Consider the following 72,089-nt stretch of genomic DNA (forward strand, 5'->3'; position numbering starts at 1 on the left):
GTGGACTGTAAATCAGCCAGCCACCTACTGATTCTCCCACTCCAAACAAAGGAGGAAGAACATGCAAAGATGAAGGGGCTTTGTTGCCATTCCATATCCTGTAGGAGAGGATGCTTTCCCTCCTGAATCTGCATTCTGGCATTTCTTAGCTAGTGAGTGCTTGACTTTGCAGCCTTAATATTCTTCTAATGTATTTTTTTTTTTTGCAAATAATATAATATAAAAGTAAAAGATATAGTACCGGAGGGTCCATAAACCAATCAGATATGGAACCTAGAAGAAACATGTTCAAAATAAGGGCCTGATTCTGCAAAGTGATGAGTGTTCTCAACTCCCATTGAAGTGAGTCAGTTATTAGCACCACAGGTCCTGATTCAGCAAAACACTTAATCACATGCTTAACTTTAAACCCATGAGTAGTCCCATGGGAGCTAAATACTTTAAGTGATTTGCAAAACAGAAATGAATTTACTCACATGCTTAAAGTTATTAGAACCTTAATCTTATAGTTTCTGGAAGGCTCTGGGCATGATATAGTTCTAAGATTTTTCTTCATTCCCTGCTACCTAATCCGCCCCCTTCCCCAATTTATGAATTCTTCATTGACTTTAATTTTAAGGTTCCTCAGTTTGGTGACCTTTTCCTTTTAAATTATTCACCAGGCAGGATTCTTAATCTCTCACAGCTCAAATAATGGCTTCCGATGATAAGAGTTTCAACATGTACACGCAATATTTCAGTGTCCTAAAATCCTAATCTGTTATAATCCAGATTAATTCAATTATTGATCCAATTACTCAAGAAACTCTATTAAATACTGGAGCACTCAGGATATATATGCATTAGCAAATTCAGGAAAAAGTGGTTTCATTGATTTAGCATTTGTCCAGAGGACTTGTGAGGGTGGGATAAAATTAATTGGAGGAGAATGTTTTTGAATAGCACTCTAAGGCAGGAAGAATAGACACTGGGCAGGCTGTTTTTATATATGGTCTGATTGATCAAAGAATTCCAAAGCATGAAGATACAATAGTGGACTGGGACTATTCAAAGACTGCAAATTACTCAAGAAAAATATTGCATATATGCAAAAGGAGATTCTCATTAGAGTCAGAGTTCTTAAACTGTGCTCCATGAACCCCTGGTAATTTCAGAGTAATTGCTCATGGTTTCAACAGAGTGGCCTGGTCATATGGTGCAAGCTACTCCTCCTTGTTTCAGGCTGCTAAAGTGCATTAAAAGACAACTTAAAACACATCAAATACTTTCCTCATTTCTATGGGAGCAATTGTTTTATTTACCACAGGACACTGTGTGATCAGAAATGGGAGGAGGTCGTCTGTGCAATCTCAAAGGGTAGAAAGTCGGAGTTACCTGTGAAGGAGAGGGTCCCATGCTTCTGTGGAAGGTTGGAAGTGAGAGCAGTCAGGCAGGAGAGGTGTCCACAAGATAATCTCTCCTTTAAATTGTAATCAACATTGAGAAAGTCAGTGTTTTGGGGTCTGAAGGTCAAATTTTCCCATACACTCAACCACTGAATTGGATCACTACAACTTTTGGAAAAAATCACATCCACATCTGGATTCAACTCTCCCAAGTCCAGGAATATTTGGGTCTGCAGGAACAGCTATACCCATTATTGAGATACAGATTTTGTATGTAAATCCAGAGTCTGGATCTGAGGTTTTAGTTTGGACTCATCTCTAATTTCTATATTTGATTCTGCATGGTCATGTTGATCAGTTGCTCACTTGCATGGAATTTACTTGCACCAATAAGCAGGGTTTGACCCATTTATATTTGTGTTCTGTACAGCACCAATGACACAGTATGTGCTCAATTCACAAGTAATTTCATCCTCGTAATTTTATGTCATCTTGACATAGCTGCTGAATAGATGTTTAGCTTACTGAATAGTGTAATGATTCAATTGTTGCCTTCTGTAGAGACACAATAGCTATCAGATTAATTATTGAATCCAAAGTGCAGAGTGATATTTTACAGAAAACAAACCTAACGGGTATAACTTTTCACTGACGAGTGAATCAATTTGCTTGGACATTAAAGATAACATTTTCTATTTACTACTCTGAAACTTCAGAGTTATAACTATAGTTCTGCAATTTGGCATATGATTAATGAGTTCTGTTCTCAGTTGTATTAAAGAATTGAATGAAATCTTAACTACCAAAGAGCAAATACATCACTTCAAAACATATCAATAAATTAATTAAATATATAAATAAAAGATACACAACCTGTTCACAATTCCCTTGATGCTGGTAAAGAATCTTTAGAAAAATAAACACACACACAAAATCAATAGTTGTACATCTTCAAGGTGAGATGCTCAAACAACTCTATGTAATGGCTCACATAGCTAAATAAAGGTCAAAATAGTAGTAGGGAGTATATGTAGTCTCTGCACTATTGATTTAAAATAATGTAATAGGTTACAGAAGGGTAGACTAATCTGATATTCCAAAAAAGAACTGAAGCGAGCACTCAACTCAGGGTAGGTTACCCCAACAAAGATTGGAGCCTCATTGTGCAAATAGGCAATATAATTAAACTGATGTGTGACATTGGGCAAGTTAGTTGGCCTCCCTGAGCCTCGTTTTCTCCTGCCATCCTTTGTCTACCTTGACTTGTTAGAGTGTAAATTCTCTGAGGAAGTGATTGTTTCTCACTATATATATGTAAAGTGCCTAGCAAAGTGAGTCCCTGATCTCCATTGTAGCCTTTGGGTGCTACCAAAATACAAATAATAGCATTATGATATAGCAGCTAGAAATGAATTTTGTTAAGGATTATACCCTGGTTAAAGTGTACAGAGACAGGAGGAAAAGTTCTCACAACACTAGCCAGGGAGGAGGGGGAGCGCTCGCTCTGCTTTTAACAGACAAGGAGGAGCTGCATGCTAGCTTCCTTTTTCCTCTCATTGTCCCTTGCTTTAGTCTCTGGAATTATACAAACAAACAGTTGATTCAGAAAGTACTGTATTTCAAAAGGTAGCAAATATAATTCAAAGACATACACTATATAAGTAGTAATAATAATTCATGCTTGTATAGTGCAGTTGAACCCCAAAAAGCATCTTTAAAAACTGTAGTCTATCTCATAACACCACTGTAACATAGGTAAATAGCATCTCCATTTCACAGATATTAAAATCAAGGTATACAGAGGTTAACTGAATTCTCCACAGTCACTGGCAGAGTTGGAACTAGAGGACTCCTAGTTACAGTCAGGAAAACTCTGGCTCTATTTTAGTATGGTATTAGTAACAATACAATTCCCTTAAGAGTTCCATTGTAATTTTCCCTGCACTGATCAGAAGCATTTTAAATCTAGAAATAACAAGTCTCTTCTTTTATATAAGTGAAAAAACGGAAAGAACAGAAGGTAGGATGAATCATTCACGCAAAGAAAGTAAAGCTTGCATTAAGACTATGGCAAGACATTGACTTCTAATCCAGAAAACTTTTGCTATAATCATAGTATTGATTCAATAGAAAAAGACTTGCCAGAGTTATCAAAGGAACTAACGTATACTTTAAATTACCAACTAAGAGGAAATTCATGCACATGGCCTGTCCAATGTTAAAATAAAGTTAACATAGGGTAGATTATTTAATGGTGGTTAATTTGTGATTTAAAATATAATGCTGAATCTCCCCACACATATTTTAAAGTACATTTTAGCCGCAAATCACCGCTCAAAAATATGGCAGACCTTGAACTTTATTTAATGTACTATATAAAATAATTACATATATTGTAAGCATGCTGATAGTGATTATATATAAATAGAGTTTACATTTAAGTATTTATTATGTGAAATAATAAAGAAAGAAGATGATAGAAAATGAATAGATAAGGAAGGTGGAAGTAATTAAGAACCTAAAATATAGGCCCGGGGCAAATCTTGAACCCTGTACACAACCTAAATAAACAGGCTATATGCTAAGGAGGTGCGGGGAGGAGGGGGAAGTATTTCAGCCTCATGGATGTAGTAGCCCCTAGTTTTGCCACATGCACCTGCAAGTTACATGAGATAATGGTCAACTATTCTACTTAGTTGTTCCACCCCCACCAAGGAGCCCTATAAATGGGATACAGGGAGCTGTGACTGATCACAGCTATGTTGTAAACTACAGGTTCACAAGCCCATGTGGGTTGCCAGAGTGAAATCATGACTCCAGTGAAGTGAATAGCAAAACTCCCATTGACTTGAATGGAGCCAGGATGTCACTCATATCATGTAGCAGAACCACACCAATTCCACTGCTCAGGTTCTCCTGCAGCGAGGATGGGAGACTTGTCACATTGTTCTAAAAAAGATTTGGTGTTTTTTTACACCAGTGTCAGGTCATTGCCACATGTTGTTATATATTTTAACAAAACTAGTATTTCAGTAAAAGCTCCTGCATCTCTAGTACTAATCAGGGCCCTAATCTGGGTGTCTTGTTTTCCAGGTCAATTACACCTACCACTTATGTGCAGTACCTTCTAATTAGTGGCATTAATGAGTGCTACCAATACATTTGAGCACCATTGACACTTGCTACAACTTTCTCTCTCCTTCCAATAAAGATGGATAGATACACACATTGAGTCTAGCTGGTTGGCTGCTTCTTACCATATCTAACAAAATTTAAACCTTAATTAAGGTTTAAGTCTTTCTGCATGAGTGAATTTTAAACCAAAGTCTGAATGAATTTGAAATTTCCTAAATTATCAGATTTTATAAAGACCAATTAGCCAATAGGGCCAAAATAGGGAAATTTAGGTGCCTAAAATTGGTAACCTACATTCTGAATTTAGGCTCTTGAATAAAGTATCCTAACTTTCAGAGTTGCTGATGACCTACAGCTCCCAAATGACTGATTTGAATTATTTGATTATTCATTTGGTATCTTGTCAATCATCAGGACCAGAAGGAACTCCTAGACTTCATTGGAAAGTTATGGAATTGAATAGCATTAATTTATATCCTTGGTGGTATTAGACTGCCTCCAACGATAGAAGTTTGGCTCAGAAACTTGTCTGACCTGGCAGCTAAAGAATAGGTAATGTTTCGGAGAAGAGGGTCCTCAGACAAATTTGGAAAGATTTGGTATAACTTTCTAGAAATCTTTGATTTGATTTCTAGCACATGGAAACCAAGATGTCACTCTTGTCTCCCCTTCCTGCCCCTCCACCTTCATTTTCTTTCCCATTCTTCCCATTAATTTACCTTTTTGTTCTTTTTTTCTGTTCTCCCTTTATTTTTGAAAAACAACAATAAAATATAAATTAAAAAATTACCATTTCAAGATATGATCACTGGGCCTTCAAACCATTGAGTCCTACTGATGATTTACCAGCCACATCAGTATATTTTCAATATCCCAACCTTGGCTCAGTCTGCCTTTGGCTGCAACAGGAGCTTGCCTCTATGCGGAGTGCCAAAATGGGCAGGATTGAAACATCCCCGTGTCCTTCTCTTCTTTGCACTCATCTGGCTTAGTTCATTTGACTAGATGTAGTAGGATATGCAGCTGATGGCCAGGGATGCTGAGAGCAAACCCTGAATGAAATTATATATATATAATTTTCAGTATAAACCAATATTTACCATAAACTCTAGCTGTAATATTTGTTTTGGTAGCATATGTTGAAATGGCTCATGCTGTGCTTGTTCTGTGGGACTAGATCCAAGTCTACCCTGGATTAACTGGAAATGAAAATAGCTGCTGTGCTGAGGTAAGGGGTAATGTGGAATTTCATGAATTGACTGTGAATAGTGGAGGAAGATAATAGTTTACAAGAAGCTCTTCTCAACCCTCTTTAACTCTGTGGAGAGTGAGGAACAGAGCATTTTTAAAAATTCTTTCATGACTAGCCAATTTTAGACGAGAAAAGAAATCTGTTCTTCAGCCTTCACTGACACTTTCTGCTTAGAAAAGATGGGGGAGGTAATATCTTTCGTTGGACCAACTTTCTGTTGGCGAAAGAGACAAGCTTTCAAGCTTATTGTTGGTCCAATAAAAGATATTACCTCACCCCCCTTCTGTCTTTAATAACCTGGGACTAACATGGCAACAACAACACTGCAAACAATTTCTGCTGAGGCCAGCCCTTCGATATAATGCACTTTAGTACTGGATCCAAGAGATCAAGAAGACACGGTAAGAATACAGCAATATATTTTGATAGCTTCCTTTCTTATCTGTCTTCATTGTCATTGACATGGTAATGCCAATTAATGCTGTTAATGTGTGGTAGAAGGATGTCAATATTCAATATTGCACTAATCAATTTGTAGAAAAATATTAGTATGACTGATTGTACTTAGCAGTAGATTTCAAATTAAACAGAGTTGCATGAAGCCATATATAACAATAAATAGAGATCATGGTGAAAAATGCTGATTATTTTTGTGTTTTCAATCTTGTATATTGTATACTACTGAATTGCAATATATAGGAGTCATAAAAATCACACAGGAAAAAGTATACCGAAGGTGTTAATTAAAATGGATATACCGGTAATTTAATTAATGTTTTAATATAACAGGAGTCACACACATTGCTAAGTTATAAAAGCAATATCACTACTGAAATAGATACTAAGGAGATAGAGACCACAAAAATCCAAGAGAGAGAATACATAGATGGGTAATGGGTGTGATACCTCACTTACAGTTGTATAAATGAGGAGTAATTCCACTAAAAGCAGTATGAAATCAGAAACAGGCCCAAATGGTCCTATTCACAAATGCATTACTCTTTGTGTCGAAGTAGTGTGTGTTTGAATCCTTTTTTTCATAGATTCATAGATTCTAGGACTGGAAGGGACCTCGAGAGGTCATCGAGTCCAGTCCCCTGCCCGCATGGCAGGACCAAATACTGTCTAGACCATCCCTGATAGACCATTTATCTAACCTACTCTTAAATATCTCCAGAGATGGAGATTCCACAACATCCCTAGGCAATTTATTCCAGTGTTTAACCACCCTGACAGTTAGGAACTTTTTCCTAATGTCCAACCTAGACCTCCCTTGCTGCAGTTTAAGCCCATTGCTTCTTGTTCTATCCTTAGAGGCGAAGGTGAACAAGTTTTCTCCCTCCTCCTTATGACACCCTTTTAGATACCTGAAAACTGCTATCATGTCCCCTCTCAGTCTTCTCTTTTCCAAACTAAACAAACCCAATGCTTTCAGCCTTCCTTCATAGGTCATGTTCTCAAGACCTTTAATCATTCTTGTTGCTCTTCTCTGGACCCTTTCCAATTTCTCCACATCTTTCTTGAAATGCGGTGCCCAGAACTGGACACAATACTCCAGCTGAGGCCTAACCAGAGCAGAGTAGCGCGGAAGAATGACTTCTCGTGTCTTGCTCACAACACACCTGTTAATACATCCCAGAATCATGTTTGCTTTTTTTGCAACAGCATCACACGGTTGACTCATATTTAGCTTGTGGTCCACTATAACCCCCAGATCCCTTTCTGCCGTACTCCTTCCTAGACAGTCTCTTCCCATTCTGTATGTGTGAAACTGATTTTTTCTTCCTAAGTGGAGCACTTTGCATTTGTCTTTGTTAAACTTCATCCCGTTTAACTCAGACCATTTCTCCAATTTGTCCAGATCATTTTGAATTATGACCCTGTCCTCCAAAGCAGTTGCAATCCCTCCCAGTTTGGTATCATCCGCAAACTTAATAAGCGTACTTTCTATGCCAATATCTAAGTCGTTAATGAAGATATTGAACAGAGCCGGTCCCAAAACAGACCCCATGCGGAACCCCACTCGTTATGCCTTTCCAGCAGGATTGGGAACCATTAATAACAACTCTCTCAGTACGGTTATCCAGCCAGCTATGCACCCACCTTATAGTAGCCCCATCCAAATTGTATTTGCCTAGTTTATCGATAAGAATATCATGCGAGACCCTATCAAATGCCTTACTAAAGTCTAGGTATACCACATCCACAGCTTCTCCCTTATCCACAAGACTCATTATCCTATCAAAGAAAGCTATCAGATTGGTTTGACATGATTTGTTCTTTACAAATCCATGCTGGCTGTTCCCTATCACCTTACCACCTTCCAAGTGTTTGCAGATGATTTCCTTAATTACTTGCTCCATGATCTTCCCTGGCACAGAAGTTAAACTAACTGGTCTGTAGTTTCCTGGGTTGTTTTTATTTCCCTTTTTATAGATGGGCACTATATTTGCCCTCTTCCAGTCTTCTGGAATCTCTCCCGTCTCCCATGATTTCCCACAGATAATAGCTAGAGGCTCAGATACCTCCTCTATTAGCTCCTTGAGTATTCTAGGATGCATTTCATCAGGCCCTGGTGACTTGCAGGCATCTAACTTTTCTAAGTGATTTTTAACTTGTTCTTTTTTTATTTTATCTGCTAAACCTACCCCCTTCCCATTAGCATTCACTATGTTAGGCATTCCTTCAGACTTCTCGGTGAAGACCGAAACAAAGAAGTCATTAAGCATCTCTGCCATTTCCAAGTTTCCTGTTATTGTTTCTCCCTCTTCAGTAAGCAGTGGGCCTACCCTGTCTTTGGTCTTCCTCTTGCTTCTAATGTATTGATAAAAGTCTTCTTGTTCCCCTTTATTCCCGTAGCTAGTTTGAGCTCATTTTGTGCCTTTGCCTTTCTAATCTTGCCCCTGCATTCCTGTGTTGTTTGCCTATATTCATCCTTTGTAATCTGTCCTAGTTTCCATTTTTTATTTGACTCCTTTTTATTTTTTAGATCATGCAAGATCTCGTGGTTAAGCCAAGGTGGTCTTTTGCCACATTTTCTATCTTTCCTAACCAGTGGAATAGCTTGCTTTTGGGCCCTTAATAGTGTCCCTTTGAAAAACTGCCAACTCTCCTCAGTTGTTTTTCCCCTCAGTCTTGATTCCCATGGGACCTTACCTATCAGCTCTCTGAGCTTACCAAAATCCGCCTTCCTGAAATCCATTGTCTCTATTTTGCTGTTCTCCCTTCTACCCTTCCTTAGAATTGCAAACTCTATGATTTCATGATCACTTTCACCCAAGCTGCCTTCTACTTTCAAATTCTCAACGAGTTCCTCCCTATTTGTTAAAATCAAGTCTAGAACAGCTTCCCCCCAGTAGCTTTTTCAACCTTCTTACAACAGATCCTACAACAAGTCTTGATTCTTCACTTCACATACAGTTGATGGCCTTCTATATCCCACTCCTAAGCAACCAGAGGAGCTAACGAACAGAAGCAACTAACTCGGGAGTTTTCCAAGGGAGTTTAGAGGGGGAGTGGGAGAGTGCAGGGGTGAGGGGGGATAGATACAAATCATTAACATTCTTTAAACTTAAGGCAATAAACATCCCTGATAAAAACAAAACAACAATAAAGGAACGAACTGCAGCAGTAAAAAGAGAATGCAGGCAGAAATCCAGCAACAGAGTGGGGCCTATCTAGTTTATTGCACTGAATGCAGCATGTATGATTACCTGCCCTATGTGCGGGTGGCGCATGTGTGCAAGGAGCATCTAGCCCTCAGAGTCCATGTACAGTGGCTGAACTGGAGGAGCTGAGAGACAGAGAGGTACATAAATGAGACTTTCCAGGAGACAACAGTCCCACCCCCTGGTCTGACAGCCCCTGTGCTGTTGAGGAGGATGAAAGTCTCAGAGAAGGAGAACATCAAACTGGAGCAGAGGGAAACGATTCTTTAGTTGGGACCTCCTTCCAGATGGTGTCATGGTATCCTCTCGCACTGAGGATACCTCTCCGGGGGAGGGAACTCCAGTTATTAGGAAGAGACAGGTATTAGTAAGGGGGGGGATTCAATCATTAGAAACATAGATTGCTGGGTTTGCAATGACTGGGAGAACTCCATGGTGACTTGCCTGCCTGGTGCGAAGGTTGCAGATCTCTGGAGACATCTAGACAGATTTATGTGTAATGCTGGGGAGGAGCTGGCAGTCATCATACATGTAGGTACCAGGGACATAGGGAGAGATAGGAGAGAAGTCCTGGAGGCCAAATTTAGGCTGCTAGGTAAGAGATTGACCTTACCGTGGAGGTAGCCTTCTGTGAAAAGCTTCCAATTCCACATGCAGGGCCAGTTAGATAGGTAGAACTGCAGAGTCTCAATGCATGGATGAGACGATGGTGTAGGGAGGAGGGGTTTAGTTTATTAGGAACAGGGGAAACTTCTGGGAAATGTGGAGCCTATACAGGAAGGATGGGCTCCATCTAGATCAAAATAGAACCAGATTGCTGGCACATAAAGTTAAAAAGATCGTAGAGCAGTTTTTAAACTAAGGCAGGGATCGGCAACCTTTGGTACGCAGCCCGCCAGGGTAAGTATCCTGGTGGGCCAGACCAGTTTGTTTACCTGCCGCATCCGCGGGTTTGGCTGATCGCGGCTCCCATTGGCCGCGGTTTCCCCCTCCAGGCCAACGGGGGCTGCGGGAAACGGCAGTAGCATATCCCTCAGCCCGCGTACCAAAGGTTGCAGATCCCTGAACTAAGGACTTGGGAAAAGCTGACAGGTGTGGAGGAGCATGTGGTTCGGACAGAGACATCCCTTAGGGGAAGATCTGTTAATGGAGATTGTCTATATTCTAGTAAGGAGGAAAGGGTGGAAGATGATAAAATATGGGTAGGATCTAATGTAGAGTGTGAAAAATCGGGACGGGGGTGGGAGGAAATAGGAGCCTATATAAGAAAAAGACCCAAAAATCGGGACTGTCCCTATAAAATCAGGACATCTGGTCACCCTAATCTGATGAGAAACAATAAAATGAAAAAGAGTCCCATTCAATTAAATCATGTTATGGCAGACAACTAAAAAATGACCATTTTTAAGTGCTTATATACAAATACAAGTATATACAAGTACTTATATACAAATGGGTGAACTAGAGTGCTCATATTAAATGAGTATATTGATATAATAGGCATCACAGAAACTTGGTGGAATGAAGATAATCAATGGAACACAGTAATAACAGGGTACAAAATATATCGGAAGGAGAGAACAGGTCATACTGGTGGGGGAGTGGCACTATATGTGAAAGAAAGTATAGAATCAAATGAAGTAAAAAACTTAAATGAACCAAACTGTACTATAGACTCTCTATGGATAGTAATTCCATGCTCGAATAATAAGACTATAGCAGTAGGATATACTACCCACCACCTGACCAGGATGATGACTGTGAAATGCTCAGGAAGATTAGAGAGGCTATAAAAAAAAACCTCAATAATAATGGGGGATTTCAACTATCCCCATATTGACTGGGTACATGTCACATCAGGACGGGATGCAGAAATAAAGTTTCTTGACACCTTAAGTGACTGCTTCTTGGAGCAGCTAGTCCTGGAAGTCACAAGAGGAGAGGCAATTCCTGATTTAGTCCTAAGTAGAGCACAGGATCTGGTCCAAGAGGTGAAAATAGCTGAACCGCTTGATAGCAGAGACCATAACATAATAAAATTTATCATCCCTCTGGGGGGAAAACACCACAGCAGCCCACCACGGTAGCATTTAATTTCAGAGAGGGGAACTGCACAAAAATGAGGAAGTTAGTTAAGCAGAAATTAAAAGATACAGTGCCAAAAGTGAAATCCCTGCAAGCTGCATGGAAACTTTTTAAAGACACCATAATAGAAGCTCAAATTAAATACCCCAAATTAAAAAAAAACATAGTAAGAGGACCAAAAAAGCACCACAGTGGCTAAACAACAAAGTAAGAGAAGCATTTAGAGGCAAAAAGGCATCCTTTAAAAAATGGAAGTTAAATCCTATTAAGGAAAATAGAAAAGCGCATAAACTCTTGCAAGTGAAGTAATAATAGGAAGGTCAAAACAGAATTTGAAAAACAGCTAGCCAAAGACTCAAAAAGTAACAGCAATTTTTTTTTAAGTACATCAGAAACAGGAAGCCTGGTAAACAACCAGTGGGGCCACTGGACAATCGAGATGCTAAAGGAGCACTCCAGGAAGGTAAGGCCATTGAGGAGAAACTAAATGAATTCTTTGCATCGGTCTTCATGGCTGAGGATGTGAGGGAGATTCCTGAACCTGAGTCATTCTTCTTAGGTGACAAATCTGAGGAACTGTCCCAGATTGAGGTATCATTAGAGGAGGTTTTGGAACAAAATGATAAACTAAACAGTAATAAGTCACCAGGAACAGATGGTATTCACCCAAGAGTTCTGAAGTAACTCAAATGTGAAATTGCAAAACTACTAAATGCGGTATGTAAAATATCATTTAAATCAGCTTCTGTACCAGATGACTGGAGGATCGCTAATGTGACACCAATTTTTAAAAAATGCTCCAGAGGTGATCCCAGCAATTACAGGCCAGTAAGCCTAACATAAGTCCAGGGCAATTTTTTTGAAACTATAATACATAACAGAATGATCAGACACATAGATGAACATGATTTGTTGGGGAAGACTCAACATGATTTTTGTAAAGGGAAATCATGCCTCACCATGAAAAGTCTTTGAGGGGGTCAACAAGCATATGCACAAGGGAGATCCAGTGGATATAGTGTACTTAGATTTTCAGGAAGCCTTTGACAAGGTTCCTCACCAAAAGCTTTAAAGCAAAGTAAGCAGTCATGGGATAAGAGGGAAGATCCTCTCGTGGATCAGTAACTGTTTAAAAGATAGGAAATAAAAGGTAGGAATAAATGGTCAGTTTTCAGAGTGGAGAGAGGTAAACTGTGGTGTCCCCCAAGGGTCTGTACTAGGACCAGTACTGTTTAACATATTCATAAATGATCTGGGAAAAAGGTAAACAGTGAGGTGGCAAAGTTTGCAGATGATACAAAACTACTCAAGATAGTTAAGTCCAAAGCAGACTGTGAAGAGTTACAAAGGGATCTCACAAAACTGGGTGACTGGGCAACTAAATGACAGATTAAATTCAAGGTTGATAAATGCAAAGTAATGCACATTGGAAAACATAATACCACTATACATATAAAATTATGGGATCTAAATTAACTGTTACCACTCAAGAAAGAGATCTTGGAGTCATTGTGGATAGTTCTCTGAAAACATCCACACAATGTACAGTGGCAGTCAGGGCTGGCCTTGGATTTGAAAAAGGAGGGCCAGATTTTCAAAGGTATTTAGATATAGATAAGCAGATACGTGCTTTTGAAAATCCCACTAAACAGGTTAGGTGTCTAACTTTCATCAAAATAATTCTATCAAATTTATAGTTCATTATGTAAAGGAAATATGCTAAAAAATCTATTTATAGGGCTTCTTGTTGGTCACGGAGGTCACGGAAGTCACAAATTCCGTGGCTTCCTGTAACCTCCGTGACTTCTGCAGCAGCCAGTGTTGCTGACCCCAGGGCCGCCCGGGGCCATCTGCTCAGGCAGCCCTGGTGACAGCCACACCACCCGCTGCTGGAGCAGTTCTGCAGTGAGTCGCTCAGGCAGTCCACAACCAGCCACACTGGCCACTGCTCTGGTGGGCCCGATGCAACTGGTCCCGGGGACCGCCTAAGCAGTGGTCCTGGGGCAGCCGGAGCAGTGGCTGGGTTGCAGGCTGCCCTGGGACCCCTTGGACTCCCCCACCTGGCGGCAGCCGTAGCAACCACTGCCCCCCCCCCCCCGGAACTCCCCCCTGGCAGTGGGCCCACCTGGGCTCTCCCACTCCCAAGATTCAATCAGGGGTGTTTATGGTATGTCATGGACAGGTCACAGGCCGTGATTTTTTGTTTCTTGCCTGTGACCTGTACATGACTTTTACTAAAAATACCCATGATTAAATCGTAGCCCTAACTATTTCCCATCCCCAGTCTGTCATTAAATGCATAACGCTTCAATTCCCACACAAGTAAATTCACCAGGTGAAAACTAATACTCCATTTGCTACTTGGGAATGGGCAAATTGCAGCATTTTAGGGCCAAATCCATTCTTATGCAAGAGATTCCCATCCTCTGTGGATCAGGCAGAGCCGGAACATGTTACATACACTCACCACTGAGTGGCGTACTTCCTGTGGACAGAGGCCCGGGACAGATTGAATCCCAGGCAAGCCCCTACCTATGTGACAGACACTATCTTGGCCTGCACACTGGGCCTTCAGTCAGGAACTCTCACAGCTGAAAGCAGGAATCGCTACAGCTTGAGCTAAAGAGCCAGTTTTTGGAGCTAACAAGCTTAATAGCCTCTGTGGATTGTGCACAGGGAGGGATATGTACACATACTGACCAGTGGGTTACATGTTCACCCTGATTTTAAGTACTTCAAGCAATAAGGCATCTGTCCAGAGGAAGGATGCCACCCATGGGTGAGTGTGTGTTACATGTCCCTTCTGTTCCTGATCCACAGAAGATGGGAGTTTCCTAGTATTCTAATGGGTATCTAACCCCTTTGCCATATTGTATACATATTATGTTCATGTTCTTTTAATCTTCCTCATAAATCACTCTTTCCAGCTGCTTAAATCATTTTTATTGCCCTCTTCTGAATTCCCTCCAGTTTTTGATAATGAGGTGCCCAGAACTGTGAGTATTCTAGGTGTATGGTCTCTCATTGCCATATGGAGAGGGACTCTCATCCCCTTGGTCTATGATTTGATTATTCTGTGTATCTGTACACAGACAAAATTGTCCTTTTTTTCTGCTGTCACATTGCATTGCTGTATGTGCGATTCAAAGCCACTTTGTGTCTAATTTGCTGCCAGTTTAGAGCCCTGGGTCCCATTCAGTGTTACTGTATTTGCAGGTATCTTACACCTATTGAATATCTGTGTTTTGGATTATTACTAATCCTCAGGTGTATTTGGTATGCAGTTTTCCCGGCTGAAGTTCATTTTGTTATTTCCTGCCCATACTTCATTTCTTGTGTTTTTAGATCCCTTTCTATTTCTCATGCTTCAGTAGTGTTTGCAACACCTCTTAATTTGGTATCATCTGCAAATGCAATTAATGCACTGTTTATCCCTTCTTCCAGATCATTAATAAAAATGTTTTATGGTGCAATGTCCCACTGAGGCATAAAGAACTGCAGTAATCAATCTTGAGAATATATTAAAAATGTGACTCCTATTGTGAAGATTAATCAGAAACACAAAATGTTTGAAATGAAAACTGAAGAGAGAGCATATTCTGAGAACAAGGCTAAATTAATGAGAATGTAGATTTACAATACCGGGGGACTTGATGGTTCATGTCTGTTTCTAGGAAGTATAGCTTTTAACCATTAAACTATAGGTTCAAATCTGGCTCAGGTCAGTTGTGACCAACGTTGTTGTTATGTTACACCTCTTTCTTTGGTTGTGTAGTTTGCTGGTGGCCTTAGTCCAGTTCCTAGGTGATGAGACAAGTAATCACATTATAAATTAGATGTTTCCCTTGCTGACAGTCTAAGCTGAGATGGATTAAATAAAACATGGAGATTGAACTGCTCTTATACCTTAGGTTGGTTCTCCCTGGTGTACTTCTCCCCAGTACATGAGGCCCTATGCATCACTTCAGCACCTCGAAGTTTCATGTTAAGGGCTAAATCCAGCCCCCTACTACATAGCTGCAGAGGTCCTCTAGGCAGTGGAATCAATCAGGGATACAACATTTGGGGGCAGAGGGCATTCATCCCCCCAAGTCACAGAGCCCTCCACTCCATAAACTCTCTGCATGGACACACACGGAGTGGGTCATGGGCAAGGTCAGAGATATCCCACCTATCTCCCTGGCCATGAAATGGCCTATGGTGGCTACCTTTGCTATTGAGTTGAAATATCATACTCAGCAGTGGCGCTGGAACACTTTTTATAGTGGAGGTGCTGCGCCCTCTTACCCCTGTCCAAGCCTCCCGCCACTCCCTAGAGCTGGGGCTGGGAGCAGGGCTGTGGCTCTGGGGAGGGAGGGGGATGCAGACAGGAGTGTGGGGGGGGTAAGGCTGGGGCCATGGCTGGGGCTGGCAGCCAGGACCCTGGGCATGGGGCCAGCAGTCAGGACCCTGGGCGCGGGGCCAGGAGCAGAGCCCCGTGTAAAACCTGGGGGTGTTGCAGCACCCCCCACACCCTTAGTTCCCATGCTTATGCTAAACAGAGTGGCTCTCCAGTCACTTTACAATCTAGCAGGAAGGATTACCATATACGTATCCAGTATCCAACCTAGGGTTGCCAACTCTCAAGTCTCCAGGAATTAAAGCTTAATTCAAGAATTAAAGAAACCTCCAGGACTATGTTCAACCAAAACTGGCAACCCTAATCCAACCTCTCCACATAGATTGATAAATGGGCAAAGGATTTTTTGGGAAGGGACATAAGAGATGTATTGTGGGGGCTCCCGAGTGAGTTTAACCCAAGTTTTGCCAATTTGTGCTACACATAACCGGAGGTTTTTTGCTTTCAGTGATCTCCATCTGGCACCTGTCAAAAGCACAACCACCACTGAGTTCAGTAGGAGCTAGGTTTGTGGAAGAAATGAAGGATCAAATTCTATTCCACATTATATAGTTTACCTAACTTGTTAATAAACATAATTCAAAATTTAGTCAGCACAGAATTTAAAACATATTGGTACAGTGAACCAAATTTTTAATTTTAATTAAAGAAATCTTTCAATAAGGGATTTTTGTAAGAGTTCAATTCAGTTTCATGTTAATTTAATATGTATTACTCATAAAGATGGTCAAAATTGTTGCAAACTTTTTTTAAGTGAAAAATGGGAAAAACACATTGTTTATTTTTTTCCAAAATTTTCTGAATTTTGACAAAACAAAACATTTTTTCTCTTATTAAAAATATGGAAACTTTCAAATTTGCAAAACTTTGAAAAATTTAAGTGTCATGAAACATATTTATCATTTTTTGACCAGCTCCACTCAAAAAAACTCTAAAAGTTACCTTTCTCAATTAGTGACTCTAGCCAACATTTCAAAAAATATATATCTAAAATTAGGCAGCTAATTCTGTATATAGGCACTGAAATAAGTGGCTTGAAGTCAGTGGAAGATGCTGGGACCTCAGCACTTTTGAAAATAGGTCAATTTTTGGTACCTTAGTGAAAATGTAGCAGCATAATTTAGGCATCCATTTTTGAAAATCTTGTCTCCTTTCTTTTCTTGGTCTCTTGTTTATGTCAACTATTGCAGGTCTCCTTCCAGCCAGTCCTTCCAACAGGTTCCTGGCTGGAGGCTGATGCTTGACAAACTCAGACTAGAAATAAGGTGCAAATTCTTAAGTGAGGGTAATTAACCATTGGAACAACAAGAAGGGTTGTGGTGGATTCTCCGTAATGGGAAATCATAAAATTGAGATTAGACTTTTTTTTTTTTTTTTAAAGAGATGCTCTGGTTCAAACAGGAATTAATTTGGGGAAGTCCTATGGCCTGTGTTATGCAGGAGTTTAGACCACTGCTTTCCCTTCTGACCTTTATAATCTATGAATCTTCAGTGCTGAAATATGTCATTCTGAGTGATCACTCTTTTACCTGTTATCTGCCTTATGGGTGTCATTGCTTAATGATATCAGTAATGACTGCATTTGCTTTATGTAAAAGACTTTCAGGAGGATTATTTTAAAGACTATTCAAAGATGAAGAAATGTATTTATTCATTTAGATTTAGCATATTTGCTGATTGGCAAAATTATTTATATTTAAATGGGGATTTGTTTCTTCCCAGCTCATCCTCTTTTCCTTCTTAATCTTACAGGGAAGCTGTAATGCTGATTTTTTTACATCACATTCATTTCCATCACAATAGATGACATAGTGGCACATACATATAGGCAAGGTTGTGGTGTCACAACAAGATCAAGCAGATGGAGAAATTGATATGAAGGAATAAGAATAAGCACTTATTCAAATCCAAATATCTGAAATAATAGCAAAGGGATTATTAAAAAGGCAGGCCAGTAAATTGCCTCCCTCTATACCCCCTTTTGCTCTAGTCTGAAAGTTCCTTTTTCGCTCTAAACATAAGACATATTTGTTTTCAATGGACCACATTAATCCTTTCTGTAACTCTCTTGAGATCTTGGAAGTTACACAGGGGATGAATTTGGTCCATTAGATTTTATCTAAACAGCAAATCTACAAAATGGATTAACCTTCAGTTTTAATGTTATTTTATAAAGCACCTTGAGATGGCTTGTAATGATAAGGTACTATAAAAGTTTAAGCAGCTGTTGTTGGTATAACTCTGTGTTAAGTGATCACCGGCTATGTGGCAGGATCTAATTTACTATATAGTTTTATTTTAGCAAATGACTTATAATTTTAGCAAATATAAATGCTGGTGAATGGGATGGGAGAGGCTTTGGAACTTTTTTAGATTGTTTGGATAACTCTTGCCTTCATGCTACATTATCTTTCTCATTGTCCTTGACAGAGAGCTGTATATGTTCACCTTTTCTATTAGCAATTGTAGTTTACTTACCCTGAAATAAATAGTAACATTGAGAAACATTTTTGTGTTTCATGAAATATCGCTATTCAGTATAAAACCTGGAGCCACACAAAACTCACAAGAACTCTGTGCAATCATGATTCTTCATGGTTCAGTACAAAATCAGCAGGAAGCTGGGTGGTATGACAGAGTTTCTTGTGAATTAATTCTAACCTAAAAACACCAGAAGCCAGTCTTTGGTTTGGCTTTGATGAACAGGGGTAGACTTAAACATGTGCTGGAGTGCTTTCTGGAATTGGGGGCCTAAGGGCAAGATTGTCCCACGCTAACTTTTACTGAGTGTATCTTACACCTCAAGGAGTACTTGGTATAAGTAAAGGTGGAAAAGCTTATAGAATGTCTAAGTTCTTTTGTTGCCAGTGACATAAACCTTCTGTGACATTTTTACCATTTAAACTGGTAATTACAACTCTTTAGACGAAAAGACTGAATTGGTATGCGTATGTTAATCATATTTCATATAGTCCCTTAATCATGTAACATGCAATCAGATTAATTGTAGGTCATACTGTACCTAAGTACTAGAGATGTGCATACAGTAAACATCAACTAGTTCTACCAAATTAATTCTTTCTTCTCACACACAGATCATTAGTCAATATCTAGCTGAGAACGTTAATTCAATTATTTTATAGTACTGAGCCTAATTTTCATCATCAAGGATTTCCTTTCATCCTTACATTTTCTGTACAGTCCCATGAGAATGGTACTCTAATTCTGATGTTATCCAGGAGTTTAAGATGGTGTGGTGAGGGACAAGAATTATGGGAGTGACTGTAGCAAGGAGTTAGGGTTCCTTGAATATCATCTCTACATAACCTTGAACATGACAAATGAGGATCTGAAGAGCATTAATAATGTATGGGGAATGCAATCTATTTTCTGGCTCCACAGTCATAATTAGGTTCTGATAATGACGTCTGTACAATTTACTGAGAAACTTTTATTTTCAAAAACACATCTCAGAGTATTTGCCGATGATAGGGAGGAGACATCAAAGCCAACTTCAGAAGTAAAATGATGACTAAGGTGGTATAAGTTAACTCCCCTTCTACTTAGTTACATGCCCCCTGGCCTATTTTGCCCAGAGGTAAGGGAGTCTAAACCAGTGTAACATATTAAGGCCTTACTCCTGCAAAATGAAGTATGTGAACAGATTGCTGTGCCCACATAATGACCTTGGACCTAGGCCTAAAAAGCCACTTCTGAATTTGGCTGATGTCTAAATACTTAGACAAAACAAACAGCACTCACTCTGTGCTAGAAATTCACATTCTCTCATTTATTTGGAATCTGTTTGGAGCCATCTACTGTGAAAACTCCTTTATTTGTTCTATAGATGTGCACATTCAGAGCATATTAAAAACAATTAAGTCAGTTTTCTGTGGTTGTGAAAGCATTTTCTCACAAAGAGAATAATTGTGTGGTAGGGATTTGTACATTTCCAATGTAATTTTTAATAGGTAAGAGAAAATACCATATTACAGCATTGAAACCTGAGTGTAATGCATTTGCAAAAGAAATGTTGCTTGGGACAAAACCAGAAAAGCTAAAATGGAACGTCTTCAGATGTGATTAATCATTATAACCTTTCACAAGTAATTTTTATCACATTTTCTTTTTTTTTTTAAAAGAGGTTGATACAGACCATTTGATAATACTGGTTTATTCTAATGCTGAAGGAAAGTACAGTAAAGAATAATAAAATAATATTTCTTTTCCTGAATTGGTGATTGCTTTGCTTTGCCACTTGTGAGTGAAAGTTGAGTCATCTGTGAAATATACTAGGCTGTGCCATGGGAGAAAAAAAAAAAAAACCTGTGGACCAATAGCATCTTTGAAATGTGTCAGCTCTAATTGATCTCTGGGAGCAGGCTCTGACCCAAATGTGTAACTCAGATTTAGCTAGTCTTGAGGCACCAAGGGATGCTGAGTAAAACTGGTCAAAATATGATGATTTATTATTTTTATTAATAAAAATGAAAGGCATATTTTTGTGAAAATTTTAATGAAAAATTCTTCCCAGTTGTAGATTAGTTCTAGAGCTGAGATTATGTGCACAGAAGCTGTCCTGAAGAAGGACTTTTATGCGCCTCAGTGACTATAATAGAATATTTTCTTCCTGGGCTTATAACTGCTGGCATAATGGCTGACCTCTAGTGTTACAAGAAGTGAATTATTAAAAGATGCTGTTAACAGGTATCTCAGATTTGACCCAGAAATGTTCCTAATATATATGAGGAGTTAGAAATAATACATGTTTATTAATTTATTTAAATAAATGTATTAAATAAATAAATTAATCATTCATATACATCGGCTACCGACTTGGTGGCTCCCTCTTTGATCTTCAAAAACTCAGTGCTGAGACCAAGACACTTCTTATTGCGGCACTTTTTGCAGATGACTGGGCCTTGATGGCCCATAGACATGACAACCTTCTGATCGTCGTTGACAGGTTTTATGAAGCATCCCAGCTTTTTGTGCTCACCATCATTCTCAGTAGGACAGAAGTCTTGTTCCAACCAGTAATCCAGGGATCGGCAACCTTTGGCATGCAGTTCGCCAGGGTAAGCACCCTGGTAGGCCGGGCCGGTTTGCTTACCTGCCGCGGCCAAAGGTTCAGCTGATCGTGGCTCCCACTGGCCGCAGTTTGCCGCTCCACGCCAATGGGGGCGGCAGGAAGCGGCAGCCAGCACATCCTTCGGCCCGCGCCGCTTCCCACAGCCCCTATTGGCCTGGAACGGTGAACCGTGGCCAGTGCGAGCTGCAATCGGCCGAACCTGTGGATGCGTCAGGTAAACAAACCAGCCCAGCCCGCCAGGGTGCTTACTCTGGCGAGCTGCATGCCAAAGGTTGCCAATCCCTGCAGTAATCCAATCCAATACCCCAGAGCCAACCATCTTCATCCAAGACAGACAATTGAGAAATGTGGATCAGTTCAAGTATTTGGGCAGCACCATCTTGAATGGTGGTTACCTTGATAAGGAAATTTCCTCTAGAATCAGTAAAGCCAGCCAGGCCCTTGACTGACTCTAAACAAAACTCCGTAACCAACACAACATTCGTCTCTCCACCAACTGAAGATCTACAGTGCAGTGGTTCTAACACCTCTCCTGTATGGATCTGAGACATGGGCTCTATATAGACAGCACATTAAACAGCTTGAGCAATTTCACATGCACTCCCGCTGCTCAATAATGAGCATTCACTGGCAGGACAGAGTGACCCATATTAAGGTCCTTGAGAGAGCAAACACCACCATCACTGAGGAAATGCTACTGACAGCACAACTTAGGTGGCCCAGACATGTCATCTAAATGAAAGACCACTGTCTCCCAAAACAGATCTTTTATGGGGAGCTGAGGGAGGACAAATGAAAGAAGGGTTGTCTGTATAAGCGCTTCAAAGATAACCTGAAGAGCAGTCTTCAGTGGGCTTGCATTAATCTCAAAGAGCTCGAACAAATGGCCAGTGAGTCCAGTTTTGAGCCATCTCTGACAAGATCAGCATGTAAAAGGTTTGAACGGGATCAACAAAATCGTCCCTAGGCTTCATGTGAAAAGTGTCATAGAGCTGCATCATCGAACATCATAGATACGGACTTCCCATGCCCTCAGTGCAGCTGACTCCATGCATCAGGGTTTGGACTTCAGAGTCATATATATAGCTATAGATGAGAATAGCGACAATATTGTCATCGTCAGCAACGGACTACCAACACAATAAATGTTGAAAATGCAGAATCTGGAGGCCAAGTGGTAAGCAAGGCCAGCCAGAAGAGGAGGTTCTGGGTTGGGGGAGCTCATTTAAAGAAATGTTTGGATTCCAGTTTAAACCAACTCTCTCTCTCTCTCTCTCTCTCTCTCTCTCTCTCTCTCTCTCTCTCTCTCTCTATATATATATATATATATATATATACATACATACATACATACATAAGAACTTGTTTGCCCATTGTCCAGTTGATACTGACCCCGTTGTGTGACACAAGTATTAACCATTTGTAACATAGTTCCTATCAGGTGACTGGGACTAGGAAATAAAGTCCATGATCTTACCAACACTCCTGTGTTCCACAGCTTATTTACACTCAGGCTTAACAACTAATGGTGTCACTTCTTCTTTTGTGATTATCAGTATTGCCAATCCCAAAGGTTCAAAAACCATGTGTTATGCTCCCCCAAAATCACATATTTGACTGATAAATCACAAAAAAATTAAAAATGAGAATTTGGGGGTTCATTTGTATTCTAGTGCATGAGCTTTTAGGGGTCACATTTTTGAGCTATTGGGCTCAGCAATGAGGGACAGAAATTTACTTTAAAAAAAGAAAACGAGATTCTCAGGCAATCATATGACTCCAGGAGCTGCACTTTAAGAAAAACACCAAATATAATGAAGATCATGATAAAATCATGAGAGTTGACAACAGAGGGTTACCATGCTAACATATTGAACTCTTTGTGTACCTGTTGGCATATAGCCAACATTAACTCCATCATACCTGTGGTTTGTCTGTCTATCCGAATCTACGGTGTGTACGCCCCCCCCGCCCCCATTATATTTATTTATATTCAGACAGAATTATCGTTGAAGCCAGTTGACAAGTTTATCTCCGCTTGAGCTCTGCAAATCTTTCCCTGTAGTACTTAATGATTTATAATGGAAATTTCTAAGCTGTCCCACAGAATCCCTTGCCTCCTGTTGTGCACTTTTCAGTTTCACTTGTCTCTGTAAAAGTGATAACACTTTTCAGTTTTACTTGTCTCTACTGGATATAAATGCAGCACATTTCAGAGCAAACATCCATTAATGACATAGGTGGGAATCTGAAAGTAGGACATCCATTTTATTCAGTTTAGTATTTGAGATATTTATAAAACATTACAGGGTACAAAATAATTGTTAAACACATGTACAATCAGTGTCTCAGACTACCCAATGGATACAGTTGTATAAAGAATGCATTCTATGAGACTTTCTTTGTTAGGAACGTTAAGGTTATAACTACAGTAGTAGGGCATTGAGCTCTCCAACTCAGTGTTGTAGTTAAGCCAATTGTTATCAAACTCTCTAGGGGCTTGTCTTCACTACCAGAGTAAGTTGACCTAAGTTACACTACTCCAGCTACATGAGTAATGTAGCTGGAGTCGACGTAGCTTATGTCGACTTACCCTGGTGTCTTCACTGCACTGCATCGATGGGAGACACTCTCTGGTTGACTTCCTTTACTCCTCTCAGATTGCTGGAGTACCTGGGTCGACCGGAGAGTGCTCTGCCGTCGATTTAGCGGGTCTTCACTAGACTCGCTAAATTGACCCATGCTGCCGATTGCAGCAGTGTCAATCTAGTGAAAACCAGCCCTAAGTAATGAACTTCACGGGTGTTACTCTAAGGAACTCTCTGCTCCTTCAGGAAGATGTATTTTATGCAAGTTAGACAACAGTCATAGGAAAATCAAAATAGATTCTGCTGTGCTACCTTAGGTGAATCATTTTTAAAAATGTGTGATTATACATGTGAAACTTTCTATTCCTCCCTTTACCTATCTGTCAAACTCCCTTAATATATTTCAGAGGTAAAGATTATTTAACAATTAATTTTTGTGAAGATCTTTGAGATCTCTGAATACAAGTTTCTATATGAGGACAAATTATTATTTTTTGGGGGGAATCCTATATTATATTTATGTGCACTGCTCCAGTGCTTTCTTTAGTGTGTAACAATACATTAGCCCACCGTGGGACTCCAGAGAACCATTAGCTGAAGGTCCATGCTGTGCTTTGCTAAAACGGGGCAGAAATAGATCCAGCAGTGTAAAGTAGAAGAACAATACTCTCTCACTGAAGGGGAGAGCTGGAAGATATGAAAGGAGTGAGGCAAGTGGAGTTGGGCTGGGAAGAGAAAATGAAAGAAGGCAAGGAGAGTCAATCAGAAGTGAGAGGTAGCATGAGGCTTTTAGAGGGGACAGTAGAGAGGGATACAGATGAAAGGACAGAAGAGGAAGTAAGGGAGGAGATGAAGAACAAAGGATGTAGAATGTAGATGTTAGAATGTAGAATGCAGGCAAGAACAAGGAAAAGAGCAGCCAACGTTAAGAGGAGTGGGAATAGCTTCTGTCACTATGATCTCACCTTATTATGGAGAAAGCCTTGGATTCTGCGAATGGACCCTGTCGTTACCATGAGCATGCACATACTTCCCTAGGCTCATTTTTAAATGATAGTCAGTAGATTTGGCTCCTGAACTTCTAGAGTTACTATTTCCCTAATAGCTTTAGCTTCCAATTTACTTGCCATATTATAAATCTTAATTCAAACCAAATTTGGTTTTAAAACCTACATTTTTAAGAGTAGAACATACATTATCAATATGTATAATATATTAATGATCTGGATGATGGGATGAATTGCACCCTCAGCAAGTTCGCAGATGACACTAAGCTGGGGGGAGAGGTAGATAAGTTGGAGGGTAGGAATAGGGTCCAGAGTGACCTAGACAAATTGGAGGATTGGGCCAAAAGAAATCTGATGAGGTTCAACAAGGACAAGTGTAGAGTCCTGCACTTAGGAAGGAAGAATCCCATGCACTGCTACAGGCTGGAGACCGACTGGCTAAGCAGAAGTTCTGCAGAAAAGGACCTGGGGATTACAGTGGATGAGAAGCTGTATATGAGTCAGCAGTGTGCCCTTGTTGCCAAGAAGGCCAATGACCTATTGGGCTGTATTAGTAGGAGCATTGCCAGCAGATCGAGGGAAGTGATTATTCCCCTCTATTCGGCAATGGTGAGGCCAAATCTGGAGTATTGTGTCCAGTTTTCGTCCCCCCACTACAGAAGGGATGTGGACAAATTGGAGCGAGTCCGGCGGAGGGCAACAAAAATGATTTGGGGGGATGGGGTACATGACTTATGAGGAAAGGCTGAGGGAACTGGGTTTATTTAGTCTGCAGAAGAGAAGAGTGAGGGGGGATTTGATAGCAGCCTTTAACTACCTGAAGGGGGGGTTCCAAAGAGGATGTAGCTAGGCTGGTCTCAGTGGTGGCAGATGACAGAACAAGAAGCAATGGTCTCAAGTTGCAGTGGGTGAGGTCTAGGTTGGATATTAGTAAACCATATTAGTAAACCACTAGGAGGGTTGTGAAGCACTGGAATGGGTTACCTAGGGAGGTAGTGGAATCTCCATCCTTAGAGTTTTTTAAGGCCCAGCTTGACAAAGCCCTGACTTGGATGATTTAGTTGGTGTTGCTCCTGCTTTGAGCAGGGGATTGGACTAGATGACCTCCTGAGGTCTCTTCTAACCCTAATATTCTATGATTTTACAAGAATTAGCCAAGGTCTGGAAAATGTGCCTGTAATGAGAGACTAAAGAAGCTCAACCTATTTAGTTTATCAAAGAGAAGGTTGAGGTGACTTGTGGTCCACAACAAAGAGATTTCTGATAGTAGATGGCTCTTTATCAGAAAAAGGCATAACAAGATCCAATGGTTGGAACTGAAATTAAAATTCAGATTAGAAATAAGGTGCAATTTTTAATAATGAGGGTAATTAACCATCTAAACAGCATACCTAGGGACATGGTGGGACTCCATCACTTGCAGTTTTTTATAAACACTGGATATTCTTCTAAACATGTGCTATAGCTCAAACAGAAGGTATAGGCTTGATGAAAAAAATATTAGGTGACCATTGTTATGCAGGAGGTCAGAGTAAATTATCATAATGGTCCCTCCTGGCCTTAAAATCTATTAATGTATTAAATTTTTGATGCCTGCTAGTAATAACCTAAGTTGGACTCATTACTAGCACTCTGAGCCATTTGTCCACCACATTTAAAATGATTCTAAAACTTATTTATTTATTTTTATTCATTAAGGGAGTGATCCAACTCCCATTAAAGTCACTGGAAAGACTGCCTTTGGCTTGAATGGCAGCTGGATTGTACTTCAATGAAATATAATTGTAATTAACTAACAATAAAAAAACAGGACTGATCTGCAATAAATGGTGCATGCTTTTCTTTTATAAAGGTTACTGTGCCTTTAAGTACAATTTAGGCAGCTGAGAACTTGGAGATAATGGTTGTTATTACAATTGTCAGTCAGTCTATTGCTTGACCGCTGTTCTGCATTTTGTTGGTTGGAGTCATAAATAACTATTTCTATGTGATCATTCCATTTATCTCCAGCCAGGCTGTCAAAGCTGTGATGGATACAAAAAGATTGTATCTTTATTTTTTTTTTCAACCGGATACCCAGACAGGAAGGCTATCCATTCCTCATCTCAGACTAATCACTAGTTTCATAGTTAGTGACAAATCAGCTAAAATGCAAACTTCATTTACAGTTAGTTTTGAAAAGAAGATTTTACCCTCCAACTGTTCTGTGGTAATAAACCCATGTCTGCCATCAGATTTAAACTGACTCTCCTCATTGAATTAAAAATGATGTCTATGATAAGGATATACCTAGCAGCACAGGCTTAAACAATGTTTAATTTAGCTGAGTTAAAGATACTCCTCTCAGTTCTTAGTGACTTCCTTACACTGTGTATATATATAAAACCTTCCTGTTTTCCTTGAGGGGTGGATTTATACATCATTATAAAGTCTTGGCTTGATCAACAGCTTGCAACCAAAGAATTAAAAAAAAAAAAATTCCCTATGTCTCTCCTTGAGTTCACATGTGTAATAAATGTAAACGGAACATCTTAGGGGTTCATTTTCAAGGCATTGTGTGGATAGTGTTCACACAAATCCCATTAATTAATGTTAACAGAATTTATTCTTCAGGAACTGATTTAAAAATGTATTCCTTTGTTCTGTTATTGACTGCAAGGGAACCAAGATTTAAGTCTCAGTTATAAGGAAACCTCAGTTGGTAGTCTGTCTGAGGTACTTACATGACCCCCATTACTGTACAATCTGAGTACCTGTGTATGTGTGTGGGGGTGATCTGCTCTTTGTGGCTCCCTACAGTATTCTCCAGGGTCCCATTACACCCTGCCCCAGTAAAGGAGCAGTGAATGTGGATTCTCCAGGCCTGACTAGAAAAGCCTCATGGAAGCTGCCAATTAGAGTCCAGGAGGCTCAGATAAAAGGAACTGTAGGAGCTCAGCCAGTCAGTTCCTGGCTTGGTCCAGAGGGCCAAGGCAGGGTGCACCTCTCTGGTCAAAGGCACTTGTGGGCTTGCCAGAGTTTGGTTCATAGAATCATAGAATATCAGGGTTGGAAGGGACCTCAGGAGGTCATCTATTCCAACCCCCTGCTCAAAGCAAGACCAATTCCCAACTAAATCATCCCAGCCAGGGTTTTGTCAAGCCTGACCTTAAAAACCTCTAAGGAAGGAGATTCCACCACCTCCCTAGATAACCCATTCCAGTGCTTCACCACCCTCCTAATGAAAAAGTTTTTCCTAATATCCAACCTAAACCTCCCCAACTGCAACTTGAGACCATTACTCCTTGTTCTGTCATCAGGTACCACTGAGAACAATCTAGAGACATCCTCTTTGGAACCCCCATTCAGATAGTTGAAAGCAGCTATCAAATCCCCCCTCATTCTTCTCTTCTGGAGACTAAACAATCCCAGTTCCCTCAGCCTCTCCTCATAAGTCATGTGCTCCAGCCCCGTAATCATTTTTTTTGCCCTCCGCTGGACTCTTTCCAATTTTTCCACATCCTTCTTGTAGTGTGGGGCCCAAAACTGGACACAGTACTCCAGGTGAGGCCTCACCAATGTCGAATAGAGGGGAATGATCACGTCCCTCGATCTGCTGGCAATGCCCCTACTTATACAGCCCAAAATGCCGTTAGCCTTCTTGGCAACAAGGGCACACTGTCGACTCATATCCAGCTTCTCATCCACTGTAACCCCTAGGTCCTTTTCTGCAGAACTGCTTCCTAGCCATTCAGTCCCTAGTCTGTAACAGTGCATGGGATTCTTCCGTCCTAAGTGCAGGACTCTGCACTTGTCCTTGTTGAACCTCATCAAGTTTCTTTTGTCCCAATCCTCTAATTTGTCTAGGTCCCTCTGTATCCTATCCCTACCCTTCAGCGTATCTACCACTCCTCCCAGTTTAGTGTCATCTGAAAACTTGCTGAGAGTGCAGTCCACGCCATCCTCCAGATCATTAATGAAGATATTGAACAAAACTGGCCCCAGGACCGACCCTTGGGGCACTCCGCTTGAAACCGGCTGCCAACTAGACATGGAGCCGTTGATCACTACCCATTGAGCCCGATGATCTAGCCAGCTTTCTATCCACCTTATAGTCCATTCATCCAGCCCATACTTCTTTAACTTGGTGGCAAGAATACTGTGGGAGACCGTATCAAAAGCTTTGCTAAAGTCAAGGAATAACACATTCACTGCTTTCCCCTCATCCACAGAGTCAGTTATCTCCTCATAGAAGGCAATTAGGTTAGTCAGGCATGACTTGCCCTTGGTGAATCCATGCTGACTGTTCCTGATCCCTTTCCTCTCCTCTAAGTGCTTCATAATTGATTCCTTGAGGACCTGCTCCATGATTTTTCCAGGGACTGAGGTGAGGCTGACTGGCCTGTAGTTCCCCGGATCCTCCTTCTTCCCTTTTTTAAAGATGGGCACTACATTAGCCTTTTTCCAGTCATTCGGGACCTCTCCCGATCGCCATGAGTTTTCAAAGATAATGGCCAATGGCTCTGCAATCACATCCGCCAACTCCTTTAGCACCCTTGGATGCAGCGCATCCAGGCCCATGGACTTGTGCTCGTCCAGTTTTTCTAAATAGTCCCGAACCACTTCTTTCTCCATAGAAGGCTGGTCACCTTCTCCCCATACTGTGCTGCCCAGTGCAGCAGTCTGGGAGCTGACCTTGTTCGTGAAGACAGAGGCAAAAAAAACATTTTCTGGCTACATTTGCTTAAGTGGGAAGAGAGAGAACTTTATCCCTAAGGTAAGGGTGAAGATTAAGGGGCGAGATGAGAAGAGACCTAGGGTTATAGCAGCAACAAACTGAAGTGAGAAGTATGTGGCTGCTGTTTATAAGGTCCCTGGGTTGGAACCTTGTGTAGTGGGCAGGCCTGGATTCCTGTCATGATGTCTGGAGTAGCTCCCGACCATAAGTGAATACCTCAGGGCAGACTGTCCAGGAACAAAGCACAACCCCTAAATTGACTGTGTGTTCTATACTAAGGGCTTGTCTACACTTACATTTTATAGCGCTCTAACTTGCTGGCTCAGGGGGGTGAAAAATCACCCCCCTGAGTGCAGCAAGTCTGAGCGCTTTAAAGTGCTAGTGTAGACAGGCTCTGAGCCCTGGGAGCCGTGCTCCCAGCACTCAGAGCTAATCCCTTCGTGGAAGTGTATTACCAGGAGCGCTCTCCCAGCGCTCGTGCAGGACCACACTCGCACTTCAAAGAGCTGCCGCGGGAGTGTTCCCGTGACAGCGCTTTGAAGTTTCCAGTGTAGCCATGCCCTTAGATTTCACCAACCAAGTAACAACCAAGTATTACATTATAGCATGGGATATAGAGGTTATAAGTGAGATTAAAGCATGCAGCAACTTACAAGCAATCATAAAATTTAAACACATTTATATAAGTCCAATACCTATCCTGCAATACACAGGTGAGACAGACTGGTTTCAAGCTATATATTTGTCAGTGTTCAGTGAGACCTAGGGGCCTTGGCATGAGTTGGCATCTGGTCTGCCAGCATCACAGTTCCGCTACCAGCAAAGTGATGTAAATCCTGAGAAGGGAACAAGGCTTGTTTGGAAGCCTGTGCAAAGGAATGAATTTAAAGGGCACAGAGCTGGGGCTGAAGACCCAGGTGAGGACAAATAGACAATTTTGTTGGACTTTCCCTACCCGGAAAGGGTTAACTTTCATTGTGTGACTTGGGCAGAGGGCCAAGCTATAGAAGATCCACCAAGTGAGGGGGCACTAGGGAAAAGGACTGCCAACAGGAGGTGCTCAAGAGGTATGTCCCCCATGTTACAGTACCTCAATATCTTTAGTATGTTTATCCTTACAACACCCCTGTGAGGTAGAGAAGTGTTATTATCCCCACCTTACTGATTATCCAATGCAGATTTAATCAAGAGAAATTCCCCAAATTCTCTCAGATGCTTTCACACACCCTATTTCTCCTTCTGAGCCAAAACATGCAGTAATTCCTTTTTGGAGCTGATCTATAAGGTTATCGTTACTCTATCCTATTTCAAATCTTTCCTCAAACCTGGTTTCTTCTGGAATGTCTACAGTAGGCTAAACAAAACAACAACAAAAACCCCACCAATTTTTCAAAAGCTAAATGTTTCCCGGGAATGTCCCCTTTGACAATTTTGAAACAAATTGAAGAACAATTCAAGAAAGTTGAAACATTCCATTCTGACCTTTTTTAAGAATGGAGCACTTTGATTTTCCTTTTCAAAATGACTGTTTCAATGTTTTATATTATAAAATATAATATGAAACTTTAAAATGTCAAAATCAGAATTTATGCAGTTCTGTAGCTGTGTTGGTCCAAGGATATTAGAGACAAGGTGGGTGAGATAATACCTTTTATTAGACCAATTTCTGTTGGTGAGATTGACAAGCTTTTGAGCTTACACTCTCTCTCAGAAGTTGATACAATAAAAGTATTACCTCACCCACCTTGTTTCTCTAAAGTCAGAATGGAATGTTTCAGTCTGATCAAAATAAAATCTTCCTTTCAACCTGAAATTCAATTGTTTTCAGAATTTCAGTTCATGGGAAACTTCCATTTTTTGGACGGTGGGGAGCGGGGGGAGGTTGTTGCATCTAGAACAAATTTCAAAATCATGTACTCCACCAAAATATTTCCTCATAGCTGTAGTTTTTAACTCCATTGTGTACAAATTGTCATTTTGTGTTTTCTACAGCACCTAGCACAATAGGGATCTGAACCTAGCTGGGCCTTTGGGTGCTACTGCAGTACAAATAAATAATAAAGCAACAGAAAACATGTAGTGTATTTGTGAATTGAACAACTTGTTTGTTTGTAAAGTACGGCATGTATATGCTTCTCCCCTCACCATCACTGGTTGTAAACCAAGATACCACCAGAGACTGGGGGGCGGCGGGGGGGGGGGAGGTTTAATACTGATTTACACCAGTTTAAGGGGGAACGCTGAACGCACATTTTCACTAAAAAAATACATTTCTTTGGATATCCAAATAATATAAGTGTTCAGTTTTCTTACGCTGTTTTTTTTAGTTCTTTGTGTTTTATCTTTACACCCATTTTTAAACAGTGGGTTTGATTCCTAATTTATGCCAATTTTACACCAGTCTAACTGCATTGACTTCAGTGAAATTACTTCTGATTTACATCAGTGGAAACAGGATCAAAATCAGGCCACATATTTGTAACCTAAAACTAAAGTCATGGGGGGAGGAGTGGGAAATCACCTGGTTTTGTTATAACGACAAGACTAAGATCAGGTTTATAAAAGACATAAGTCTTTAAGCAAACTAGGATGCAATTTTAATCCAGTTTGTGCCAGTTTTATGGTTACTGATTGAAATAATGCCAAATTATGTAGCCTTTGAGGTGAAACCAGGTTAAACTTTACAGTTTGGAGTGAATTTCACTTTGAGATTTTTGAAGTTGTTTGAATATAAAAGCAAAAGTCTCTGGATATTGCGAACAATGTGGATCAAACATGAAGTACTTTCATGAATGCCAGTGACGTGCAACCACTGATACTCATACAAATTCTACCAGAATAGAACAGAAGTGAAACCTCTTGGCTCACATATTTACCTTTGAGGCTTACTTAGAAATGTAGGGATGCTTCCCTCAACTTCCTGTGTAAATGAAACATTATACAGTAAATGACACACATAAAAGTTTCCATTTCAGTTCATTCAGGGTAGAATTTTTTGAAACCTCCTATTAGACATCAACAAAATCTTTAATTAGTCTAAGATGCATGGTCTGTGTTAAAATATCTTGCATGTACCTTTGCTCTCTGAGGTATTTTGGGGAAACGGATATGCTGAGATAGGAAAGGAATTAACTCTACAAATACAAATTACAATTTTCAGCACAGAAATATGCAACATACTATTTTAGTAGAATATATATAAAACCTTATGCAACTGTGATGACCTGTGAGGAGGAAGTGATAGGTGGGTGATAGCATGCAGTAGGTGGTGCCTTTTTAGACTTGTACCATGGCACGCAAGCTGATGGGCTTCAAAAAAACTAAAAAAAGGCAATTGAGAAATAGCAGAGTTAAATGCTGCCTGGGTGGTCTGATGATAGGAGATTTATTTTGGTTTGTTTCACATAAAAAGGGACTCGAAGTAACCAGGAAGAATAGAGAGTATAAAACTTAAATTTAAAAGACATATAGGAGCAAAGTGCCAAAGACAGAGGTTCCTAAGGGAGGCTGTAGAAAAAAGAAATTTAAAAATTGATTCACATTTCATTAGAGAAGTAAAGAGAAAGAGTTCAACATAGTCCAGAGAGCAACTTTCACAGTGGCTGCAACTTTATCTTCCATAGATTTTTTTTTAATAGGGACTGTTAGGATTATCTAGTCTGACCTCCTAAATAACACAGGCCATAGAACTTCATCTAATAATTCCTGCATGAAGCCCATAACTTGTGGTTGAACTAGAGTATATTTTTAAGGCTACCTTTAATTACAGGGTAGGCATGAGATTCCCTGCTTGTGAACACATACTTGCACTAGCTGTCATTGAGCTAGTGCAAATATAAATAGCAGTGCAGCTGTAGTAGAATGAGTAGTGGCAGCAGAGGTACAACTGAGCCATGCTGAGCGCAAACCTGCTTGGAACTGCTGGGTGTGTATTCGGTATAGCTCAGCCATGCCTCTGATGCCACTACCTATGCTACTGCTGCTACGCTGCTATCGAGCTAGCTCAGGGGTGGCCAACATGAGCCTGAGAAGGAGACAGAATTTACCAATGAATATTGCCAAAGAGCCACAGTAATATGTCAGCAGCCCCACATCCGCTACCCCCCTCCAGCCCCCAGCGCCTCCCGCCCACTGGCAGCTCTGCCAATCAGCGCCTCCCCTTCCCTCCCCATGCCTCCCGCCTGCCGCAATCAGCTGTTTTGCAGTGCACAGGAAGTTCTGGTGGGGAGGGGGGAGGAGCGAGGGCATGGCAGGCCCGGGGGAAGGGGTGGAGTGGTGGCAGGACCTGGGGCAGAGCAGGGGGTTGAGCAGTGAGCACTCCCGGCACATTGGAAAGTTGGCATCTGTAGCTCCAGCCTTGGAGTCAGCGCCTATGCAAGGAGATGCATATTAACCTATGAAGAACCACATGTGGCTCTGGAGCCACAGCTTGGCCACCTCTAAGCTAGCGCAAGTATATGTGCATGAACAAGGGAATGTACACCTCTAGCTCGTCATGTAGACATAACATAAGACAGACATCAAATCTTGATTTAAAGACTTCAAATAATGGATAAACCATCACTTGCCTTGGTTAGCTGTTGCAGTGGTTGATTACCCTCACTGTGAAAAATATGCACCTTATTTCCAGTTTGAGCTTCTCTAACTTCAGCTTCCCCCTACTCTATAAAAAGTTCCATGTATCAGAGATGCAAGATGACTTACTGCAACTAGATCTGTTCTAAAAGGGAATAAACTGTGGAATGGATTTTATAAATCCAAGAGATTAGAACCTCTGGCAGGGATGGTTTAGCACTGTCTACAGAAGGAATGGCTCCATTAAAGACCGTAGGAATTTTAACACGGGGCCCTTGCTGGAGTGAAGAAATCTTGCGATTTTAGGGTATCTCTGCAACTTTGCTGTGTTCTGAATCTGAAAATTCTAAGATTCCACTTACAAAGTAAAAAGTTGTATGTCTTCCCTTGTAAAGATACAGCTGTCAAAACACTAACCTAGTTTTTCAAAAATCTGTCTGAAGCCAAATAGTCACACCAAATAGGGGGGATCACTCCATCTTCCATACCTTGAAAACCCAAGAGATATTTTAAAATGCTAAAATTATTAAACACAGGAGATTTCTCCATGACAAAGTAAAGATACTACATTAAAATCGAAACTGAAATCCTACATCAATACAATCCTTAAGGATGGAAAGTCAAACAATACATAAGTCAAGGTTCCAAAAGCAAAGTTAAGTGAGTTAACCTGTGTTAAACATATATAGGATTCTTTACTTCTGTTTTTCTGTTTACATGAATGAATATTAGGGTTTATGTTGTAAATTGTATCTATAACATATCTAGGATGTGCAACATGGCAGAACCTTAACTTTACTCTATACTGACTTCTTATGATTTTATTTAATAATATTTCTCATTTAACAGTTATTTCTATGACACTCATCATAGTATTTGAAATTTCTACATCATGGATTTCACCCAAAGCCCACTGAAGGAAATATGAGGCTTTCCACAGACTTCAAAGGCACATGGATTGGAGCCCATGTGAACTTTTACAGTCTTATTGTTTCATTAATGTGGGAGGATGGGAAGGTTTGTATTGAATTTAGTATCAGGTGAAATTCATGTGTAAGGCCCTGACTAGGGTGACCAGACAGCAAGTGTGAAAAATCAGGACGGGGGTGGGGGATAATAGGAGCCTACATAAGAAAAAGACCCCAAAATCAGGACTGTCCCTATAAAATCGGGACATCTGGTCACCCTAGCCCTGATCCTGCAATGAACTCCCTCTGAGTAGGGGATTCACTGCAGTTTGGGGTCTAAATTGTTGCTGAGATTTCTTTCCCTTGCCATACAATATAAGAAATACTCAATTTGCTGAAACATTCATCTGTGAGCTTCCTAACACCACCATCATAAAGAAGTGAGAATCAGGTTAGCAGGAGTGGAAGCCTGTGCATCCACTTTATTATCTAATGACAGTTACTGTAAAACTTAATATCATTTTTTTGCTTAAAGTGGTATACTTTTTGCTGTAGTCAACCACTTCTTTAATACCTTCCCTCCCTTTATCTCTTATCATAGTTTGTATTAGACTAAGGATTTTGCTTCCCTTCTTACTGCAAGTTCTGACGGCCATTTCCTCTATGCTTTCAAGACAACTTTTCCTTTGCAACAACATCTCTCATTCACATCCACTTCTTCCATTCATTCTAACAGGGCTTTTGCTTTTCTCTGATTCCATAAAAAAATAAGTCATTTTTCCATATTATCATTTTCTGTAACACACTTCTTGCTGCTGTCCTACAGATCCTATTCTTATTGCCTTTCTGATGTAACCAACATTAAATCTCGCCATCTTTTGAGTTATTTGAAATTGACCTGATTAAGTAGTTTAATGGATGATTACAGGCAGTATACCAGTAAAAATCTAGCTAACTACTTTGTGTTCTGTTTGGTCTATTTTTAGCATTTGTTTTCAAAGACTAAGTTATTTTATATGATGTCAAAGTTTTTCCTTTTTTTTTTTTTTGTAACTGCTCTTATTTTCTGAAACATAATATACTGACATATGTACTTATCCACCCATCACCAATTACATTTGTTATGGTAGTTCTAACGCTTGCCAAATTTAGCCCACATTTTCATATCTATTCATACTAGAAATACTTTGCATTTATGGTAGTATATATTTTTACAAAGTCACCATTTTCAAGAGCCATAGTATCACAGTGGTGGACATCACAGTTTCTCTTAATTGTTGCAACTCTTGGTAAATGCTGTTGTGTGACTGCCATTACAACATATCAGTACTGCCAACCCCAACCAATCAAAAAAAATAAAATAAAATAAAGGCTGACCCAAAAATATCAAAAGGTTGAAGTAAAAATTACAAGATTTTTAGAAAAAATAAACCTTTAGGTTCCTTTTTATTTGACTTCTGGGTTTTGAGCCATAGGATTCAATTTTACAAACTTTTATTGAAAATAATGAGGGTTAGAAACCAGTGCCAGTAGGGCGGGGGGAGTTCATTCTGATGAAAAATGCTTTTAATCAAATATAGAAAAACCTGAAATATTTCAGGTTTGGGATTTTCATATTTTTTGTAGAAATGTTTTCTGGAAAAAGACTATTTCCCATTAATCTTCTCTACTAGAAATATTTTCTTTTACATGAAGGATGAGATTTCTATATAACCCATTACACCAGGTGCTGGGGCTTTAAGAAGAACATCAAACATTTTCATACAACAAAACTGCAAGAGATGACATCACCACTAGATAGTCCCTTTTGTCTAAGGATTTAAAAGAACTTTACAAAATCGAATTAAGCTTAGACAAGTTAGATGTCTTCCAGTCAACAAGGCCTAATGACATACATCCTACAATACCCAAGGAGCTGATTAAGGACATATCTGAGCCATTAGCAATTGTCTTCACAAAGTCATGGAAGACGGGAGAGATTCCAGAGGACTGGAAAAGGGCAAATATAGTGCCAATCTATAAAAAGGGGAATAAAGACAATCCGGGGAATTACAGACCAGTAAGCTTAACTTCAGTACCCAAAAAGCAAATAATTAAGCAAATACCTAGAAGATAATAAGATGATAAGTAACAGTCAGCATGGCTTTGTCAAGAACAAATTGTGTCAAACCAATCTGATTGCTTTTTTGACAGGGTAACAAGCCTTGTGGCTAGGGGAGAAGTAACATATGTGGTATATCTTAACGTTAGTGAGGCTTTTGATACTGTCTCAAATGACCTTCTCATAAACAAACTAGGGAAATACAACCTAGATGGAGCTACTATAAGGTGGGTGTATAACTCCCAGAGAGTTATCAGTGGTTCAAGTCAAGCTGGAAGGGCATATCGAGTGGGCTCCCAGAGGGATCAGTTCTGGCTCCAGTTCTGTTCAACATATTCATTAATGATTTAGATAATGACATAGAGAGTACACCTATAAAGTTTGAGGATGATACCAATCTGGGACAGGTTGCACGTGCTTTGGAAGATAGGATTAAAATTCAAAATGATCTGGACAAACTGGAGAAATGGTGTGAAGTAAATAAGATGAAATTCAATAAGGACAAATGCAAAATACTCCACTTAGGAAGGAACAATCAGTTGCACACACACAAAATGGGAAATGACTGCCTAGGAAGGAGTACTGCAGAAAGGGATCTGGAAGTCACAGTGTATCACAAGCTAAATATGAGTGAACAGTGAACTGTTGCAAAAAAAGCAAACATCATTCTGGAATGTATTAGAGGAGTTTTGTAAGCAAGACACGAGAAGTAATTCTTCCATCCTACTCCGTGCTGATTAGGCCTCAATTGGAGTATGGTGTCCAGTTCTGGGTGCCACATTTCAAGAAAGATATGGACAAATTGGAGAAAGTCCAGAGAAGAGCAACGAAAATGATTAAACATCTAGAAAACATGACCTATGAGGGAAGATTGAAAAAATTGGGTTTGTTTAGTCAGGAGGAAGAGAAGACTGAGGGGGACATGATAACAGTTTTCAGTTACATAAACGGTTGTTATAAGAAGAAGGGAGAAAAATTGTTCTCTTTACCACTGAGGACAGGACAAGAAGCAATGGGCTTAAATTGCAGCAAGGGCAATTTAGGTTGGACATTATGAAAATCTTCCTGTCAGGGTGGTTAAGCACTGGAATAAATTGCCTAGGAAGGTTGTGGAATCTCCATCATTGGAGATTTTTAAGAGCAGCTTTGATAAGCACCTGTCAGGGACTATCCAGATAATACTTAGTCCTGCCTTGAGTGCAGGAGACTAGACTAGATGACCTCTCGAGGTCCCTTCCAGTGCAATGATTCTATGATTCTCAATATCCCTGGTCCTCAGGTAGCCTCATATTACAGATTGAAAAATTGAGGCTTAGATACGTTAAGTATCTTACCAAAAATCACACAGCAAGTCAGCAGCAAAGCTGGAAAATGAGTCTGAGGTTTTGGCTCCCAGTTCCTTTCTCTAATTACTGGGCACATTCCCACTCTTAGTGGTATTTATATTCAACATAAACTCAAGTAAAGCTGATGATGTAGATGTAAATTGTTCTGTCTCTTTATGGCAGTTTATAGCCTTTACTTTTACTGTGCTCTCTTTTATCCTCAAGATTGTGGTTTTTTTCTAGTTGTTTCCTAGAAATTAGACGTACAGTTTCACACAGACAAAATAAGAGGTTCATCTTAGCTTACTTTAAAAAAAAAATTCTGATAATCCTTTTCATCATTTTCCTTTATTTTCCAAATCAGTCATGAATACAAATCTATTTCCTGGCCTTTACCAAGTTAAATTCTTATGTTTATAAACTGCTCTTTTGGTACCTAGATCAAATTCTGCCCATGAATAATTGCCTTCAAGTTGCATTGCTTTCAATGAGAGCTGCACATGCATGTCTCATGGTAGAATTTGTCCCCATATTTATAATGCATTACACACCACTGCAAAGCTTAGATCTGTGTTTGTACTGTCCTCTTTTTTTCTCTCTCTCTATCTTTAAAGGAGAACTACATCATAGCCATCCTGCAGTCCTCTAGTACTTTCTCTTTGTGAGCTAGCAAAAATCTCTGCCAATAGATCATTTTTGGAAACAATACATTTGGGCTCAGCATGTTGTCGTCATTTCAGTTAATCCTATTTTTTAACTATCTACTATGGCATGACGACAAAACCCATTTTTTAAATTTTTATTCCTCTCTCAGGATCTCTCCCAGATTTGATCTTCAGTTTCCCTTGTGATTAGAGAGAGAGAGAGAGAATTACTTCAGGCTACCAGGAATATCAAATGCATCTATTACTAACTTAACATGTTTGTAGTGCTTCTGAGTCTAGAACTGGATTCTTCAGCTGTCCAAGAAAGTCTTTTATTCAGCATAAGATGCCCCTAAGTTACTTTATCTTATTTTAAATACTTTAGAAGGAGACGTTAGCAGACAGTAGCAGATTCATACCCTAAAGAATCTGTACATTTTGTGCTTTGTATTTTCTCAGAAGATGAAAACTTACCAAGGATCTATGATATTACCAAAGAGATCTGCTACTGAAGTTACAGACTAATTATTTGAGATAATCCAACTGGAAGGTCCAAAGAAAGGATCATAATCCATATGTTATAATATCCATGTATCATTGTCACTGAGAGAAAAACACAAGAGGCCAAATCCAGCCATAGTGTAACTGAATTCGGTTTGTCTATTGAGTTTAATAGATTTTCAGCTACTTGCTCAAATTGATTTTGCCTGTCTATTTTAAAGGGAAATGCTATTTTATATAATGTCTTACAAGTATAACTTGTATGATTTAAATTCATTGTACACTTTCTTGGGGGACTTTTTCTCTTTGGGGGCCTGGGGTTCAAGTCAGTCTTCAGGTTTTCAAGAGAAGCAGCCCCCGCAAGCATCTTTTCAGGTTGGTGGCCAGCTGTGGACTCTCTCCATTCTGTTCTATGGTAATTCCTGCTTTCTCCCTATTCCACAGAATTTCAGGAAGAGCAAAGGCCTCTCTTAAAGGGACAATACACTGCACTCTGTGGTCATAAAAATACTCTCACTTCTACTACAAATTAGAATATCCAACAAATGTTGTGTTGGACTCGGGCAGGAAGCATTAGTGGAGATACTATTATTGGCTGCTAATTTTTGATGTCAGTAACTCTTGATATTTTCTTGGACCTTTTTCTATTGGTTTACTGATGGGTGCAGATGGGCAAGGCAGGTCCAGGTCTTTAGTCCCACCAAAGATGGGTTCCAAGACTATAACTTTTCTTTCCATGGTATTGTTCGTGATGGGACTCATTTTGTGATGAATAATACAACAGCAATAATGTTCAGGGCATCTTTGTTAATTTCAGAAGTCCCCCTCACTCTAGTTTGTTAAACCTGAAGAACCTATAAGAATGGAGCTGCTTAGAGGTTCCCCTGTCTGTTTTTTTTTTTTTTTTTTAATTTCTCTCCCCCTAGTTTCACTGTTTCATATTTCTACGGCTAAGATTTATTACACACTATTGGCCTAGAACAGACAGGCTGGGGAGATGAGATTTTGCTGATAGAAGTCACACACAAAATGTGTGACAAATTGAAGCCTGCCAGAATCCTTAGCTAGTGGTGGAGAAAGTCTGTGGCATTCCTGTGAAAGGAAATAAATGATTCAATGTTGTTGAAGCGAGAAAAGTGCACACAAATGAAACCCCCAAATACACCCACATTCTTTAAAGGTGGTTGTGATTACTATGTTAAAATTTTAATCTAATTTCTCTTATTTATTGAGCTATAAGTAGTGAACAATTGACTTTAGGTGCTTGTTCTTTTTAACCCTATCACTCTACTAACTTTTGATACATAAGTGTTATGTATTCTATGCTCTTACCTTATAAAGTCCAACCAGCATTTATATTGTGTCTACTTTTTGATGATGAGACTTAAGGAAAAGTGAGGAAATGCCGGCTATACACTGAGACTTATTATAAAGGAAAAATATTTAAATCAAAGATGAAAAAGAATAACCCTTGAAAATGTCAGACTATGTATGTACTGCCTCAAAAATAGTCAGAAGACAATCTGGTAATCTATTGTTTTAAATGATATAAATGAATCTACATTATAGTGGTCAGTTAACTAGACCAGTCTGACTCACTTACACCATTTTCAATTAAAGTGAATGCTGATGAAGTAAATGGATTTACACATCAGTGGATTGAGAGGATAATCAGGCCCATGAGTTCAATGCAGTGTGAGTTGTAGGACCTTGATTCATATGGCTACTATCAACATAGCAAAATATGCTTCACTGTGGAAACACTGGCCCACTTCTGAGGTCCAGTCAAGCTGGCTGGAAGCAGGACCTAGCAGGGGAACAAAGCTGTCTATATGCCACTGTTTTGCTCCCTCATCTAAGATCTGTAAAACTCCAGAGCACTGTCAGGGCTGTTCTGAATTATGACAGCTGGTACTGCCTTCCCGAGGGGCTGTTATACCCATAGTGAATCACCCAAATGTAGAGATACACCAACTCTTCCTCCAGTCATGTCTGCTGTGCATGGCATTTTGATCTTAGTTGCTGTCTTTGTAAGATGGTCACGATATGTGAGAGTTCTATGTCACATGAAACCTAGATAGACCATGTGTGAATCATGTTTTATTCGTTGACCATTGAGAACTATATCCAGTTCTCTGCCAGCTTGTGCATGATGTAAGTGGAAGACACTTGACACACTCTTACTTCTACTTGGTATCAGGCGCCACTGATGACAATAATTGGCCATAACCAATTATCAGCATTCAGAACACTCTCAAGTATGTCAAGGGAGTGTGACTGAGTGCCGAGGCATATGTCATCTGCATAAACAAACTTGCGAGACTCGATATGTGGCAGGTCATTCAAATATAAGATGAATAACGTTGGAGATAATACTGATCCTTGTGGGAGGCCGTTCTTCTGGTGCCTCCAAGCACTTTTTCTATCACCAATACGCACATGGAAATGGTGATTTCTTAAAAACAGAGCCATTGCACATACTAGCCATCTTGGCATAGTTCTAGACAATTTCACCAAAAGGCCCATGTGCCGAACGGTACCATATATTGTGGTCAAATGGTAATTTACATGTCAGTCAAAGCACTCTGGGACATTTTTTGGTCTGACAGTACTATCCTGATCAGCCCATCAGCAAACACCTGTGCCACCAAAAAACCAAAACATGCAGCACCATGTTTAACAGATTTTTGGGAGGGAGGGAGGAAATCACTGCAGTAATTGTACCATCAGTATGGAGTGTTGCTAATCCCCAGTTTTCTGAAAACTCAAATCATTTTCTTAAAAAATAATGCCAATATGTAGTATTGCTTAGTGCCTTAAGCCATGCACTCACCTGCAGCATGATTGGTATTCAGCTTACCTATTTGAATGACCTCCAGGATGAAAACAAAGTGTAGCATTGAACATTTCTTATATGTAGCATGTACAATCAACAGAAACTTTACCTATTCTTATAAATCCACCCCAAAAAGAGCTCTAATAAGGAAATAACTTGCAAAAACCACAATGAAAGGAGGGTGCAGGTTGGTGGCATTTGACCCATTTCAGAATTTGGGCTGGATTTTATCCCCAAAGAAGGCTCATTGTTTGAAACGGGTTCAAATTAATGGGATCAGGCTGGGAATTATGTGGAAAATACTAAGGAAATAACCTGCATGGTACAATTCATTGCCAAGTACTCACTAATATTCTATGTGAATAAAGTTTCTGCTTAATTAAACCACATCCATTGCCTCTTGTCTTTCTTCTAGCCTGGCCAGACAATGAACTTAGGCATTTAAGTACTCTGTTAATGACACAGTGTAATGTTCATATGGAAATGACTATGCTAATCTCCATGATGATGCTCTGAACGTGTCCAGTGTAAACTATTTGTCCGAGAAGCTGAACAGAATCAGACTGAGTTGAGTGATCCTGGAGTTAATGAGAAGCACTGTCTTCTCTGAACCCAGCTTGATGCTTTAGTGCCTTGAACATATTGGGTTAAGTCCACTGCTGTAGTAAATGAGCACAGCTGCATTGATTTAAATGGATCTTCACCAATTTACACCAATAGAAAATTTGTCCTGTCTCCCTGATTATAGTCAAACGAAAGGAATTACATATACAAATAACATATTTATCAAAAGGAAGTTTCACTCATATTTGCTTCCTTAAGTAACTTGCAACTTAATGTAATTTTGACAGCAGGTGGAAAAATGCCAGTTTCAGATTTAATTTGAGTACTTTTTTTCTTAATACCCTTAAACTGATCCTGCCAGCCTTAAAACAAGCACAAATTTCCATTGAAGTAACTGAGACTTTTGCTTGCGCAAGAACTATACAATGAGGCCGCGAATTTCTGCACCTGCAACTCACCAGCCAATAAGGCTCTTGAAGTTATGATTTTGCAGAAATAATTGGACCCAAGTACAAAAGCTTGTAACTAATGAATGATGCCTAGTTAAAGGAGATTCACTATTGTAACACTTCTCCTACCATATTCATTTCTATAAGCTTGGTGCTTCTCTTTAATACTCCACAATTTTGCTCTAAGGACTGAGCATTACTTGAAAAGAAACTTTTGTTCTCAATCAGTTTTATCTTCGTGTCTTGGCATAACAGGGATGAAACATAAGCAGTGCCTTTCTGTGGGACTGGTAAGGACGCTTCTGACATTATACACAGAACATGAACTCCTATCCATTTTGGTCTCTTTGATTTCCTTCAAAAGTTTATTTGGTAACCCATGAGTGTTCTTACTCCTCAAGGTTCCATTCATATTGCCTTTTCTCCCCTGACTTTGCAGCAAACTGTAATTATCCATTATCTGAATTCAGTGTTGCACAGTTAGTGTAAGGATAGGAAGTCAGACACTGTCTGTAACGTTCTCTGTTGACCCAATTGACCAAAGTTTTACTACTAAGTCTGACATTGGAAACAATGAAGGTTTTGCAAAACTATGTTGCAGTTTCCATTTCAGTGCTGTGGAGTTTGACTTTTGTTTTGCTTTTTTTAAAAAAAAACAAGTGTGTAATATAAACCCACTCCCAGAAATATTGAGCTGGCATACAAATGTTGAACATGGGAGGCTTTTTTGTTTTTTTCTTTAAGTGCTGTATTCAGTTTAGTTAGTCCTACAAAGAAAATAAACTGCAGTAGCTTCACAAAAAATGTTTAAGTTCCCCTCTAATTCTGATGGCCTTCTGTGGACATGTATGTCTAACCTTTAATCCACAAGTACCATTGAAAGAAAACAAAAGTAAAACAGCAACGACACTGGAGTTTTAAAACAGCTGCAGGACATAAGAATAACTGCTTTTCATGGGGCTCTCTAACACACTTACGGCATGTGCAGGCTACAGAATGCAAATTAAAAACAAACAGTAACTTTATAAATAAAATACACAACTTTCCAGTATAATCTAAGACTAGTGGTTCTGGTGAAAACAACTTAGATAAAGCTGCCCACATTCCAGCAATCCAGATTTTTACAGGGCCTCATTCAAGTCTGCACCTACTGTTGCCCAGTGTTTCAATTCCATTGTGTAGGGTTTTATTTTTCATGACATCCATTAAAGTCAATGAATGTGAACACATGCTAAGCCCCCTCACATCTCCCCATTCTGATACCTAAACAAACACCTTTGAAAATGTCAGGAAATTGTGGTCTAAATTTAGACAAAATAATTATCTGCATAATGATACATTTATGTACATATCACCACCCAGACACATAGCAGGATCTGCTATGGTCTATTATGTTCCTAATCCATGGATTAAACTCTACATATACATTGACATGATCAGCTGTAATAACTCTATTATGGTCCATTATACCAATGAGCCAAGAATTATAGAAAGACTCTCTCATATATTTCTATGATTTTGTTGTATTTCTTTTTATAGACCATTGTAAATAATATTATACAAACAAAATAATGGAAACACAGACAAATGCTACATAAGTAAGTATCACAAATGTGATTTAAACCACAGAAGCAAGGACATTCAAATATGCATCTTTATTCTTAACATGTCCCTTTTGGTTCCAGCTTTGCAAAATCTGTCATGGCACTGGTCTGAGACCACCAAAATACCTTATCACAACAAAGTAAATCCTAAAGATGGAGTGAAAGCCTTAACTAGGAATTCACAAGCTTTTATGGGTTTAAATCTGAACATTTCTGTTACTGTGTAAATTATTGTGTTGTTTATTAGAAAACTAGCAACATCTATGTAAGCCCAGTGACCTGTAATTATTTCTGCTCTAGAATAGTTATCTTAAAGTCACATTTTAATCTACATGCCATTGGCACTTGACAGAATGATGGCCTGAAACTGACCATCACGTAAGTTAGATATTGTTGTACAGTCCTGCTAACAGCAAAGTTCCTTTTTCTTAATACAGGATAAGTATTGCCAAACAGCTGGGACAATGACTTTGCCTGGGGCATTGGATTCTGCAACAGCAATTGATGGTGTAGCTTGCATATGTCAGCATCTGATCTAATAAATCATTAAAAACAAGAACTGCAGAACTTCAACAAGACACAAAGCCTTCAGCACATTGATGTAATCTCTTCAGCTACCACATTAGCCAGAAAAATGACATAAGAGAGAGAACAACTCCCTCTCCAATTTATTCTGCTGAGTCATCCACAACATGCAGTAGAAAAGAATCATACCTTTCTTATTGCTAACCCCTTATCTATGCAAGGAAAAGAGCATGGCAAACAAGATGATCCTTGACACTTAAAATGGGCTTGCTTAACTTGTTTACTGTAATGTATAGTTTAATTTTAATTTGATTCTTATCAATGGAATATATGTTGAACTAGTTTACATTTATTGTATACAGGTTTACTTATAGTTAGGGCTGAACTTTGAGCAGTTTTTGGAAGAGTTAAGATTATTCAAGAAAAAATGTTATTTCAACCCAAATAGCCTCATGATTACATTTGAGAAAATAGAAAGACCCAGAGGCTTTCTAATCAAGTTTTAATTCTTTCCCATCCACCAGTGTGCAAATAACAGACATTTTCAAAGAGCAGGCATCCTCTATACAGTATTTTGTTTGAAACAGTAGCCACCTTTTCTGTTTGTAAGATTTACTCAGACAAATCTTTGGGTTTTGCACACTTGTTCTTATTCAAATTTATCTGATGAATGGATTATGCAAACATATTCCAGCATGATTTCCTCATGAAAAAATTACTCTGACTTTTGCTTTGAGAGTTTATTGTTCTTAACTCAATGTCGGTGCAGTGATTGGTCATCTAAAACCCATGGCATGGTTTCTGCTCTCTGATTGAATAATTGCCAAACCCAAGTTTTCAGAATGATCACATAAATACTATTGTATATATGGATTTGCAATAGTAGTCGCAATACCATCTTTCCACTAATATTTTTGTGAAAAATTACATACACACTTCCACGTGAAGTGAATAAAATAGGTCACAAATATTGTCAAAGCAAATGTGCCATTTTTTTATTCAAGTGAATCTTCAAAAATTATCTACCTAGGACCTGTCAGAATAAGCAGAGATCAAGCTAGTACATTCAGGGCCTGATCTATAGTCTAGTGTGTCAAAAAGTGTCTTTCCATCAATTTCCAAAGGGCTTTGGCTCAAGCCCTCAACCAGCTCAGTCTTTGATCTCTTGGGGGGAAAAAAAAGAAAAAAAATTAGAAACAGATTTAGAAGGTAAAACCAGTTAACATTCTTGATTCAGGAATTAAGTAGGTAACAATTATAACTTGTCTATGCTTAAGATAATAGGGCAACTTCTTGGTGGGGTAAGCAGAATTCCTTTTGATGTACATGTAAGACAACATTTAGTGATGAATTCAGTTTGTCATTTCTCTTATTGATATAAACAAATGTGTATGTACAACCAAAGTTCTTTAAGTAGATCTGCTAAATTATTTTTCTTATTGGAACACAGGTGTGAGTGCTGAACTTGTGAATCTTGGTCCTCTCCAGGAACTCCAAAGCTCAGGAACAGCTGAGGCATTTCAAAGCATATGCTTACTGATTCATTTGCAGTTGGTTTGGAATCAAAATCCCACAGCACTTCAATATTTCCTGTCTGAAAGAGATTGTGGTACTAGCAGTTTCTCCTTGTGACACATTTGTTGACTAATATTGTTTCTAAGTCTTTTGACAAGGCATGTAAACAAAGTCACTACACCATTATTATCCCTTCTGAGCTTTCCAAATGTACTGTCTCAGACAATTAGATTGGAGAAATTAGTCAGTCAGCTGTAGGTTGCTGATCTTAGAAAAATACCGTAGTAAACAGCACTATAACTTGCCTAAATACAGAGTTTAATAACTCTGAACATAACAAAGATATTGCCACCTTGTAATGAATTACGCCAGTCAAAACCTTAGGGAAACTTCATACAGTGATATGTGTTCTTTGTCTACTTTCCCCTTTAACACAATCAGCTGATGAATTAAATAAATGTATATATTATAGTGACTCTAAGAACCCCTCAAAGCCAACTGGCAAAGGGTTCACTGTTCTGTAACAGCAATGCCTATGAGGCCCGACAAATTCATTACATCTACTATACTGCTTTCATAGTAATTACCAAAAAAAAGGGTTGTGCAATGTGTCTAATGGGAGCTTATGTCATACTGAGCCTCCTAATCATTGTGTAACATATGTACAGGTGATATTTAAGTTGTATGTATGGATTAAAAATATGTGTAGACTCTGTGTCCTGGGCAGGGTTGACAAATAGGTTTTTGCCAGACAAAGGGTATGGAATCACTTGTCCATCCTGTGACTGATATAAATTAAACCTCGTAAACAGGACACAAAGCAAGTCCCATTTCCATGTAAAGTCAATAGGAGAAATGGATTGAAGGGGGCCAAGGGATGGAAAATGTAAATTCAACCCGGGAAAGCATACCAGAGTGTGAATTCCAGGGAATCACCCTGACTCTGTGGACAAAAACAATGGACTTTGGGGTATAAGTAGGCACCAGGACCCCTCTTTTATCCTGCGCTTGAGTGGGTAAACTGGGCAGTGCAGTTACATCCATGAAAACAGCATCTAGACCAATGTGGGTTGAAACTGCAGAAAAGGCTTAGGTGAGATAAGACTGCTTTAGACAAGGATTGTAGCCTATTAAATTAAGTTTTTAGTCTCTAGAAAATATTATGCTTTTGTTTTATTTGTAACCTGTTTGTTCTTATTACCCTTGCTCACTATCTCTTACATCTTAGTCTTTGTTAAACGTATTTGTTTTCACTATAAATAGATTACAATGCTGTCTTGTTATACTGAGCTGATACTCAGTTGAATCAAATGAGTTGGTGTGTACGTACTATTCCCTTGGGAGTAGTGAACCTGGTAATTACTGAGAGTGCCTGGTGATGCGGCTAAATGCTACAGAGGAATGTTCTTCCAGGGGGCTCGGTGATTGGGGTCCCCCTATTGTTAACCTGCAAAGCAAAGTAAGACTGGTAGAGGTTCTGTGCAGGCACTGACACCCAGCTACCACAAGAGAGACTCCTTTGTGCTGGAGGTCCAGGGGTAACAGGGTGACTCACAGTCCCGGGCACCCTGAGAGAGTGGCACAGCTATAGAATAGGTTCATGCCAAGCATTCCCTAGTAGAATAATGACTGAGACTGACAAATTGTCTCATATTGCTTTCTAAGAGCAGCTTCTAAACAGGGCCAGCTCTAGGCACCAGCAAAGCAAGCAGTTGCTTGGGGCGGCAAATTTGCAGGGGTGCAAGAATCCAGCATGGGAGCTGAGAACCAACAGGGGGCCCTGGGAGCTGTAGTTCCTTGGTTAGCTCCCTGCCTATAGAGCCAGCCCTGGAGCAGGGAAAGAACTACATTTCCTAGCATTCCCTCAGCCACTAGCAACAGGAAAGGGAGGGGGAAGGAGTATGGAACTGAAACCTGCAGCTGGCTGTGAATGGTAGGGACAGAGCCAGCTCTAGGTTTTTTGCCGCCCCCACCCCAGCCCTGGGCTCCCCCCGCACCCCTGTATTGCCCCAGCCCTGGACTCTCCCCCGCCCACACCCCCTGCCGCCCCAGCTCTGGCCCCCACCTGCACTCCCCTGCTGCCCCAGCCCTGGGCTCTCCCACCACCCGCACCTCCTGCCGCCCCAGCCCTGGGCTCTTCTCCCCCCCCCCCCGCACCTGCACCCCCTGCCGCCCCAGCTCTGGCCCCCACCTTCACTCCCCTGCTGCCCCAGCCCTGGGCTCTCCCCCCCTCCCCGCACCTCCTGCCACCCCAATCCTGGGCTCTCCCCCAAAGAAAGAATTGGGTAGACTAAATGGACAGTGCACCTCTCTATCTGAAGCCTAGCAAAGGAGGTACGTGGATCCCACTAGAATTTAAAATGAAAAGTAAGGGAGGGGAGGCTCTACTAGACTGGGCAGCTTTAGATACAGTACCAGGCAGGTAGGAGGATTTACACTTCTGAGCCATGGAAGCAGAAATTGACTTTTCTTTTCCAGATTTAGCTAATATTCAGAAAGGGAATCTAGCACCTGCCTTCCAGATTTGAACACCTCAAAATTCAGGAGTGCTCAAGCTCAATTTGGGCAGCTGTTACTTCATTTCTCCCAAATCAAATATACTGATCCACTGTAACTTGCTGTAGAAAAAGTAGAATAAATTGAGCAAGAAATGCTTCCCAGTGGTTATTAGGACTGGAATTGCTATTTTCAACAGCCATTGCTTTTTTTTTTTTTTTAGTTTTAGTTTTATTTGTTTAAAAGGAAGACAGTGGAACAAAAGAATAATAAAGGCACCTCAACTTTTCCTCATTTATGTAGGACAGTCTTATAATATGCATCCAGATATCCTCCAATCACACAAGCTGAAAATTGTTCCACTTTACTGCAGTTCTGTAACCATATGGGAACCAATCCTGTCTGTGTTCTGGGCACATCCAAAATTCCTGCTGAATGACCCGCCCTGGGAGCGAGTTACCAGTGACCCAGGGCTGGGGCAGCAGGAGGGTGCAGTTGGGGGTGGGGGGGGGAGAAGGGGAGAGCCCAGGGCTGGGGTGGGGGCCAGCCAAAATTTTTTTTTGCTTGGGGCAGCAAAAAGCCTAGAGCCGGCCCTGCTTCTAAACATGAAGCCATATTTAACTTTAAAGGAGGTAAAGTAACTGATGTCTGTGCCACATAGTAAGTATGATTTTAACGCAGAGGTGAACTTATATAGTGGGAAGACTCTTTGTGAAGAAATTTGAACTTTTCCATTTAGATGCACAATGCAAAAATAATGCCATTTCCTTTGTCACAGAGGTGCCCTTTTAACAGGCTTCACTTGTAATTGCTACAAGGAATCCATATGGATGGAATAAACAAGTGCTCCCATTGAGATCCCCAGTGTGCAATCCACATCAGCTTCTAATGTTCCTAAATGACATAAAATAAAATTCAGATGCTTGCAATATATTGCCATGGGAAGGCAAGGGGTGAGACAGCTTATGAAATATATAAGGATGAAAATGCTTATAAAACAGTATACTGCATGCTTGCACTTTATGACAATTTTGTGGTCAAATAATAGCCTAATTCTGTTTATTGGACTTAGGAAGTTGGAACAGTATGACTCAGACCATATGTTGCTGGTGTAAAAAAAAAATCCTTGACTTAGCATGGGCACATATCTCTAGTTGCTAAAGACAAATGCCTCTCATTGCTTTTTTTAAAAAACTGTTGATCCAGGAATACTGCTTTCTGGTTTATGATTTGAGGCCATGTATGCAACGTGTTTAATAGAAACAAAGCTGGCATTTGAACATTTTTCTGCTTATAAGTTTCCTATTCTGTCAATAAAAAAAATTGTAAAGATTCAGACTCCTGTCCTTGGCTGTCAGCATGACTAAGGAGAGCATGATGCAGCTCAGGAGTATAGTTCTGTGGGAGGCTGATCTGTATTGCCATGTGCGGTACTGCAGGTTCTCCCTGCCGCAGCCTGCAAGGTTTGGCCACCAGCTTGGCCACCTGCAAGCGGCCTGTGCCAGGAGCTTGGTGACAGTCTTTAAACAATCAAGCAACAAAATAGCAATTTAGGATTCAGCTGTCTCTGCCTTTAAACAAAGAGGGGGGGAAATCTTCAAATGCAAGTGGTGAATTGCAGCACTTAGGGCAAGGCCCTGAGCTGGGCCTGGGCTGTGTGTTAGCCCTGAGGAATGTCTCCTCTGTCCCAGTCCCATCCAGCTCTGCCCCTGAGCAAAGCAGGCAAGCCTTATTAATCGACCTGCTGGTCCTTGATTGGCCACTCTTTCCTCCTGCCCTTGTAGGCATGTAGAGGACTGTCTTGTTGGATATGTGATCTGAGTGGATTTACTGGGGTAAGGAGTGTCAGGGTGCTGCTGCCTCCAGCAGGAGTCAGAGAAGACCTGATAAACTTTGTACCTGTGCCTGGGTCTACCTTTGTGTTACCCAGATAGCCCTTGTTTACAGGGTATTGATATGTGCAACCTGACATAGCTTAGAGCAGCCTCCGGGGTGATTTAAGCCCTGGTTTACACTTAAAATTTAGATCAACCTAGCTATGTTGCTCAGGGGTGTGAAATATGCATGCCTTTGAGCTCCATAGGTAAGCCAACATACCTTCCCCCACACACACACCCCTGGTGTCAAATTCTTTCATCGACCTAGCTACCACCACTTGGAGAAGTGGATTGCCTACATCAATAGGAAAAAAACCCTCCTGTCTGTGTAGGAAATGTCTACACTATGGTGCTACAGTAGAAAACCTGTCACTGCAGCTGTGCTGCTGTAGCACTGTAATGTAGACATAACTTCAATCACAAGCATTTCCTACTGGCTACTCTGTTTACTACCATGAATAGTTCCTCTATTCTGTTTGTTAGTATACAGATTGCAAGATCAAGCCATCAGGCTGTGATCACTTTAGAACAGGTCTGTCCCACTGTTTTTGTGAAAGTTTGTCCTGTTGTCTTTGAGACGAACATGAGTTTGTTGTTTTTCAAAAATCTCTTCTTCCTCCCTTCTTCATAATCACGCTTGATCATTTTACCATCCACCCCATCGCCCAGCCTTACAATGCTGATGTTACATTTAACGCCCTTTCTCTCATGTATAAGATGCTACTAAATCATTTCAGTGCTTCCTTTATAACAGCCATACCACCTGCCCTTTCCTCTCCACCCCAACTCCCAAAGCTCTGGTTATCTCAAGCCTCCATTCCTATTTATGTTATTCTTAGTATAAAACTTTCTATCTATCTGAGTCTGTAAATTGCTATTCTGCTGTCATAGAAATAGATAATAATGAATTTTCCAGAATATAAGACTAGAACATGACATAGTAGCTGAGAATTAGAAGTATGTTAAATTCTACATAATACAAGTTCCAAACTTTAGATAATCAACTGATTGAGTCCTAGTATTGGTGGGTGCTCAGGATTTCAATGTGCTAATTTATAGTGTTCCCTTAATAGAATAGAAACCTTAAATAATATAGCTAGAGAGAGGGTAAAACACTGTCCTAACTCTGGGAAGACTTATAAGCAATTCATTCCACGATATCCACCCCTTATTTAAGGAAAAGCACAAAAAGCAAAGGACAACTGTGTTAATCACAATCGATGGCCTCCTAAACAATGCCTGAGAGGGAAACCTTAACAAAGGAAGAAACATATACAAGTGCGCTTAGCAGGCCAACTTTAACCAGCAGGAACACAGTCAAGGCCAATCTTCATGGTCTCAACCTTTGACTCTTATCATGCTGTGCTCTGAGAAACAGTACATGGTTACTATGAGGTGTAACAATCATGGGTACCAATTTTACTCCTTGTATACAAACAAAATAAAAATTCTATAGGAAAAGAATGAGCATCTGCTACTTCAGATATGAGTTTAAAATTCAAATGAAAGAAATAAATAAGGACCCTGAGAGTATGTCTACACTGCAATTAGACAGCCACAGCTGGCCTGTGTCAGCTCAGAGGGCTCAGACTAAGGGGCAGTTTAATTGCAGTGTAGCCATTCAGGCTTGGGTTGGAGCCTGAGCTCTGGGTCCTGTGAAAGGAGCAGGTCCCAAAGCTTGGGCTTCAGCCTGAGCCTAAACCGTTACACCCCAATTAAACAGCCCTATAGGTTTGTATTGGTTTAACAAGATTGTTTTTTTTTAAATAAACTTAGTTGTCCCACGAGTGCAAATATTTTCATACAAAGACGGCCATTCATATTGCCCGTACCATGATAAACAAGATGGGTGAGGTTATATCTTTTACTGGACCAACTTGAGCTTAGGTAGAGCTCTTCTTCGGGTCTGAGTCAAGGAGCCTAAAGCTAGCTGATTTCATATAGCTAGTTTATCTTTTAAATGCTTGCTTTAAATATTGTGGGCTAGATCCTCAACTGGGCATATAGCACACGTCCATCAAAGTCAAGCTGAGGATGTGGGCTTAAGGATATGATCCCTATGATCCTGTAACTGACTAGAATGGGAGTAGCAAGGAAATACAAGTCACTGCCAGCATGTCCGTGGAGTGGGTTTGAATAGTTTATGCTTTGCTTACCAGCAGACTTCATTTCAGGAGCCATTAAAAACATATTGAAAAATACAAATCACATATCTCTTTGATCTACAACAATCCAGATTTCTTCAGCCTGAGGACATGCTGCAAATCCCATTTTTCACATGTAGGGAGGGTGGGGTAAAAGCAGGGTCCAATGCAACCACAACAGGAAATCGCCTTGTTGCTCGGACAAATTTCCTGTGCCTCCTTCTTCCTTAAATAGCATGGTAGGACCAATTGGTGGAGTTGGGTGATCCTCCAGTCAGGGTTCCTGTGGTTGGTGCCTTGGCTGAGGCTATAGTGCTACTAGCTTCTTGGCCCAACACGTTTCAGATGACATTGGGTGGAGGCCATGGTGCAGCAGCTGTCTGGGGACTCCAGCCCTGGGTTCAAGACCTGGGACATCACATCATTATTTCATCACCCAATACTCTAAAGATTATGCCAAATGTAGTCAAATTGTACTACAGTCTGTGTGTACATGAATTCCCATCGCTTGCCTATATTACTGTTTGGGAGTCACTAAGAGTGGAATGTACATGTGCAATCACTTGATGAAGAAAAAACGGTTACTAACCTTTCACAACTATTCTTCTTCAAGAAGGGTAGTCCCGACCTGCCCTTCTACCCCGCTACATTGTAGTTATCCAGAAAGAAGGAACTGAGGGAGTTCGGGGTCAGCTAGGCCCTTAATTCCAATGCTGCTGGCACACAGCAGCAGAGGGTGCTCAAGCTGCCCAAAAAATTCTGGCCACTGTGCACATAGCATGCACACACCAAGATTGGAAGGCATGTGTGCAACACATGTCTAAGAACAACAGCTACCAAAGGTTAGTAACCACTTTTTACTGGGTTCACTACAGGGCCAACTGGGTGAAATGTAATTGTGTGTGACATAATATATGATCTAATAGTCCCTTCTGGCCTTAAACTCTCTAAAATCTAGGGAGTATTTTGTTTCTTGAAATATCTCCACATTTTGCATACCTCAGCTCTTATGCTTCTGTTAAAATCATACCAATGAGTACTGTAGAGTAAGGAAAAATCCCAATTTAGCGCAGAGTGACAATCTACGGGGAAAGACTTGGAGCAGTATCAGCCAAGAGGAGCGGCCAGGAGCAATCTTGCCACCATACAGCGGGATGGTTCAAGGAGGTTTTGCACAATGTTGTACATTCTCAAAGCGCTACATTCCAGAGAAGCAAGATGGAAAATCTGACTGCCTCATAGCTAACTGCCTATTTTCTGGGTCCAGGACATTGCTTGGGGAAAAAAACAACTCCTTTCAGATAACTGTCTTGTTTTCTCCTTTTTATTGACAATTGTGCAATAGATTTAGAATATTAGAATGAGATCTTATCAACACAATTCTTTGTATGCAGATATCCTAGTTAGTGTTTGTTGAATAATTAACTTGAGTATCAAACAATTTCCATTTGGTGAGGGTGATCAGGAAGTGAGGCAAAACTGAAGAAGAGGGAACATTTTCAGTCTACCTAAGCCAAAGTAAGGAGTAGGCCTATCAAAACGACACACCTAGATTATTAACAACACTATGTGTTCTCAGTCAGAGTGATGATCTGGCAGTGATGAAAGTGAAGTGATCTGTTCATTTCTGTGTCAGGTGTGGTAGAGGTTTACACAGATAAAGGTTCCCTGTGCTCCTTCTTCAGTGACTGAGGAGCTGATTTAAGAAGGAATTACTGTCTTTCTATTGGAAAGTAATTCATTTCCATCCGATGGTCCCAGCACAGATTTTGAAATGTTCAAAATGATGTATGATGGTTTTGTAATATGGAATGCTGTATAGAAGATACAGACTTAAGACTTCCAAGCATATTCCAATTATCCCAAAGACTTGGAATTAAACTGAGGACCTCATATTGGTCTTTATCCAAGGCTTTAAACTAGCCCTATAGAGAAGACATAGGGTGTTGAAAACGGGAGCCTGTGGCAGAAATCATAGCCAAATATAAACTTTTGTTTGTTTTAACATTTAAATTTAAGATGTACTAAACATCTTGGAAACAATTATTGGTGATTAGTTCAATCTGCTGGTTCCTGAAAGATGCAGATGGTATAGCAAGTAATGACAGTAATTACAGTTCAGATACTTTACATCCACTTGCAGTGTACGCACTTTACAAACTTTTATGAATAAGCAAGATTAAAAGTGGCTGTACAAAAATAAAAATCCTCTGCCCTATATCCTGCTTTACTGAGAAGCTAGTTGAATATCTTTAGAAATTATACAATATGTTAAATAAAATGCACTTTGTCTCCAATGTACAGAAGCTACACAAATAAAGAGAATGGACTGTACAATATGGTCTTATTTTTACAAAGAGTTTGTAAGTAATTACTATAAATGCAACATTTCCACATGGAATCAATCATTTATTTATAGTGATTTATAACAACATAAAATGGCCCCCATCTGCTACTCTGGGTGCCATTATGTAAAGGAATATTACAATAAAAATGAGACTTAAGTAGTGCACAGGCCTGTTGTGAACCCACTGCAGAGGAGTCAATTTCATCCTCAAAGAGTTTTCCATTCAGAAATGGCAGATTAAAAATCAATTGCAAAGTAGTATTGGACAAAACCAGATCCAGTGGTGCAAAATTAGGTGCTGATTTCAGTGCCAACTGAAGCTAATGGAAAGGCTTAAGTGACCAATGCACTCAAGTGGACCTCAATCAGTTGCATCATAGGGTAAGGCAGTTTTATGTCCTACACACAGTGTTAGGATGAGTTCGATCATGGTGACAAGCAGGGCAGGTGTGTTGCAGAACACAGCTTTCAGAGGCAAGTAGAAGATAACGAACACAGCAGGCAACTCTTGTGACAGGTACCACCCAAAGCCAGTGGAACTAAATCAGAAAGAGGAAAGCATCTCAAATGAATCCCACTGAGTGTCCAGGACTACCTTAGGCCCATATATGGGAGAATTTTCTCCCCCAACCCCCAACAGATGAATTCCAAACGGGTGCAGTTTATAGAACTTTAACACTTACTCACATTTTGTGACTAATACACATTGTACACCATTACCACACTGATAAATATGGTCTTGAATGCCTTCAGACTTCAAAATATGTGGCTCAAATTGAAGTCATACACAATGATTCAAGTTCAGTATTTGTGTGCATAAGTTATCAATCCTATTTTATTCAAATCAGATGCAAGATCTGATTTTTCACTGAGATTTTGTGTTGTACCCAATTTTACACTGGGATTAACGGACGCAAAAAGAAGTCAAGTGATTGTCTGAGGCCACAGAGGGGTTCAGAATTCATTGCGAATGTTCTTCTTGGAAGTTGCCATTGCATTTTCTCATTAATATTTATTTTTTTGTATTCATTCCCTACCACTTTATAGAAACTTAATGGAACAATTGATTAACTATGTGCATTTCATATCATGTATATTTTTCTAATCATGTAAGCTTCAGATACATTCTATATTCCAATGTAGTCTACACTGTGGCAAAAAGCTGACATTTCACTGTTAGGATTTTTCTTCATGTTAGCAAAAACAAATGCTAATTCTTTATGTCCAAAAGAACCAAGACTGCAATTCATACTGCTAAAAATAATTTGATTAGAAAGAGCAGATATGATCTATCTTCAGTAAGAGCAAAACATTTTTTAAGTACATCAGCAGCAGGAAGACTGCTAAACAACCAATGGGGCCACTGGACAATCGAGATGCTAAAGGAGCACTCAAGGATGATAAGGCCATTGCAGAGAAACTAAATGAATTCTTTGCATCGGTCTTTATGGATGAGGATGTGAGGAATATTCCTGAACCTGAGCCATTCTTTTTAGGTGACAAATCTGAGGAACTGTCCCAGTTTGAGGTGTCATTAGAGGAGGTTTTGGAACAAATTGATAAACTAAACAGTAATAAGTCACCAGGACCAGATGGTATTCACCCAAGAGTTCTGAAGGAACTCAAATGCAAAACTACTAACTGTGGTATGTAAAATATCATTTAAATCCGCTTCTGTACCAAATGACTGGAAGATAGCTAATGTGATGCCAATTTTTAAAAAGGGCTCCAGAGGTGATCCCAGCAATTACAGGCCAATAAGCCTGACTTCAGTACCAGGCAAACTGGTTGAAACTATAGTAAAGAACAAAATTTTCAGACACATAGCTGAACATAATTTGTTGGAGAAGAGTCAACATGATTTTTGTAAAGGGAAATCATGCCTCACCAATCTACTAGAATTCTTTGAGGGGGTCAATAAGAATGTGGACAAGGGAGATCCAGTGGATACAGTGTACTTAGATTAACAGAAAGCCTTTGACAAGGACCCTCACCAAAGGCTCTTAAGCAAAGTAAGCTGTCATGGGATAAAAGGGAAGGTCCTATCATGTATTGGTAACTGTTTAAAAGATAGGAAACAAAGGGTAGGAATAAATGGTCAGTTTTCAGAATGGAGAGAGGTAAATAGTGGTGTCCCCCAGGGGTCTGTAATGGGTCCAGTCCTATTCAACATATTCATAAATGATCTGTAAAAAAGGAGTAAACAGTGAGGTGGCAAAATTTGCAGATGATACAAAACTACTCAAGATAGTTAAGTCCCAGGCACACTGCAAAGAGCTACAAAAGGATCTTTCAAAACTAGGTGACTGGGTAACAAAATGGCAGATGAAATTCAGTGTTGATAAAGGCAAAGTAATGAACATTGGAAAACATAATCCCAATTATTCATATAAAATGATGGTGTCTAAATTAGCTGTTACCACTCAAGAAAGAGATCTTGGAGTCATTGTGGATAGTTCTCTGAAAACATCCATTTAATGTGCAGTGGCAGTCAAAAAAGTGAATGGAACATTGGGCATCATTAAGAAAGGGATAGATAATAAAACAGAAATATCATATTGCCTCTATATAAATCCTTGGTGTGTCCACATCTTGAATACTGCATGTAGATATGGTCGCTCCATCTCAAAAAAAGATATATTGGAATTGGAAAAGGTTCAGAAAAGGGCAACAAAAATGATTAGGGGCGTAGAATGGCTGCCATTTGAGGAGAGATTAATAAAACTGGGACTTTTCATCTTGGAAATGAGACAACGAAGGGGAGATATGATTGAGGTTTATAAAATCATGACTGGTGTGGAGAAAGTAAATAAGGAAGTGTTATTTACTCCTTCTCATAACTCATGAACTAGGGGTCACCAAATGAAATTAATAGGCAGCAGGTTTAAAACAAACAAAATGAAGTATTTCTTCACACAACGCACAGTCAACCTGTGGAACTCCTTGCCGGAGGATGTTGTGAAGACCATGACTATAACAGGATTCAAAAAAGAACTAGATATCTGTTATAGAGACAGCTACCAAGGGTGGTGTGGCATATACCTCTAGTACAGGGATCGGCAACCTTTGGCATGTGGCCCACCTGGGTAAGCACCTTGGCGGCCTGGGCTGGTTTGTTTACCTGCCGCATTCGCAGGTTCGGCCGATCACATCCCCACTGGCTACGGGGGCTGAGGGAAAGGGTGCGGGCCGAGGGATGTGCTGGCCGCTGCTTCCCGCAGCCCCCATTGGCCTGAAGCGGCTAACCGCAGCCAGTGGGAGCCGCGATCGGCCGAACCTGTGGATGCGGCAGATAAACAAACCGGCCCGGCCCGCCAGGGTGCTTACCCTGGTGGACCACGTGCCAAAGGTTGTCGATCCCTGCTGTAGTATAATAGATAAATTCATGGAGGATGGGCAGCAATGGTGTCCCTAGCCTCTGTGTGCCAGAAGCTGGGAATGAGTGACAGGGAATGGAACACTTACTGATTACCTGTTCTGTTCATTCCCTCTGGGGCACCTGACATTGGCCACTGTCAGCAGACAAGATACTGGGCTAGATGGACCTCTTGTCTGACCCAGTATGGCCATTTTATGTTCTTACATAAAAATAGATGGGTACTTCATATAGTCTTGTAGACAATAGGCTCTGATAACTTTGTGTTTTCTGTGGGAAATGAAACTTAATAGTATAACTTTGTAGAAAATAGGGAAGGCAGCATCAGAGACCCAAGCCCAAAGGTAACTCAAACATGCACTAATTTGCAAAGGTCTCCATGCACAGTCAGAAAACAGCATGCCCCAGACATAAAAACTCCTTACCCCAATATCTTCTCTACCAGGGGCTGCAGGGACGGGGAGAAGGAGTTTGCAAATCCCACCAGAGACTAACCTATTCCACGGGAATTCCCAGCTAATGAGATGTAGCCAGTTTCTCTACTCCCTTTGTACCACCTGAGCAGCAGAATTAAAATAAGGTAGGTCAGAGAATCTGCCCCTTTGTGTCCACACATGACATTTGAGGTCTTTAATGTGTATCTGAGATTGCATGTGGAAATAGGAAAATAAGTATGCAGATTGCTAGCTGGGTGCCCATGTTTATTACCTGAATAATCTCAGCCATTTTTGTGGTCTCATTTGGGTACTTGGAAATTGGACTTCCATTTGATTTTACAAGAAATTTGCTTTTTGTTATTTCTTTCTATTTTAAACAAGTCTGGTCCACAGTGAAAATAATTCTGCCTGGTACATGGAATTCCACACATATTTCAAAAATAATTTCCCTAGTGCCATGTGCAATAAGCATCATCATTACAGATTCTGCTTAGCCAGTATCTTTAGCTTGAGCAGACACTGCATCATGGGGATGGGATATTGCATGTTTCTCATTACAAAAAAAAGTGACTGTGAAAAATTAAATGCAAAACCTGGGAAATCATTTGCTATTGTGCGATAAATTACAATGTTTAAGTGTTGGAAGTCATAATCACAACTTTTTTTATGTTGATGCAGCATAGACACCTTCAAGTCTCAAAGAGACAGCTACCAAGGGTGGTGTGGCATATACAAGAATGATAAATAAGAAATAGATATTATTTCTGTATTGACTTCTGTCAGGCAGAATGTACCACCAAACTATTATGTTGGGCCATCATAAAGAAGAATTCTTATTTGTTTTTTGTTTGTTTGGTTTGGTTTGGTTTGGTTTGGTTTGGTTTGGTTTGGTTTGTTTTGTTTTAAAGAAGCTTGTAGAACTCAAGTTGAAAAAAGGTGCAGGAAAAAAATGGAAAATTCTTATGCACATAAGCAAAATGTTGATTTCAGATTGTAGAACTCTGAGGGTTCTACATATATATATATATATTCCTGGCTGGTGGCCCTGAGCAGAGCATTGCATTGCCATATGTACGACCTTAGAGTGGTTTCCAGTTTCCTGTTCTCTGAGGCAGTAGAGATGAAAGGCATTTTGGATACAACATCCTCACTGGAATTATTGTCTGAGCTATCTTCTATTACATGCATGAATCTTGGCTACTTCTCCATTGCACAAAGCTCCTTCTGATACTCCTCAGGACTCAACTTTGTGTCTGCAGAATGTAATCCAAGTATTGCCCATTCAGAGTATCTGATACTCCTTCCCATGGCTCCCTGTGATCACCAGCACACAGTCTGATTGTCAGGTTGTGCACTGATTCACAGGGTTTGGATTTTAGAGCATCACATCCAGCTGATTCACAAAGCTGCAACAATGATAGATATTAAGGAGGCCAAGTGCAATACTATCCTGACTAGTAAAAAACCTGGAAATAGCATTTATGCTATAGAGGAGAAAGGAGCTACTTGGGAAGTACAACAGACATCATTAAACCAAACAACTGGCAAAGGGATCAACAGTTCTGTGCTAACAGTTGACAGATGTTTTCTTTTTAAAAACTGTATTATTATCATTACTTAGCTATACAAAAATTGAAGTTATAATACTGTAGATAGCAATAGGCCTTATGATACCAAACCACAAATTCATTATATAATCACTCCGTAGAGCTTTAACTTTGCTGCTACATCAGCATGATCAACATGAAGAAGTCATTTTCAGCAATTTGTTGTTGCAGCAGGACTTTCCAGGGTGAGTGATGATGTTAATTTTCTCAGGTGCACCATGGGCAGTGAGGTAAATGACACACAGATAAGGATGTTAGGCTTAACTATGGATCAGAAACATGAGAGAGTGAAGATGCTATTTGACATATTTTATTGGGACAATCAAGCAATCCACATGAAATACGAAAAGGGAAATAAGGATTCAAATTTCAATGTAGCACATTGAAGCATAAACTAAGCAGAAACCAAAAGCAGCTCTGACAAAAAAAAAAGTGTGGGGGGGTATAAATGACAAGGGATGGGAAACATAAAACAGATGTAGTGAGACATCCCATCCCATCCAACCCCACCCAAGAAGCTGTTAAAACCATATGTATCTTTCTCTGCTTCTTGCCTCCTGAACAATATGGTACTAAGTTCAACCTGTACTCTAAACCAAACAATACTTAAAATACACCTTTTAGGGAATACCCTTCTACTAACCTCCCCAACTGAGGATTGTATAAACTCAGGCAGAGCACAAACAACCCTAAGATGAAGTAACTCCCACTATGCCCCCTCAGTTAGGGCCAACACAATCTCTTATATAAGTGGACCCAGCTGCTCCTTTTGCTCTTTTAGATCCTAGGACACTACTCTGATATAAAACTCTAAAATAAACAAAACAGGTTGAGTTTGTGATTTCTAACTTCAGTTGCTTTTTAGATAGAAACATAATATTTCAACTGAAACATGTGGTAAAGCATTTTGTCCACAACCATATAACTTATAAATTGATCGTATTTTTGCTTAAATAAAAGAAATACTTTGGTGCTTAGACCACGTTTGGGAAATAGTTCAAAATAAATGCTTTTGAGGAAGTTTGTGTCTATCTGAAAAGGCAAGGCAAAAACCAACCTTCACCCTTAAGTGAAGTATTTCCTACTAGCTGATACCATAATAAATATTTCCCCCCAAATATTCCATCTTTTACAAGACATTTATGAAACATTGAACCCTGTTTCTGAGATTGAACCTTCACATGATAAACCAAATAAAAACAGACACAACAACTTTTCAGCTTGCAGGACTTCAGGTTACTTTCAAATAAAGGAGAAGGAAGTTAAAAGTGATATTTCAGCATTCACTAAGGCTGGTTAAAAATTGAAATTATTCAATAATTTATGTGGGCATTTTATTTAGTACATTTCAGCCTAACTCCTCTCTTCCTTTCTTACTCTACCTGGTTCTTATATTAATATTTATGTGGTCGCTTGGGTTCAAAATTTTCTTTGGGGATTCAACCCAAGATATTGTCTTTTTACGCTGTCATAGATTCAGTCACTTAAGCATGTAGCTGGATGCCTAGTTTTCTAATAAAGCTGGAGTGTTGTTCTTTTTCGCATCCAAGGTTATGTATAAATTGTCTTAAAAGATAAGACATGCGTCTGACGAAGTGGGTATTCACCCACGAAAGCTTATGCTCCAATACATCTGTTAGTCTATAAGGTGCCACAGGACTCTTTGTCGCTTTTACAGATCCAGAGTAACACGGCTACCCCTCTGATACTTAAAAGATATACAGCCTTCTACTGCAAACTTTCCTAATCATCCACTTTGATTTTCTTTCACCTGTTTCAACAGCACAGTACAGTCCAACTTCTGGCCTGCTTTACAAACACCAAAACGATATAAAAAGTGCATGTAGAATAAGATCTTAACACCTTAACACGATGATCCTGCTCTGAATGTTGCCTGTCAATTGTCAATTCAGAGGCTCAATTGGTTTGAACACTAGAAGGCAGAATAAATTTCCCACCGGATTGGTGAAATTTTCAGAGTTTTGTAGGCTCAATCCTCACTGTGAACCGGAGGGAATGCATTCAGGCTCGCAAAGAAGAGCACCATACCGGTATCTAAAGCTTAAAAATTCTGAGGGGATTGTTTATCAGTGTTTGTAACACTGGTGAAAAGGTTCACTGCAGCTGTAATTAAAAAAGCCTCAGGAGGCTTTGTATTGTAAGACTGGTAAAGCTTCTGGTGTGACATTTGTTAGGTATCTGCTTCATGATGCTGGCTGTATTTGGCTTTAGTTTAATATTTAAACTGCATCTACTACTATTAATCTACACTTCATAGCATTAATGAGTAGACAATCCTCATATTTAATCCATATATAATCCTAGAATTAAACTCTGGCAAAATGGGTGTAAACTTTTTGCTAAAAAGTATGAGGGTTTTTTGGCCAATTCATGTATTATAATTTTTAAATCCCTTTCTCCCTAATTTTCCATTTTTTGAGAAATTTCAGGTTACTGAAAATTAATCAAAGTAAAGCTGCAAAATGTAATCCTTTCTCACTTTAATCACTTTTCTTGAGGAGCTAGCCAACAACCTGATAGGGATCACTGTCAAGAAGCTTTTCCTGTTATTATTGAGCTTAGCTTTTCCCTGTTTATGTTTCATCCCATTTCTCTAAATAATATCCTCTTTGTATTGTACTATTATAAATACATCCACCCTTCAAATATTTGTAGGTAGTTATATACCCACTTTAGATTCTGATCCTGCAAACGTATATGAATGTATGTGACATTACTCACAGGAGTAGCCACCTTGAAGGCAGCCAGAAATGATTAGCAGAGTGATCTATAGAGGCTGTGTGTCTAATGGCTAGGACACTGGACAAGCAGTCCTATCAGTGCTGCTGACTCATGTGACTTTAAAGAGTTGAGGTAACTTGTCTGTTCCTCTGTTTCCCTTCCCAGGTCAACTGTACATGATCCAGGCCATTGATTGTCTCCCACTATGTGTTTGCACAGTGCCCGGCAAAATAGGATCAAAATCTCATTTGGGACTTCTAGATGATACTGTCATACAAATAAACAATAATTTAAGAGTAAAGATTAAAATAATCAAGTACACATCATTTTGCTAAGTGATGACATATGCCCCAGGGCTGCAAACACTTCAGTGTGTAAGTAGCTTTATTTCTTTGAATAGCCCCATTGAAATTTGATAAACAAACAAGACATGAATATCCAATATGGACTGGGAATAATCAAAATATGGCCTCTATGATATCTTGTGGCAGTGAGTTCCACAGCTAAAATAATGTGTTGCATAAAAATTATTCTTTTCTTTTATCACTTATATTTTGTTGTTTTCAATTTTATTTAATATCCCCTCCTTGTTCTTGTATTATAAGAGGGTGCCACATTAACTTCTCTGTTCCATTCATTGTTTTGTATTCTCCTATCGTGTCCCTTCTTATTTATCTGCTCTCTAAACTAAACATGCCCAGCACTATTTCCTACCCTATGGGTGTGCTGTGAAGCTTAATTATTAATTAATGATAATGTACTTTGAAATCCTTATATGGAAGGCATTGCATCAAAATATTATTATTATAAATGGTTGTAGACAGCCATCATCTTTATAGCTTAAATACCATTTATCCAAGCCACGCTCAGATATGACTTTTATCACTATAATATAACTACCTATTACCTAGATACATATGCATTTCTGTTCATCCTTCCTCATTAACCTTCCTAGAGGTGCAGTGCAGGGAAGAGCAGAATTCAGATGCTGCTCTCCACAACCCTCTGGAGATACAGATGGAGCAGAAAAATACTCTTCCTATTCCCCCAGTGGCCTGTGGATCTGGACTAACATGCAGCCGGAAGCAGGTAACACACCATAGGTGCGATCCTGGCCACACTGAAGTCAATGGCAAAGAGCCCATTGACTTCAATGGTCCAAGATTTCAGTTCATTAAGGAGTATACTAGTGTGCATGTTCCCACTGTATGCTGGGGAGTTCAAGAAGACATTTTCCATGAATCTGAGTGGATCTGGTGCCTTTCCTGAGTTACTGCAGCTCTGCAGTATGTGCCTAACTGGCATTTTCTAGTCCTATTGCTCTTCTTGGCCGAATTCCGTCTAGTTTCTCAACACTTCTCCAGTACTGAAGTGTCCAGAACTGTGTTCAAGTTTCTACCAGTCAGAGTGGCATCACCAGGGTAGCACTGAGATGGAACTATCCTGTCCTTGGTTCCTGTAACAAAATGACTTTTGCCTTTGTATAGTTATTGTTTTAATATATGCTAAATAATGCAGGAGTTATGGATAAATCCCTTCAAGTCCAATTCAGCTGTTTGGATTTACTCTAAACAAATCTGAATCTCACATTTAAATGTCAGCTAGAAAAACAAGCCAATTCTATGCAATTTACAGCCAGATTCTAAGGATTTTAAGATTTTGAGTAAGCTACTAACATTTTTTTTAACATCAAACTACATATCCCACTTCATGGGGACTATATCCCTCTGCAGCTGTTATGTTTCTTGTTTTGCATTATTACTCAATTAAAACCTTTTATAGGAAGTACTCCAATAAATATTAATCCTTTTAAATACTGCATTCCACCCTCTGATGAATTTTGGGGCCAATTTGCTGTGGTTTCATGCACAATTTATAATTGAAATTGGCAGAATTTATTCAAAAAGGCTTAATGAAGTAAAAATTTGTAAAGCACAGAGATTTCCTATTCATCATGTTACATTCACTAATTGTCTTACCTTTAATTAAGCATCTTCCAAAAAAAAATAGTAAACTTCCTTCATTCTCAAAAATATGGACCTGATCAAAAGGAGAGATTTTCATTAGTTAAATTATTGTATTCTAGTTAAGAAAGAGTACCTACATTTTTAAGAACAGGTCATTTACATGTTGATTATCAATAGAACTGGGTAAATAATCCAAAATAAATCATTATTAATCTATGCATTTTCTGCTCATGAACTGTCTGACCAGCAACTTCTGAGTTTTTCAATTTTATTCACTGAAATTATTCTCTGAATAATTTGGGCAAATAATTGTTTTTCTGTAGATTGTTTACAAGCAAATGTGAACCCCAAATTTATCAACAGAAAAATGTAATTTCTGAGGGTAAGGAGGAACCTGAATGCAAAAACTTTGTTAATCCAATCTGGCCACAGAAACAGCGTCATGTGACCTATATGTCCAATGAAAACTAATCAACTAGGGTCAGCTTGTGAAGTCCTTACTCCCACTTGGTGAGCACTTAACTAACACACAAGTAGTTCCACTGAAGTTCATGGAGTCTCTGTCCTAATATAGAAGGACATCCTACATTAGACAGGATTTAAAAAAATATTTTAAAGGGATATAAACCCTCAAGTTTCAGCATATAAACCTCTAGGTGACAGAGTTAAGACAAAACTTCCTCCATAGGTAGCTTATTCCACATTTGTTCATTACAGAGTTTCTTGGACCTTCTTATAGATTCATAGATTCATAGATTCTAGGACTGGAAGGGACCTCGAGAGGTCATCGAGTCCAGTCCCCTGCCCGCATGGCAGGACCAAACACTGTCTAGACCATCCCTGATAGACATTTATCTAACCTACTCTTAAATATCTCCAGAGATGGAGATTCCACAACCTCCCTAGGCAATTTATTCCAGTGTTTAACCACCCTGACAGTTAGGAACTTTTTCCTAATGTCCAACCTAGACCTCCCTTGCTGCAGTTTAAGCCCATTGCTTCTTGTTCTATCCTCAGAGGCTAAGGTGAACAAGTTTTCTCCCTCCTCCTTATGACACCCTTTTAGATACCTGAAAACTGCTATCATGTCCCCTCTCAGTCTTCTCTTTTCCAAACTAAACAAACCCAATTCTTTCAGTCTTCCTTCATAGGTCATGTTCTCAAGACCTTTAATCATTCTTGTTGCTCTTCTCTGGACCCTTTCCAATTTCTCCACATCTTTCTTGAAATGCGGTGCCCAAAACTGGACACAATACTCCAGCTGAGGCCTAACCAGAGCAGAGTAGAGCAGAAGAATGACTTCTCGTGTCTTGCTCACAACACACCTGTTAATACATCCCAGAATCATGTTTGCTTTTTTTGCAACAGCATCACACTGTTGACTCATATTTAGCTTGTGGTCCACTATAACCCCTAGATCCCTTTCTGCCGTACTCCTTCCTAGACAGTCTCTTCCCATTCTGTATGTGTGAAACTGGTTTTTTCTTCCTAAGTGGAGCACTTTGCATTTGTCTTTGTTAAACTTCATCCTGTTTAATTCAGACCATTTCTCCAATTTGTCCAGATCATTTTGAATTATGACCCTGTCCTCCAAAGCAGTTGCAATCCCTCCCAGTTTGGTATCATCCGCAAACTTAATAAGCGTACTTTCTATGCCAATATCTAAGTCGTTAATGAAGATATTGAACAGAGCCGGTCCCAAAACAGACCCCTGCGGAACCCCACTCGTTATGCCTTTCCAGCAGGATTGGGAACCATTAATAACAACTCTCTGAGTACGGTTATCCAGCCAGTTATGCACCCACCTTATAGTAGCCCCATCTAAATTGTATTTGCCTAGTTTATCAATAAGAATATCATGCGAGACCGTATCAAATGCCGTACTAAAGTCTAGGTATACCACATCCACAGCTTCTCCCTTATCCATAAGACTCGTTATCCTATCGAAGAAAGCTATCAGATTGGTTTGACATGATTTGTTCTTTACAAATCCATGCTGGCTGTTCCCTATCACCTTACCACCTTCCAAGTGTTTGCAGATGATTTCCTTAATTACTTGCTCCATTATCTTCCCTGGCACAGAAGTTAAACTAACTGGTCTGTAGTTTCCTGGGTTGTTTTTATTTCCCTTTTTATAGATGGGCACTATATTTGCCCTTTTCCAGTCTTCTGGAATCTCTCCCGTCTCCCATGATTTTCCAAAGATAATAGCTAGAGGCTCAGATACCTCCTCTATTAGCTCCTTGAGTATTCTAGGATGCATTTCATCAGGCCCTGGTGACTTGCAGGCATCTAACTTTTCTAAGTGATTTTTAACTTGTTCTTTTTTCATTTTATCTGCTAAACCTACCCCCTTCCCATTAGCATTCACTATGTTAGGCATTCCTACAGACTTCTCGGTGAAGACCGAAACAAAGAAGTCATTAAGCATCTCTGCCATTTCCAAGTTTCCTGTTACTGTTTCTCCCTCTTCACTAAGCAGTGGGCCTACCCTGTCTTTGGTCTTCCTCTTGCTTCTAATGTATTGATAAAAAGTCTTCTTGTTCCCCTTTATTCCCGTAGCTAGTTTGAGCTCATTTTGTGCCTTTGCCTTTCTAATCTTGCCCCTGCATTCCTGTGTTGTTTGCCTATATTCATCCTTTGTAATCTGTCCTAGTTTCCATTTTTTATTTGACTCCTTTTTATTTTTTAGATCATGCAAGATCTCGTGGTTAAGCCAAGGTGGTCTTTTGCCACATTTTCTATCTTTCCTAACCAGCGGAATAGCTTGCTTTTGGGCCCTTAATAGTGTCCCTTTGAAAAACTGCCAACTCTCCTCAGTTGTTTTTCCCCTCAGTCTTGATTCCCATGGGACCTTACCTATCAGCTCTCTGAGCTTACCAAAATCCGCCTTCCTGAAATCCATTGTCTCTATTTTGCTGTTCTCCCTACTACCCTTCCTTAGAATTGCAAACTCTATGATTTCATGATCACTTTCACCCAAGCTGCCTTCTACTTTCAAATTCTCAACGAGTTCCTCCCTATTTGTTAAAATCAAGTCTAGAACAGCTTCCCCCCTAGTAGCTTTTTCAACCTTCTGAAATAAAAAGTTGTCTGCAATGCAGTCCAAGAATTTGTGGGATAGTCTGTGCCCCGCTGTGTTATTTTCCCAACATATATCCGGATAGTTGAAGTCCCCCATCACCACCAAATCTTGGGCTTTGGATGATTTTGTTAGTTGTTTAAAAAAAGCCTCATCCACCTGGTTAGGTGGCCTGTAGTAGACTCCTAGCATGACATCACCCTTGTTTTTTACCCCTTTTAGCCTAACCCAGAGACTCTCAACACTTCCATCTCCTATGTCCATCTCTACCTCAGTCCAAGTGTGTACATTTTTAATATATAAGGCAACACCTCCTCCCTTTTCCCCCTGTCTATCCTTCCTGAGCAAGCTGTATCCATAAAAGATAATTCTTCTGAATTATCTTTTACTGGTTTCTGTTGGAGGCAGAATGCTGGATTAGATGTATCTCTAGACTGATCTAGTACATGATTTCTATACTCCTAGGTGTTTGTCTAGGTCTCCTAGCCAATAACTGCTGTATTCTCATGATTGCCCCCAATGCAGTCCTGCTTTCCTCTCCCTTTATCCCTATATGGAGCACAATCATTTTGTACAGGTCTCTTTGGTACTGGCTATTATCAATGTTTATGTGTCTTGTCCTTTCTTAAATAGTCCCTTTATTACATTTTAAACAAAGTGTACTCCAGCCCACACCCAATTACCAGCACTTTAAAACCATCTGCTTTATTGAAAGCACAAAATCTGATTTCTCACCCTCATCAGACACTGAAAATACAGATTTGAGTCCATTGGGTCAGTAAGACAAATTTGTATTTTATTTGAGGATGAGGCTGGGTTAGTATGCAAGCAGAGAAAAGGCATAGAGATTTGTCCTCTGAGTCAAAATCCCAAACTCAGCATGACATTTATGATATAACACTTGCCTAACAAAGACCACACTTCAGAGGTGAAGTGAAGGAGGCAAGAGAGAAAGAGAATTGCCCTAGAAAATGACTGGTATTCTCTCTCATATTGTATTCCACTGCTGGGCTCACAGATCACAACTCTCCTTGGTTTTCCATTTCACCATACAGGCAGTTCCTGCTGGATGAATTCAAGAGCTTCAGCTCTTTTGATGTGGTAAGAACTTTCTCATGATGTCATGACATTGTGAAGTGGGAATGTCACTTGTTTTGAAACTCTCAAATCTGAATGGGCAATACTTGGATTGCATTCTGCAGACACAAAGTTGAGTCCTGAGCATCTAAAATTTTGGGAGTAATCAGTTCTCAGATGTTTGTCTGAAATCACCTGTGGCTGTAACTACAACAGAGCCAAAAGGCTCATCTGGAAAGTGAAACCAGCCAATCTGGTGCTTGCTGGTTCAGTGAGTGTGACAAGCTAACTCCTTACTTTATCAGAGCATTTTCTTTTTAAGAATATTGAAATATAATTGTCACCAATAAATCTGATAACAATTTAAGTCATAAAATGATGTCAAAAGGTCCTGGCATTGGCTTATTAATGTCAAATTAACCACATTTCACAAAATGAGGCAAAATATCCTATGGTAAACACCTATATGAATTAGTAAGTTTGATCATGAGAATTTGTCAGACTTTTTGCACAGCTGTAATTGCAGCCAAAATTTATAAACAGGGACTAAGTATATGAAAATATTGATGTTGCTTGATGTATATTGATTTCAAAACTATACTTCACAAGCAGGCTTTGTAAGAGAATTTTCTTCTTCAGAGAGGATCTTCCACACCAGATAATATCTTACATATTATATAGCATTTTCCAACTAGGAACCTCTGTGTTTTGCAAACATAAATTAGTCTGGCGACACAATATCCTTGTGAAGCATTATTATCCTCAGGTTACTGGTAAGGCAACTGAGACTAATGTCAATGATGTAGCCACAGTCTCCTAACTCCTAGTCCTGTGTCTAACCAGCCTCTGGCACGTTCTCTCACATGAAAGCAAGGTATAGGATTTCAGAAAAATTGTGGGAGTTTGAAATACTGAATCACTGCATTTCTTAATTTGAAGGGGAAAATGCCATTAATGTCAACAACAGGGCTTTTCATTACTAACATCTAATTGGAACAGTTCTCTAGAGCCTTCCTTTAAAGACAATTCAGGTCAGGTCTGCATTTCCCAAAGTAGTTAATATTTTTTTCCCCTGTAGATCACACATATGCACAAACTCTATGAATTCCTACTTATTACTTGACTAGGCTAAGCGGCCCTTTTCATTGGTACAATTTAATTTAATGATAATGTGTCCAATACTTAATGTCATAAGGAAGCTTAACAGTGCTACTGGCCATATCCTTAAAAGATCATAAACAAAGGCTTGTGAAATTCAGAGCTTATATGAGGTAGTCAGATTATGTTGCTTTAGAGTTGGTGTAATGGGTTTTCTTTTCATTTATGGATATGCTTATAGTTTTATGGCCTGAAAATGCATTTAATTCTGTTCTATTTTTTTAGGGTGGTATAAAAGAACTGGAGGTGCAGGTGCAGGCAAAGTTTTATGTATAAAACTAAACAGAAGCTTGGGCTTTATCCTGGTTTTAATGAGTTGGTGGAAAAATAACTGTATTTGATTTCAGAGTTAGTCTGTATCAGCAAAAACAGTGAGGAGTCCTTGTGGCACCTTAGAGACTAACAAATTTATTTGGGCATAAGCTTTCGTGGGCTATAACCCACTTCATCCGATGCACGGAGTGGAAAATACAGGAGCAGGTATAAATACATGAAAGGATGGGAGTTGCCTTACTAAGTGTGAGATCAGTCTAACGAGACAATTAATTAACAGCAGGATACCAAGGGAGGAAAAATAACTTTTGAAGTGGTAATGAGAGTGGCCCATTTCAGACAGTTGACAAGAAGGTGTGAGTAACAGTAGGGGGAAATTAGTATTGGGGAAATTAGGTTTAGTTTTTGTAATGACCCAACCACTCCCAGTCTTTATTCCGGCCTAATTTGATGATGTCCAGTTTGCAAATTAATTCCAGTTCTGCAGTTTCACGTTGGAGTCTGTTTTTGAAGTTTTTTTGTTGAAGAATTGCCACTTTTAGGTCTTTGGGGAATTTTGCCTTAACTTAAAAGTATTTTTCATTGGTTAAAATTGATTTTTTTAGCTTGGGAAAGCAAAAATGTTTATATT

The sequence above is a fragment of the Emys orbicularis genome, chromosome 3, assembly GCF_028017835.1.
Source record: "Emys orbicularis isolate rEmyOrb1 chromosome 3, rEmyOrb1.hap1, whole genome shotgun sequence".
Classification (NCBI taxonomy): Eukaryota; Metazoa; Chordata; order Testudines; family Emydidae; genus Emys; species Emys orbicularis.